Below are 72,089 nucleotides of genomic sequence, written 5' to 3' on the forward strand. Positions count from 1 at the left end.
AATACATTTTGCCAGGAGTACGGTCAAACTATGCCCAATCAGACATTTTGTACCTATCTCTTAAGACCTACAGCGGGTACCCGGGTAGGGTCGGGTCGGGTAACAGGGGGTGGGTACCCGGGTAGTAAATATGGACTCGTCCCAGCACTACTAAATAGTGCCCTAATTATTAATTACACGAAACGTGAATTAGTAATTTTAGACTTCTCCTAAAAAAAAGAATATTTAAAATGAGTACTACATATAGTTTATCGCAAATCAAACGCATATCTGAATCACCATGACAGAAATACAAAAGTCGAAAGGTGAATATGACACATAAGGTTGAAAGCTGATAACCGATCCACGGGCTAAATAAAGTATATTATGCTCATGAGTAATGTATGTGGCGATAACTTCTACCGTCGGTAGTGTTCGTGTATTTCCGGAATCAATCGGGATGCATTACGTCATCTAAATAGCCTCGATCAAGACAAAAATTGGTCAATACGTTTCACATATAAATTATTCATATGATGGTGTTTCTCATATTGTTTGTCACATTGATATGTAATGGGGATATTATTTGATATATCTCCAAACTATAGAATTTGTCCTTTATGTTAATGCGGAAATCTCACATATTCAAAATCCAACATGGCGGCGAGTGAGTCTGGAGATGATTCTCTCTATCCAATTGCAGTTTTAATCGATGAATTAAGAAATGAAGATGTTCAGGTATACAGAAACGTTGTATTTAACGTCTGTAGATAAAGTATGTGGCGCCTAAGCACTCGCGGCGCGGAATGATTCCCTATTTTTGTATCGGCATTCCGCTGACAGAATCGCGTGCCGACATTTTATCTCGGTGTGTTTTGACAACACGATCTTGTCCAACTGGAGGTTTTATCGTTAACGCATTGCGCTTTGGACGTCAGTTGTATATCCTTATGCTTATTATAATCGTAATGAATACTGAGGAATATTTATTTCCTGATCAATCTGATATTTAATGTGTATTTGCTCAGTAAATCGAACATTTCAATTTCTGACACCTTCTTCACGTGACAACCGGTAGCTTACTATTTCTATGAGTAACAGTACTATACGTTTAAGAAATGGTTAACATTCTAAAGTTGCAAGTCTGTACATACCTACATACAATATGAAGAACGACATTTTGACAATGCTCAAGGCTTGTGTATTATGTTGGTGAGAGGTCAGAATTCATAATCGTGATTATGAATTCAGCTATGTCTTCTCTCTCATTTTCCTTGATAAACTATGATAAACATATGAGTACAGTAACTTGAGTGTGCTCTGAAAATTTATATCAGTATGATATTCAAGTGGTTCATGTCTTATCCCAATGTTTAATATGTACCGAATGCTTGGGTAATTCTCATGGCAGGCAGTTTCTTGGTGTCTATTTGTCAAAGTCTACAAATTCCTACATAAGGATTGTGAACGTCAAGTTACCTCTATATTTATCAAAACCATGCTTCTGAAGATCGTGCAGTAAAGACTCATGACTAAGTAATCCCTGTGCTGTATATCTCAAGCACCAGATATAACTGGTAGGGCTTAGCAAAGATGACATGCACTGGACAGTTTGTTAGCCATTCACAGCTCGATCACAGACAGCTGGCATCAGGAGCTGACAAACATTTATATATTTGAGAATAAATTTTCAATGAATACATATTGTATGTGCTGGCAAGAAGTAAAAATCCTGCATTAACATAGCCTGGACTGTTGAAATATGGATAATCATGCCTCAAAGTTTATATTTTTACAAAGTATGGCCATATGGCATTTTTTTCCCGGTAGCCAGTAGTAAAATCAAGAAGTCAAGCCAATATTGTAGGTAGCCACAAGCATTTGAAATTATCGTTTATCAAATAACTAGATATAATATGTTCAAGTCATAGCACTAGTCTTGAAATTGTATATTAGTGGAAACTACTTGAGTTTTGTTATTTGTGACTCAAACAATGATGCAGTTTATGTTACTAGATTATTAAGGTATATCCTTGCTTATCCAATGAGCATTGTCAACTGAAATAAAATACTAATTATATTAATATTAATGCATTTCTGTTCATTGTCGACTTTAAGCATCTTCCCGAGGCAAGAGAGTTAACTGTTAACTTTTAAAGTCCAGTTTCCACCCTTGCCGAACTAGGCTGGAATTCCTGGGCTCTATCATAGCGCCACCAGTGGCTATTACGAGTTATGTCCCTTCTGAGCCTCTCCTTTAGACCAATCAGATTCCACCTCTCCTATCAATTGCATTTGCTTGAAACAAAACAGTGGCGCCCAGTCAAGATGATCTGATCGATAATCAAGGTCTATGTTTGTGATAAAACGGGTCTTACATCGCGCAATGCGTGAGCACCTTGATTAAAAACATGAAAAGACTTGGAAAATATCTGTTGACAACGAGTTGGCGGTGCACATGCTTTGCAAATCCTGCAATCGACCGAAATCTGCACGACAGTTTACGAACTGGATTTTCATTTCGATGCACGATTTTTATTGGACTATGCCCAGACTCGTTAGTCCAGCCAAAATGTAACTCCATAATACCAGCCTAGTTCAGCAAGGGTGGAAACTGGACTTTTTTAGTCAGTTAACTCCCTTGCCTTGGGAAGATGACTTTAAGAAGTATTATACGCAAGTACAATTATTAGCAGACATGTTTTCCACAATCAGCTATTAGTATTATTTATTTTTGTGTCTTCAAGTGTGAAGCAATAGAATTTAGTTGCCACTAGATATTTTTCAAGGAAGTCATTTGGCTACCTCTGAATTTTAGACAGTAGACAAATTGAAATTCAGGTCAAATTGGCAACTGTTTTAGTCGCAACTTTGAGGCCTGATAATTCTGTTTGATCTGGTTGAATTGCAGTCAAGCTACATTCCATCAATTTGGACGGATATTGTTAAGATTAATATCCTCTTCAATCTTGTAAAAGTACGAATTTAGTAAATTAGTTTCACTAAGAAGTAGGTGAAGTTACCTTGGGTACCACTGGTTGACTGAAACCAATCGGAATTCACTTCTAATGTTGGAAATTAAGCTTGCAAGGCAGGAGATCCTTGTCATAACTGTCACAGGGATGTAGGCTGGCACTAGTCTGCTAGTATGTCGGAAGATAATAGGTATCCGGCAGCTATTATATACTGCAAGGGAAAATCCTAAAGCCAAGAAAAACCCGTGAACATCCAGGGTATAATAGGTCTTCAGCAACCCATGTTTGCCGTAAAGGGCGACTATGCTTGTTGTAAGAGGCGACTTTCAGGATCGGGTGGTCAGGTTCGCTGACTTGGTTGAAGCATGTCATCGTATCCCAATTGCGTGGATCGTTGCTGATTATGTCAATCAATGGATTTCAGATTGCTGTCATGTAGCTGGAATATTGCTGAGTGCGGCGTTCAACAACAACAAACCAACCAACCAATCATCTTATCCTGACTGATAAAGTAACTCTTGTTTTCTCCTTTTTGTTCCAGCTGAGACTGAACAGTATCAAGAAGCTGTCGACGATAGCACTGGCCCTGGGCGTGGAGCGGACGAGAAGCGAGCTCATTCCCTTCCTCACAGGTGACTTGCAAGGTTTACTGTTACCTGTACTAATACTGTAGTGTCAGTAGGTTTACCGTTACCTGTGCTAATACTGTAGTGTCAGTAGGTTTACTGTTACCTGTACTAATACTGTAGTGTCAGTAGGTTTACTGTTACCTGTACTATTACTGTAGTGTCAGTAGGTTTACTGTTACCTGTGCTAATACTGTAGTGTCAGTAGGTTTACTGTTACCTGTACTATTACTGTAGTGTCAGTAGGTTTACTGTTACCTGTGCTAATACTGTAGTGTCAGTAGGTTTACTGTTACCTGTGCTAATACTGTAGTGTCAGTAGGTTTACTGTTACCTGTACTAATACTGTAGTGTCAGTAGGTTTACTGTTACCTGTACTATTACTGTAGTGTCAGTAGGTTTACTGTTACCTGTGCTAATACTGTAGTGTCAGTAGGTTTACTGTTACCTGTACTATTACTGTAGTGTCAGTAGGTTTACTGTTACCTGTGCTAATACTGTAGTGTCAGTAGGTTTACTGTTACCTGTGCTAATACTGTAGTGTCAGTAGGTTTACCGTTACCTGTGTTAATACTGTAGTGTCAGTAGGTTTACTGTTACCTGTACTAATACTGTAGTGTCAGTAGGTTTACTGTTACCTGTGCTAATACTGTAGTGTCAGTAGGTTTACTGTTACCTGTACTATTACTGTAGTGTCAGTAGGTTTACTGTTACCTGTGCTAATACTGTAGTGTCAGTAGGTTTACTGTTACCTGTACTATTACTGTAGTGTCAGTAGGTTTACTGTTACCTGTGCTAATACTGTAGTGTCAGTAGGTTTACTGTTACCTGTGCTAATACTGTAGTGTCAGTAGGTTTACTGTTACCTGTGCTAATACTGTAGTGTCAGTAGGTTTACTGTTACCTGTACTAATACTGTAGTGTCAGTAGGTTTACTGTTACCTGTACTAATACTGTAGTGTCAGTAGGTTTACTGTTACCTGTGCTAATACTGTAGTGTCAGTAGGTTTACTGTTACCTGTGCTACTGCTGTAGTGTCAGTAGGTTTACTGTTACCTGTGCTAATACTGTAGTGTCAGTAGGTTTACTGTTACCTGTACTAATACTGTAGTGTCAGTAGGTTTACTGTTACCTGTGCTAATACTGTAGTGTCAGTAGGTTTACTGTTACCTGTACTAATACTGTAGTGTCAGTAGGTTTACTGTTACCTGTGCTAATACTGTAGTGTCAGTAGGTTTACTGTTACCTGTACTAATACTGTAGTGTCAGTAGGTTTACTGTTACCTGTGCTACTGCTGTAGTGTCAGTAGGTTTACTGTTACCTGTGCTAATACTGTAGTGTCAGTAGGTTTACTGTTACCTGTGCTACTGCTGTAGTGTCAGTAGGTTTACTGTTACCTGTGCTAATACTGTAGTGTCAGTAGGTTTACTGTTACCTGTGCTAATACTGTAGTGTTAGTTTGTTTATCTAACCTGTGCTAATACTGTAGTGTCAGTAGGTTTACTGTTACCTGTGCTAATACTGTAGTGTCAGTAGGTTTACTGTTACCTGTGCTAATACTGTAGTGTCAGTAGGTTTACTGTTACCTGTACTAATACTGTAGTGTCAGTAGGTTTACTGTTACCTGTACTAATACTGTAGTGTCAGTAGGTTTACTGTTACCTGTGCTACTGCTGTAGTGTCAGTAGGTTTACTGTTACCTGTGCTAATACTGTAGTGTCAGTAGGTTTTCTGTTACCTGTGCTAATACTGTAGTGTCAGTAGGTTTACTGTTACCTGTGCTAATACTGTAGTGTTAGTTTGTTTATCTAACCTGTGCTAATACTGTAGTGTTAGTTTGTTTATCTAACCTGTGCTAAAACTGTAGTGTCAGTAGGTTTACTGTTACCTGTGCTAATACTGTAGTGTCAGTAGGTTTGTTGTTACCTGTACTAATACTGTAGTGTCAGTAGGTTTACTGTTACCTGTACTAATACTGTAGTGAAGAATATATGTAAGTCATTACTTGTGGTTGTTTAGCTTAATTTATCTTTTTTTTATGAAGATTTAAGTTATAAGACATGCCTACATTATTTCATATACATTTAATTTCCTTGTTAAAAGAATTTCAAAAATACTGTATTATAGTATTTTAATATAACACAATATAAAGATTATGGACATTTAACTCACATGTAGGATGGGTACTTTACACTATGCTGAGAGAGTCTGCAATTAAATTTTAATTGCATGGTTGCAATTAAATTTTAATTGCATGGTTTGGTCTGTGCCTGGCATTTTGAATGTGTGACAATAGTTTCTCGTATAAAATCACAACAACCCTTTACAAAATCTGTTGTTCCAGCAAATTCTGGATTTGCAGCTCAAACAACGAGTCACATTGTTCTTTCCTCTGTTAAATCAAAGCCAATCGAAATCTTTCAAACTTAACGATATAGATGTTGCACTGACCTAGTCGACCGTTTTCATTATATTTTTTGTCCTCGCACACATCATCACTAGCAGACAAAACTTGGGTTTTAACAGACGTTTTACCACAGCTATTCGTGCTTGATTCTATAGATTTGTCGACCCGTGAAGATTCCAGTGTAGAATAGGTCTTCAGCAACCCATGCTTGCCGTAAAAGCATCAGGCTTTCCTCCCACATTAAGCTGACACACAGTGATATAACTGGAATACTGCGGCGTTAACCCCAACTCAACTTACTCACTCGTTTTGCATCTCTTGCTTTTGATAAATAACAGACGAGTTCAAGTGAAAAAGCACTATCTATCTATCTATCAATCATTTCACCTCACCTCCCCTATAGTATAACCAACAGTCGGACTAATTTTAGAGCCATGGTGTTGTAGGGCTTCTTTAGTGACTCTGACCATGAGTCATGACCGTGAGTCATGACAAGTCAATGTTCCTGTTTACCGGTGCTTACCAGGTTTTTACCGGTAAAATTAGGCATGGACCGGTAATTCATGTGACTGCCAGTCCCTGTGGACCGGCAAATAAAGTACCTTATGAATCTTTGTTGTTGAACAAAACATTGGTGATATTCATATAAGTACATTTTTCGTACAAAATCAGCTTGTTTGTTGCCATCAGGGTTTCCCCTTGTCTATTTCTAGGTTAAATATCCATTTGTAGCGACTTCGTCTCGAAATATTTTTTAAAAAAAGAGACAAAATTGTGACTGAAGTTTGTGTGAATGATGTAAAGATCTAACTTAGTTACTTCAGAGATGACATCTCTGCACTGAACATGATATTGGAAGAATTAAAACCAAATAATTTTCATACATTTTTTTATTTGTTGAAAGTTGGGACTGGCAAAAAATAGGGGGGCTGGTAATTTTTAGAGTTGCCAGTCCACAAGGACTTGCAGTTTCAAAGGCCAGCGGGAACACTGACAAGTGGCCTTGAATTGAGACCAGTGGTGATATATGATGTCAGTTTCTCGACACTGGGCAGAGATAATGGTTTTGATCCACTGACAGATTTGACAATCTCACTGCCAAGTAGATAACAACAGCCTTTTGTTTGATATCAAAAACAAATTCAGATATGAGACTCCATCTCTAAGGCCTTTATACGGGGCGGTCGGGTAGCCTAGTGGTTAAAGCGTTCGCTCGTCACGCTGAAGACCCGGGTTAGATTCCCGACATGGGTACAATCTGTGATGCCCATTTCTGGTGTCCCCTGCCGTGATGTTGCTGGAATATTGCTAAAAGCGGTGTAAAACCATACTCACTCACTCACACTTCATCGGACACAACAGATACAATTTATTCTGTAATTCTGGCCTCTTGAAGCTTATATTTTTCTGCCCTTTTCAGCGTTAGAAATTGGCACTAGTTCTATTGTCCTTACCAAACTGCCCAATAGTAAAGGTATCCTAAGGACTAGTAGAAATTGGCCCATTTTTAGGGTTTTGCTATATGTTATCATTATAAGGACTAGTGGACAAAAACTGTTAGTTTCTAACCCTGCTTTTACAGGATTTTAACACAGATGGCACAAAGATATTTTCATGAGTTTACAAACTTTCAGGACAGGCTGTTTCACCATTACCAGATTTTTCAGGACGTTTTGTATGACCCATCTGTCAACGTCCTAGAAATTGAACTCACTTGAAACTGTGTGTTATTGCATGCAGAGGGCAACAGTTCGGTACTGATAAGACTGTAAGCTGCTATTGATTCCTGGCTAATTGTCGGGAGTCCTTGAGTGGAATTGTTGCATTCTCGTGTCTGTGTGATTACACTAAAGCTTTTTGTCATGAAATCTGGGAGGACATTATCAGGGATCAGGGCTCCAAATAATTTCTTTAGTCCTTGTAATTTGAGTATTTACGTTGTCATTCACATTGGGTATTGACAGTTTCTTTGGGTATTTAGTAGGGCTGCAACAAATACACTATGAGGCGAATATCACGAATATAGGGTAACGAATACGAATATTAATTCACAATTACAATAACAAGTCAGCAGTTTATGTATTATTTATTATATTCAGTGAAACAATAACATCATAATTTATTTGCCATGGTTTGTTAATTATTGATAAATTATACATTTATATACTGCACGTATCCAGGTACTAGTATCTGCTCAAATGCGACAATGACCAGTGAAAACAATACTATCAAATTAAATATTATTACAGTGTTGTCATTGAAAGAAATCTGCATATAATATGTTTTAGGTACAGGGTATGTAAATATACATGATAGCATATTCATAAATATTCGATTCTAGTTGCCATGTATAACAAATTCAATTCCTGAATGGTTACGGTTCGATTCAGCGAATACGCGAGTGAATTGTAACAGCCCAAGTATTTAGTAACTATTTACTTTGGTTGGGTATTTTTGCACCAATGTAAGACAGTTTTTTGAAAATAATTTTGCTTGAAATGTTGTTTCAGGTGATTTTTAATTTGTATCGTGTATGTGTGCTGTCCCCAAGCGTGTAACGCGTAACTTTTATAGTCAGTTAACTTGCCTCAGGAAGATGGGTCCAGACTTGATTATTTACAGACCGCCGTCATATAGCTAGAATATTGCTGAGGGCGGCGTTAAACAACAAACAAACAACAAACATGCTGAATTTGTGACACTGCCTGAATAAAGTCTTGAGAATTTAGCCACTAGTCTGAAGCCAGAGTCTAGGAAAATTTCTTCCAGATGAGTAAGTTTTGCTAATACAAGTCCATTTGTCAACATTAACGATTAAGATCTACTGACAGGCTCCTTCATGTAGACTCAACAGTTTTTGTCACAGATTTGCTCATTTTTACCTATAGAGCGTGGTGGCTAGGGGCATTGTGCCAGTTGGTTGAACTTCAACTTCTGTTTCAGACACGATATATGATGAAGACGAGGTCTTATTGGCGCTGGCGGAGCAGCTAGGACAGTTCACACCGCTTGTCGGTGGCCCGGAGTGTGTCCATTGTCTACTGGTAAGTTCACTCTGAAAACAACCCTGCCAAGATTTGTATCATTCATTTAGTGCCATAGTGTTGCAAGCCAGTAGATCCAAGGCAATTGGGGGGCACGGGAGACCCGGTCGTCTAAGGCGCAGCGATTCGATGTGCTGAGTTGCGTCCCTTGGGCATGCCAGAAAATGATTGTGGGTTCGAATCCCGGTTCACCCCAATTGTTTCTAGGTTTGTCAGCACCATACCCGTGCTGGTGGGTTTCACCAAAGTGGTAAACGTCTGAGACCTGCATCATTTCGGGCTTTCCTCCCATGTTAAGCTGACACGCTGCGACATAACTGGAATACTGTTAAAAGCAGCGTTAAACCGAACTCACTCACTCCAAGGCAATTGTGGTTGCTTGACTCAATTCCCAATGTTGCCTTAAGATCATTCATATCAATTTAAATTTGCTATATATCATTCATCTGAGATCAAAATTGGTCAAGCTGCCGATATCAAATGATATTTTCAGGATTTTTTATGGGATTTTTCTTCTAAGTTTGAAAAGTATTTTTAGGTCATTTTGGATCACAGTATTTAAGTATCGGCAATGAAGTGGTCAGAATCCCTTCTTTGTGACACTGATGAGGCAGTGTTTGTATAAGCATCTAATCTGAAGATGGCCGTGAAGTGCAGATATTGATCTGTCCGAACTTAGCTGACTGATTGACCGTGCAGGCCAAGCTGCTTGACAGGGTGAGGTCCCGGTGCTGGATTAGCCAGATGACATCACTGGAAACTACTGTCTTGGGGGTTGTACACTGTAGTTGCTCCTTGGAAGAGAACAGCCCAGTGGTATTGTGTGGACGTGGTTTACACAGGAACTCACTGTGATCCATTGATACTGAATTGGAGTAGTTCTGGTGTTGCCTTGGTTGTACACTGCAGTTGCTCCTGGGAAGAGAACAGCCCAGTGGTATTGTGTGGACGTGGTTTACACAGGAACTCACTGTGATCCATTGATACTGAATTGGAGTAGTTCTGGTGTTGCCTTGGTTGTACACTGCAGTTGCTCCTGGGAAGAGAATAGCCCTTGGTGTTGAGTGGATGTGGTTTACACAGGAACTGTGGTCCACTGATACTGAATCAGTGTAGTTCTGGGACAAGGAAGGAAGAGAATAGCCCTTGGTGTTGAGTGGACGTGGTTTACACAGGAACCAACTGTGGTCCATTGATACTGAATTGGTGTAGTTCTGGGACAAGGAAGGAAGAGAATAGCCCTTGGTGTTGAGTGGACGTGGTTTACACAGGAACTGTGGTCCATTGATACTGAATTGGTGTAGTTCTGGGACAAGGAAGGAAGAGAATAGCCCTTGGTGTTGAGTGGACGTGGTTTACACAGGAACTGTGGTCCATTGATACTGAATTGGTGTAGTTCTGGAACAAGGAAGGAAGAGAATAGCCCTTGGTGTTGAGTGGACGTGGTTTACACAGGAACTCACTGTGATCCATTGATACTGAATCGGTGTAGTTCTGGTGTTGCCTTGGTTGTACACTGCACTGGGACAAGGAAGGAAGAGAATAGCCCTTGGTGTTGAGTGGACGTGGTTTACACAGGAACTCACTGTGATCCATTGATACTGAATCTGTGTAGTTCTGGTGTTGCCTTGGTTGTACACTGTAGTTGTTCCTGGGAAGAGAACCACCCTTGGTGTTGAGTGGACGTGGTTTACACAGGAACTGTGATCCATTGATACTGAATCTGTGTAGCTCTGGTGTTGTCTTGACTATGCACAAGTTGGAGTAATGATGGCAGCTGTCTGCTATAGTCTGCCTGATCTCTGCTGGATCATCACCACAGTGACTTAAAGTTTTCTCTACTCCAGCACATTTTCCACGTCTGACCCAAGCAGACTTCAACATGTTCCTCTTGTGACAACAAAAAACTTTCAAGTGTTTTCTTGTGTTTGTTAAACAGACTACATTTTCTTCTGTCACCACAACAGATTTTCTGATCCATTGGTGTTTAGACCCGCTGTCCTGCTTAAGTTGGTCCCTCTTGGGTCGATACATTGCCCCCCTTTGCTTGACCTGCAGCAGCAACTATGTCCAGCCCCTCCCCAGTGTTTGCCCCAGGGACTCCGCCCCCGTTCCACCACTCCCCCTTTTTTGCTCCAAGTGCCCCTCCCCCATCCAGCTCCTCCCCAGTGTTTGCCCCTGGGACCCCGCCCCCGTTCCGCCACTCCCCCGTGTTTGCCCCAGGGACCCCGATCCCGTCGAGCCCCTCCCCAGAGTTTGCCCCCGGGACCCCGCCCCCTTCCCGCCACGCCTGGTGCGTCCCTGTGTACACTCTACCAGCCTGCCCCGGGGCCTTCTACATGGTGCAAGACAACTACTTCAACAAGGCCGCTGGGGCGACAACACCCGTCCCAACCCTGCCTGAAGTACCCAAGTTTGAGTTCAAGTCCAAGCTGACCAAACAGAAATCCATGGATGATGGTCTACTGCCCACAGAACAGAAACCGTCCTTGCCACTAAAGGACAGTGACCCTAGATCTTCTTCACGACGGTCAAAGCCCCGCCCCCATTCCCTGTCTCTTTTACTCAGTCAGATTAAGCCACATCCTCATTCACCCCCACTGCCTGTACGTTCGTCCGATAAAAGAGGAAGTGGCAAACAGAAAACGTCGGCTTCCAAAAATTCAGTTTCTTCCAAGCTGCAGCGACAGCAGACGGTTGACAAAAAAAAATATTTACCAGATGTGAGTTGTAGACGAGTTTATGCAAGTTCTAATTGGGTTAGCTGTGCTTATGATTATACAGATAACACTCAAGATGTTTTGAAAATGATGCCATGAGTAAGCATAGGCTAGAATACTTACATATTGATATGCAGTCTGAAAATTATTGACATTAGGTATCATTCTTCCATCAACAAATAGTCCTGGGGAATTCTTTTGGCACATGACATGCAAGAGTGAAAGGCCACAATCATGTGATGGAAAATATTCACAAAAAAGGGTTTGTGGCTGCACTAAAATTTTGATTCAGGAATCATTAAACTTGGCACACGCCTTTTCTGTGAACATGATGATGGCCGCTGTTTAGCTGTTTGGTTCAGATAAGTTATGATGTCTCAGAGCTCCAGATAAGCTTTTGGTGTTGTGGGTATTTTACCCATGCATTTTAAAATCATTGGGTATCAGTAATTCTATCTGGGTATTCAAATTTCTGTTACCCACTAGTTTTTACACATGTGGGTATTTAAGTGAAATATGTAAAAAAAAAGTTTGGCAAGGTTGACGGAATGCCCGGTTATAATTTCAAAATAAGTTGCTGATTTGCGAATCAAATACGCAGAGTTACTTCACAATATTTTGATGTTACGCACAAGTTATATTTTTGAAGTGTATCTGTAATACTCGTTGCGTATTTGATACGCTTGAGGGGGCACGGGTGGCCCAGTCGTCTAAGGCGCCGCGATTCGATGTGCAGAGTTGCGTCCCTTATGATTGTGGGTTCGAATCCCGGTTCGCCCCGATATGTTTCTAGGTTTGTCAGCACCATACCCGTGCTCGTGGGTTTCACCGAAGTGGTAAACGTCTGAGACCTGCATCACTTCGGGCTTTCCTCCCACATTAAGCTGACACGCCGCGATATAACTGGAATACTGTTAAAAGCGGCGTTAAACCAAACTCACTCACTCACTCACTGATACGCTTGGATTATGTTTTACTGCGTATTTCTGCATTTCTGATCTGGAGCTCTGATGTCTGCAGCTGTTGTAGATGATGCTAATGTTTGTTGTCTGCCCTCACAGCCGCCTCTGGAGAGCCTGGCCACTGTGGAGGAGACTGTGGTGAGAGACAAGGCAGTGGACTCCCTGCGACAGATCGCCGCCGAGCACTCCCCCGCGGACCTGGAGAACCACTTTGTCCCCCTTCTGAAGAGGCTGTCAGCTGGTGAGTCAGCCCTCTTTGAGATTGTATAGATTGTACCCGTGAAGATCCGGGGTAGAATAGGTCTTCAGCAACCCATGCTTGCCGTAAAAGGTGACTAGGATTGTCTGAGGTGACTAACGGGATCGGGTGGTCAGGCTCGCTGACTTGGTTGGTGCATGTCACCATATCCCAGTTGCGTGGATCGATGCAGGTGATGTCAATCATTTGATTGTCTGGTCCATAATTATTTACAGACCACCCTCGTATAGCTGGAATATTGATGACTGCAGCGTTAAACAAGAAACTATGTTGCAAAGTAAAGACTGTACCAAGCAAGGTTTGCAATATACTGATGGATATGAATAAGGAACACTTAGTTTTAGACACAGTGAAATAATATGCTGTCATGGGTTCTTAGCCCTGTCTACCTAATATGATTTGGAAACAATGGACACAAACACATCTCAACATTTGATTCTGTTGAAGTATGCGTGCCATTTCAAATGTACTGAAACCGCCTCCGTTGTCTAGTGGTAGAGCGTCCGCCCGGAGTGTGGAAAGTCTGGGGTTCGATCCCCGGCCGCATCATACCAAAAGACGTCAAAAGATGGTACTTGTTGTTACCCTGTCTGGCGCTCGGCATTAAGGGGCTAAAACAAGGACTGGTCCGCTCGGAGTCAGTATACTGTGTCTGAGTGGGGTGTTCATGTTAAACTGCGGCATGGCATCTCAGTGTCCTGGCACTCAAAATCAGCATCAGTCCGGACTAGTACAAGCAGCCACGCACACATACATGCACGTCGCTATATAAGTGCAATAATCGCGACGCGACGTTAAACCCCATTTCACCTCACCTATAATGTACTGACATTATGTATGTATGTTTCCTTGTTCCCTTATTTGTTTCCATCAGTATTATATATGAGAACATATGAATCAGTCCGAACAGCATCAGTTGTAAAGTGTAGGGCTGCGACGAATACACACTATGAGGCGATGACGATTCATATCACGAATATAAGGTAACGAATTCGAATATTAATTCACAAATACAATAACAAGTCAGCAGCTGATGTATTATTTATTATATTCAGTGAAACAATAACAACATAAATTATTTGCCATGGTTTGTTAACTATTAATATATAATAAATTTATAGACTGCACTAATCCACGTACTAGTATCTGCTGAAATATGACAATGACCAGTGACCACAATACTGTCAAATTAAATATTATAAGAGTGTTGTCTTTGAAGAAATCTCAATCTCATTAAAATCAGATCTTAGTTCTCGTTATCACTAAACAAAGATCTGAGGACATCCCATTATGGGTCACGTCAGAATGACCTTTCGTCCGACCAATCAAAGCGTCGCTTACCAGATCATGAAAGAGACAGTTGTAATATGTTTTCTGATCATGCAACCTCGAAAACGTTAACACGGTGTATTCCGAACGACAATTACGGCCTGTATGACTGATTCCGTCAAAATTATCGTCTATCTCTCGCTTCCGTGGGATAAACATTTGAACGGGGGAGGTGTTGCACAGTACACGGGAAACACTGCCATACAATCTCAACCATATATTAGACATTCTGGAATGTTCGTTTGTTCAGTTTTCAGAATTTTAATCGAGAACTGTGTCAACATATTTTTCAAGTTTAGTCTGAAATGGAGGTCGCCAGGCCGAAAGGAGTGCCGTAAAGCTCGAGAAAGCTGCTTTCAAATTGGCTGATGTCGACTTTTTGTTAGACATTTCAGTGGTCGGTCAAAGTTCACATAAGGTCGTTCTGACGTGACCCAATCTTTGTTTAGCGACAGCGGGAACTTAGATCTGATTTGAATGAGATTGAAGAAATCTATGCCTATAATATGTTCTTATGGATATTTTTAGGTACATGGTATGTGAAGGCACATGATTGCATATTCATACATGTTCAGTTCTGGTGGCCACGAATAACAAACTCAATTCATGAATGTATACGGTTCGATTCACTGAATACGCGGGTTAATCGTAACAGCCCTAGCAAAGTGACAAGCTAGTGACTTCCTGTCAAGCGTTATGTGTATACAGGCTTACCAGCCAACTTTTATGGTTTTTTACAAGACTGCACCTGGAGAGCCCAATAGCTAGGATCACCTGGGTTAAAAATTCCTTTGTATTTTCCCTCCTCCGTGGAAACAATATGCTACAGATGCCATGTTATGGTAAAAGTAGTAGTTTACAAAGAATTGTCACAGGCCTTTACATAATTTTACTAGTCTCTGACGACCCATAAAAGATTCCGGGGTAGAATAGGTCTTCATCAACCCGCGCTTGCCGTAAAAGGTGACTATGCTTGTCGTAAGAGGCGACTAACGGGATCGGAGGGACAGGCTCGCTGACTTGGTTGATGCATGTCATCGATCCCAATTGCGTGGATCGATGCTCATGATATTAATCACTGGATTGTCTGGTCCAGACTCGATTATTTACAGACTGCCGTCATATAGCTGGAATATTGCTGAGTGCGGCGTTAAACAACAAACCAACCTACCAACCAACTAGTCTCTGACTGGTACACTTATTTTAATGTCTGACCCTGTAGCTGTGAACCTGGCAAGGGAAATAAAGCTTATTGAATGTACGAAGGTGGTCATTAGACAGATCATTCTGGCACACACAAATTTCACTGAAAATAAGCTTTTGTTACTTGTGAACACTTCATGCAGTGTGAGTGGGTATGAATTAGGGCTGTTACAATTCACTCGCTCGCGTATTCGGTGAATCGAACCGTATACATTCATGAATTGAATTCGTTATTTGTTGCCATTAGAATCGAATATTTATGAATATGCAAGTATGTGCATTTACATACCCTGTACCTAAAAATATCCATAAGAACATATTAAATGCATAGATTTCTTCAAACACAACACTCTTATAATATTTAATTTAACAGTATTGTGGTCACTGGTCATTGTCACATTTGAGCAGATACTGGTACCTGGATAAGTGCAGTATATAAATGTATAATATATTTATAATTAACAAACCATGTAAAAAATATTATGTTAATGTTTCACTGAATATAACGGGGGCACGGGTGGCCCAGTCGTCTAAGGCGCCGCGATTCGCTGTGCAGAGTTGCGTCCCTTGGGCATGCCAGAAACCTATGATTGTGGGTTCGAATCCCGGTTCACCCCGATTATGTTTCTAGGTTTGTCAGCACCATACCCGTGCTCATGGGTTTCACCGAAGTGGTAAACGTCTGAGACCTGCATCACTTCGGGCTTTCCTCCCACATTAAGCTGACACGCCGCGATATAACTGGAATACTGTTAAAAGCGGCGTTAAACCCAACTCACTCACTCACTGAATATAACAAATAATACATCAACTACTGACTTGTTATTGTATTCGTGAATTAATATTCATATTCGTTACCCAAAATTTGTGATACGAATCGTATTCGCCTCATAGTGTATTCGTTGCAGCCCTAGTATGAATATGTAACAACTACTGAAGCCTCAGTTGTCTTCCCTTGCAGGAGACTGGTTCACGTCCAGGACGTCGGCCTGTGGGCTGTTCTCTGTCTGCTATCCCCGTGTGTCCAACAGTGTCAAGTCCGAGCTCAGACAGTGAGTTGCTTCTTGTACTATATACCTACATATATTTGATCTATGATTTAAATAAAGCTTCCATGAGCAGCGGTAGAAATTAACATATTTATTCCGCTAGTCCTTATAATGATAACATATAGCAAAACCCTTAAAAATGGCAAAATTCTACTGGTCCTTAGGATACTTTAACTACTGGGCAGTTTGGCAAGAACTATAGGACTAGTTTCAATTTCTAACACTGATGAGTGGTAAATTTGAAAAAAAATGTTGGTTTTGCTAAATTGTACAATGTTGCACTGAATGCAATGCTAAAATTCAAGCATTTTACTCTTTGGTGGGAGAGACCGAATATTTAAAACGATTTCAACAATGGTCAACACCTAACATGTTTGCACAACATTGTTTTCAGTACTGTGTCATAAATAATGTGACCCGTGAAGATTCCGGGGTAGAATAAGTCTTCAGCAACCCATGCTTGCCGTAAAAGGTGACCCAGCTTGTCGTAAAAGGCGACTAACGGGATCGGGTGGTCAGGCTCGCTGACTTGGTTGATGCATGTCATTGATCCCAATTGCGTGGATCGATGCTCATGATATTAATTACTGGATTGTCTGGTCCAGACTCGATTATTTACAGACTGCCGTCATATAGCTGGAATATTGCTGAGTGCAGCGTTAAACAACAAACAAACAAACATAAATAATGTGATTAATTTTGTAAAATACACAAAGACTTTTTCGAGAACAATGTGATCCTCTGGGCTGCAGTATTTCAGTTGGTTGTGTGTGTTGTGCTACAGGCACTTCCGGAACCTGTGCGGTGATGACACGCCCATGGTGCGTCGCGCTGCGGCGGGGAAGCTGGGGGAGTTTGCCAAGGTGGTGGAGACAGAGTACCTCAAGTCTGAACTCATCCCCCTCTTCACCGCACTAGCACAGGACGAGCAGGTAAGGGGAGACAACTTGGTAACTTCTCTCTCTTTCTTTTCTCGCCTAGGCTTTGTACAGCTTTGACAGCAATATGCAGTTTACCTCACTTTTACATTTAGTGTCTTTGACGTTAGGAAGTATTCAGGGATTCTCATGCTGATGGATTCCGGGGTAGAATAGGTCTTCAGCAACCAATACTTGCCGTAAAAGGCGACTATGCTTGTCGTAAAAGGCGACTAACGGGATCGAGTGGTCAGGCTCGCTGACTTGGTTGATACATGTCATCCATCCCAATTGCATGGATCGATGCTCATGATGTCAATCACTGGATTGTCTGAGACCTGCATCACTTCGGGCTTTCCTAGAATCCTGGTTCGCCCCAATTATGTTTCTTGGTTTGTCAGCACCATACCCGTGCTCGTGGGTTTCACCGAAGTGGTAAATGTCTGAGACCTGCATCATTTCAGTCTTTCCTCCCACATTAAGCTGACACGCCGTGATCTAACTGGAATACTGTTAAAAGCGGCGTTAAACCCAACTCACTCACTCCCTTACTGAGGAGTTATGGTTTAGTTGGTATCTGTGCATGTACAGTATGAAGGACGTACTTGTCATCACTACACCAAGTTGACAGTGTAGAGTGAATTTGCTGGAACATGGATACTGTCTTGTACATGTTTGTTGAGGGGCGGTCGGGTAGCCTGGTGGTTAAAGGTTCGCTCGTCACACCGAATACCCGGGTTCGATTCCCGACATGGGTACAATGTGTGAAGCCCATTTCTGGTGTCCCCCGCCGTGATATTGCTGGAATATTGCTAAAAGCGGCGTAAAACCATACTCACTCACTCACTTGTCACGCCGAAGACCCGGGTTTGATTCCGGACATGGGTACAATGTGTGAAGCCCATTTCTGGTGTCCCCTGCCGTGATATTGCTGGAATATTGCTAAAAGCGGCGTAAAATGAAACTCACTCACTCACTACATCTTTGTTGGTCAGTGTAAGGCAAAAGGGAAGCAGAGGGGATGAAGCGTGTCCTCATAACATCTAAGATATATATACCGACACAGTCACAGAGGTGTTATAATTCAATCGCTACTGTCTTCACGGCTGCTTGTGTTGTCATTGTTGTCACAGTGATGTTAGTCACCAGACTGGCTGTCATGTCAGGTTTCACCACATACGTTCAGGGTTAGAACTCAACTCAAAGCATTGTTAGTCCAGTGATGTTAGTCACCAGACTGGCTGTCAGGTTTCACCACATACGTTCAGGGTTAGAACTCAACTCAAAGCATTGTTAGTCCAGTAATGTTAGTTACCAGACTGGCTGTCAGGTTTCACTACATACCTTCAGGGTTAGAACTAAACTCAAAGCATTGTTAGTCCAGTGATGTTAGTCACCAGACTGGCTGTCAGGTTTCACCACATACGTTCAGGGTTAGAACTAAACTCAAAGCTTTGTTAGTCCAGTGATGTTAGTCACCAGACTGGCTGTCAGGTTTCACCACATACGTTCAGGGTTAGAACTAAACTCAAAGCTTTGTTAGTCCAGTGATGTTAGTCACCAGACTGGCTGTCAGGTTTCACCACATACGTTCAGGGTTAGAACTAAACTCAAAGCTTTGTTAGTCCAGTGATGTTAGTCACCAGACTGGCTGTCAGGTTTCACCACATACGTTCAGGGTTAGAACTAAACTCAAAGCTTTGTTAGTCCAGTGATGTTAGTCACCAGACTGGCTGTCAGGTTTCACCACATACGTTCAGGGTTAGAACTAAACTCAAAGCATTGTTAGTCCAGTGATGTTAGTCACCAGACTGGCTGTCAGGTTTCACCACATACGTTCAGGGTTAGAACTAAACTCAAAGCATTGTTAGTCCAGGTGAAGATGAAAAGCCCTTGTAATGTTGAAACAGGATATTTGGGAATTTGTATTAGCCCGTAGGAATTATAACCAGCACTGGGCTAGTGGGCTAGTGTTAACTTTTGATCGTGTAAATTGTAAATATGTACGAGAAAGTGAATGTTTGTGAGCTGCAAATGGACGGGGTCAGTGTTGTCACGGCTTGATGATGTTGTGCCACGGCTGTAGCAGGTGTGCTTCACCGCTACACTGGTCTCGGACATCTCCATCCACGCTCTTGGTAGGTGCGGAGGCGACATTGAGGCCCTGGCACCCTGACACTGGGCGAGGTCTTGGCAATAAATGCTGTCCTTTGTCTCAGATAGTGTTCACCCCTGAATAAACTGTTAGAGATGCACGATGTTATCGATATACCGGTATACCACGATGTGAAATACCAAATACGCACCACAATACGTTAGGAAAATACCGTATACTGTGTTTTTCTTTATCATGTATATCATCTTTGGGGAAGATTTTACACTAGTGACAAATCAAATGGAAATTAAGAAATTAGCAACTTTTTCCTGTGGCGAAAAAGTGAAATTATTTGTGACAGCTTCCTGTATCCACATAATACGAATTTGTCAAAAACATGCGGGGAAAGTGTTTTTTATTCAGGTTCATAACTAATTACAGATGAAAGAACATATGCAATATATTGTGGTACGTATTGCAATACAGGAAACATTATTGCAATAAATTGCAATACAAACTTAGGCCAATACCCTTCACTATAAACTGTATTACTCACGAATACAGGGTTAGAAACTAACAGTTTCAGTCCAAAAGTCCTTAAAATGATAACATATAGCAAAACCCCTCAAAATGGCAAATTTCTACTTGTCCTTATGATACCTTTACTATTGGGCAGTTTGGCAAGGACTACAGGACAAGTGCCAATTTCTAACGCTGGAATATTCAAAGATACAAATCTTGACCTTCATGTTTATGTCAATTTGTTCTTTCTATCTTATTTACATTGATAATTTCTCATTATTTCTACGACTGCTTAATTGTAAATATGTTGTTGACCGATACCAGGTGTGTTTATATATACTGCTCAAAAGAAGTTAAGGATGACCCGATTCTTTCATATTGGTAATGTTAATCTGTAATGGCATGAGAGATTAACTATTGTAATATGAAAGAATCAGGTGATCCTTAACTTCTTTTGAGTAGTATATAATACATTTATACATGCCTTTGCATAATAACTTTTAACTTTACATGTGCCTGATTTATTTCCACAGTAATATGTTGCTTATCAAATATGTTATTTTATGTATATAATGGACCCAATTTGATTGATCTCAATTTAATGCTGTGGCATTTAAAACATTGACTTTTAAGATCTATTGTAGATGAATTGTACTTGTTTGACCTGGGCTTACCATGAATTCATGGTGTTGATAATGTAATATACCGGGATCTTTCCTCAGTATCCAGTATGAATGAGATAATTTTTCTATAATTAATTTGACATAAATTTTTAATTTAATTTTTGTATTTTGATTAGTGAATCACTAATACTGTGACATTGATTTTTCTTGACTAGGCTGTGTTTGCGCCACACTCTCGCATGTTGCTGTATTTCATACAAACTGAAGAACATTATATTTCAGGACTCGGTAAGGCTTCTCGCTGTAGAAGCCTGCGTTAGCATTGCCTCGCTGTTGCCGCCTGACGACACTGAGCAGCTGGTCATGCCTACCCTCCGCCAGGCCGCTGAGGACAAGTCCTGGAGGGTCCGCTACATGGTGGCCGACAAGTTCACAGATGTAAGTCACTGTCTGGGAGTCACTGGGACAAGCAAGGCCTGTATGAGAGTACTTCAGTACTTCAGCTGACTCACGCTAATGGTGGTTATTGCCCTGAATATTCGTGTTGTCCGCTACATGGTGGCCGACAACATCACAGATGTAAGTCACTGCCTGGGAGTCACTGCCTGGGGGTCACTGCCTGCCTCTGGGTCACTGCCTCTGGGTCGCTGCCTGGGGGTCGCTGCCTGGCGGTCGCTGCCTGGGGGTCGCTGCCTGGGGGTCGCTGCCTGGGAGTCGCTGCCTGGGGGTCACTGCCTGCCTCTGGGTCACTGCCTCTGGGTCACTGCCTGGGGGTCGCTGCCTGGCGGTCACTGCCTGGGGGTCACTGCCTGGGGGTCAAGCAAGGCCTGTATGACTATGAGAGTACTTCAATACTTCAACTGACTGACACTAGTGGTGGTTATTTGCCCTGAATATTCATGTTGTAAAACAGACTCAAATTGGTTATTGATTGATAGTTTTCCCAATGGATGATGTATCTGGAGTGACGAAGTGCACGTTACCAGGCTTATTGCTTCATTAAGGAGTGGTGGGTAGCCTAGTGCTTAAAGCGTCATTCGCTCGTCTGCCTAAGGCTGGAGTTCCTATGTCCTGACAAGCTCCCCCACCACCACCCACAACTGACCAGTACCCCTGTGTTGGGGTCGGTAGCTCCCATGTCCTGACAAGTACACCCACCCTCAGCCCCTCCCACAACTGACCAGTACCCCTGTGTTGGTGTCGGGAGCGCCCATGTCGTGACAAATACACTCACCCTCAGCCCCTCCCACAACTGACCAGTACCCGTGTTGGTGTCGGGAGCGCCATGTCCTGACAAGTACACCCACCCTCAGCCCCTCCCACAACTGACCAGTACCCCTGTGTTGGTGTCGGGAGCGCCCATGTCGTGACAAATACACTCACCCTCAGCCCCTCCCACAACTGACCAGTACCCGTGTTGGTGTCGGGAGCGCCCATGTCGTGACAAATACACTCACCCCCCAGCCCCACCCACAACTGACCAGTACCCGTGTTGGCGCGCCCATGTCCTGACAAGTACACTCACCCCCAGCCCCACCCACAACCAACCAGTACCCCTGTGTGTTACAGCTCCAGAAGGCGGTGGGGCCTGAAATCACCAAGAACGATCTGGTGCCGGCCTTCCAGAGTCTGCTGAAGGACTGCGAGGCCGAGGTCCGGGCTGCGTCGGCTCACAAAGTCAAAGGTATGGCAAGGTTACACAGGGCCTTGGAAAAGGCCGGGAAATGATATGTTTCCAGTGATAAGGCCTTAAATACTAATTGCCTCGTTTAAACCTTAATTTGCCAGACACTGAGTATTTGGAGGCATGGATATAATAATTTGTCACGTCTACATATTTTGAGAACATTAAAATGTGTAGAAGACGTTTACTTTTTTTTAACTGTGAGTAACCATGACTTTTAGCAAGAGAATTGCCTCCCTTGACAAATTACAATATTGTGTGGTTTAACAAGCTAGGCTGCAGCAACCGCTACATCTACTCAAAAGACCTGCATAACAACGTCGGGCTTTCTCCCATATTGGCTGAAAATACTTTTCGTGGTTCACCAGGCTCATTCCCTGCCTTTCTTCATATTGTGACTGTTGTGTTTCAGATTTCTGCCAGAATCTGTCCCCGGACGTCCGTGAGACCACCATCATGACCAACATCCTTCCCTGCGTCAAGGACCTGGTGTCCGATGCCAACCAGCACGTAAAGTCTGCTCTGGCCTCTGTCATCATGGGTCTGTCCCCTATACTAGGCAAAGACAAGTAAGTCCTTACAGTATCCCAGCGTTAACTGCCTTGTGATTGTGTTTAAAATGTACAGACCGCCTCCGTGGCCTTGTGGTAGAGCGTCCATGAGAGTGGAAGGTCCGGGGTTCGATCCCCGGCCGGGTCATACCAAAAGACAGTACTTGTTGATACCCTGTCTGGCGCTCGGCATTAAGGGGCTAAAAACAAGGACTGGTCGGCTCGGAGTCAGTATACTGTGTCTGAGTGGGGTATTCATGTTAAACAGCGGCATGGTATCTCAGTGGGCTAGCACTATAAATCGGCATCAGTCCGGACTAGTACAAGCAGACACACACACACACACACACACATATACACGTGCATGCACGTCGCTATATAAGTGCAATAATCTTGGATGCGACGTTAAACCCCATTTCACCTCACCTTTAAAATTTACATATAGTTTTGTTGGAACATATTTGACCAATATTGCAATTATGCCCAACCTCTTAGCTTTATTTTTACAACATTGTGAAACAATTTCTGCCAATGCAATTAACTGAATGTCACTGACTCCTGGGATGGTGTTTTTGCTCGTTTGAACGACTTCAAGACCTTGAGATACACAATGTCCTATATTACATGCAAAATAGACCCGTGAAGATTCCGGGGTAGAATAGGTCTTCAGCAACCCATGCTTGCCGTAAAAGGCGACTAACGGGATCGGGTGGTCAAGTTCGCTGACTTGGTTGATGCATGTCATTGATCCCAATTGCGTGGATCGATGCTGATGATGTCAATCACTGGATTGTCTGGTCCAGACACGATTATTTACAGACCGCCGTCATATAGCTGTAATATTGCTGATTGCGGCGTTAAACAACCAACCAACCAACCAACCAACATGCAAAATAGCCTGTATGTCTGACCCTCCCCACTGTATTACTTTCCTGTATGTCTTACTCACCCGTATGTCCTACTCTCCCCTGTCTTACTCTCCTGTATGTCTTACTCTCCCCTTTGTCTTACTCTCCCGTATGTCTTCACCTCCCGTATGTCTTCCTCCCCCATATCTCCTACTCTCCCCTGTCTTACTCTCCTGTATGTCTTACTCTCCCCTATGTCTTCCTCCTCCATATGTCCTACTTTCCTGTAGGTCTTACTCCCCTATGTCTTACACTCCCCTATGTCTTACTCTCCCCTGGTGTTGCAGCACGATAGAGCACCTACTCCCTCTGTTCCTGTCCTGTCCTGACTTCCTCCCCTGTATGTCCTACTCGTATGTCCTACTCTCCCGTATGTCTTACTCTCCCCTGGTGTTGCAGCACGATAGAGCACCTACTCCCTCTGTTCCTGTCCTGTCCTGACTTCCTCCCCTGTATGTCCTACTCATATGTCCTACTCTCCCGTATGTCTTACTCTCCCCTGGTGTTGCAGCACGATAGAGCACCTGCTCCCTCTGTTCCTGTCCCAACTCAAGGATGAGTGCCCGGAGGTGAGACTCAACATCATCTCCAATCTGGACTGCGTCAACGAAGTGATCGGCATCCAACAGCTGTCCCAGTCGCTGCTGCCTGCCATCGTGGAGCTGGCAGAGGACACCAAGTGGCGAGTCCGCCTCGCCATCATCGAGTACATGCCCCTACTGGCTGGGCAGCTGGTGAGTGGCACATTTCTCACACTTGGGTGTAGCTTCTGGTTGACACAGGAGAGACAATGAACAGGAAGGACTGGTACGTCCAATATTAAATGAATCATGGGTATGCTGTGTGTCTTCTCAGTCTTTCAGTCCTTGCTGAATACAACACCCAGCCTTTTGGACAATCTGTCCCTGATTTCTGAACTGAGAGTCATGGCATGAAACTCTTAATGCATGTGGGGCGTCGGGTAGCCTAGTGGTTAAAGCGCTCGCTTGTCATGCCAAAGACCTGGATTCGATTCCCGACATGGGTACAATGTGTGAAGCCCATTTCTGGTGTCCCCTGCCGTGATATTGCTGGAATATTGCTTAAAGCGACCTCACTCGCTCGCTTGGATCGATGCTCATGATATCAATCACTGGATTGTCTGGTCCATACTTGGTTATTTACAGACCACTGTGATATTGCTGGAATATTGCTGAGTGCGGCGTTAAACATCAAACAAACATACAAACAATATGCGTGGAATAACGTTGCATTCAGACAACTCGGCACTTTGTGTCCAGTTATTTTACATTGCCCCCTGTGTAGATTGACCTACCTCGACGGTGAGGATCGCTGCTCACAATGTCAGAAACTGGATCGTCTGGTTCTGACTTATTTATTTAGAAGCCGTTATCATATGTTGCGGAATATTCCTGCGCATGGAATGCAACGAAAAAACAACCACCAAAAAATCAAGCATAACAGGGTATTTCTGATTCCAGGGTGTGGAGTTCTTCGAGGAGAAGCTCAATTCCTTGTGCATGACTTGGCTGGTGGACCATGGTAAGTTGTGGAACGGAAGGAAGTATTGATCACAAAAAAATATTTCATCACATGATCATGCAGGGTTCGATTTAAGGAACTTGATATATAGTCACGTTGAGACACCCAACGCTAACACCGTATTCGTGCGTGCGTGATTCCCGTGCCTTTCGAGTTGAGTTGATTGGTTCAACTGGGTCATATGGCCCTGTGACGCAGGGGTAGCATTATGCACTGAATGCACTGAATGTTCGTTCCACCCGTGACGAACAGGTCTGGTTGTTGATGAAATATAGTGATAGCTAAATAGACAGATTTTTTATTCATGCACCGATTGTCTTTAAATGTAATATCCAGTTATGTATGACTGTTTAATAATCTCATAACAACTTTGAGTGGAGTAGGTCCAATAGTTTTTCAGATATTGTAGTAAACGTCGGCACCTTAAATTACCTTCCAGACTTTAGCTTGTACCAGGTTCATGAAAACCAAGTTGCTACAAACAAAACCAGGTTGCCCTTGGTCCCATGAAACATAGTCCAGTGTGATGCAAGTTTCACTCAAGTTAATGATGCAGTGCTGTGAAACGCAATAGGAACGTGCACATACCGCATTCGACGTAATAAGCGCTCTCAAAATTAGAAATAGGGACTCTTATAAGAAAATGATTTTGGTGAGAAAATAAAAGTTGAAAGATCGTAAATTTTGTAGTTTATGCTGACAGCCTGAAGTGATACAAAAAGTATGTGCGTATCATACCTGACAGATGTATTTTCCAGAAATTAATTGCTCATAATTAAGGGGGCATTTAACACACGAGTGCGTATTATACACGAATAAATAAGTCTTGTGAACATTGATCCATCGGAAGGGGTGCTAACTGGGAGTGTTCACTAGCTAATATATTAGCAAACATCGCCGTGGGCGCTTATTAGAGCATGGTGCTTATTATGTCGAGTACGGTAATCTTGAAGAAGGTGTTGTAGGTGTCAGGTGTGGAGTCTTTGCATGCTACTCAATACTGTCTACGGGGGGGCACGGGTGGCCCAGTCGTCTAAGGCGCCGCGATTCGCTGCGCAGGGTTGCATCCCTTGGGCACGCCAGGAACCTATGATTGTGGGTTCGAATCCCGGTTCGCCCCGATTATGTTTCTAGGTTTGTCAGCACCATACCCGTGCTCGTTGGTTTCACGGAAGTGGTAAACGTCTGAGACCTGCATCACTTCGGGCTTTCCTCCCACATTAAGCTGACACGCTGCGATATAACTGGAATACTGTTAAAAGCGGCGTTAAACCCAACTCACTCACTCACTCACTCACTACTGTCTACAATTTATACTACTCAAAAGAAGTTTAGGATCACCCGATTCTTTCATATTGGTAAAGTTAACCTGTCATGGCATGAGAGATTAACTATTGTAATATGAAAGAATCAGGTGATCCTTAACTTCTTTTGAGTAGTATATTTGAAATATTAACTAGTGTTGGAATGATTTCCATTGATTGGACAACCCGTGACAATCCTAGAAACTGAACTGAATGCCTGTGCTAACGAGCTGCTCTCTGCCTCCTCCTCCTCCTCCAGTGTACGCAATCCGTGACGCAGCCACACAGAACCTGAAGAAGCTGGTGGAGAAGTTTGGAGTGGACTGGGCCCAGCAGACCGTCATCCCTAAAGTCCTCCAGATGGCCCGGGACCAGAACTACTTACACAGGATGACATGTCTGTTCTGCATTAACGTGAGTACCTCCCCTCCCAGACCGCCTCCGTGGTCTAGTGGTAGAGCGTCTGCATCGATAATTGCTCATAATTTCTGGATTAGATTATGACGCCATGTAGCTGGAATATTCCTGAGTGAAGGTCTAAAACTTCAGGCCATAATGCAGCATCCAGGAAAACCATTATTGTTGAAGCCGTTGTCTGAGGAACATTGTAATAAAGTACCGGTATCCTAGGTGACTGAGACCCGTGAAGATCCAGGGTAGAATAGGTCTTCAGCAACCCATGCTTGTCGTAAAAGGCGACTATGCTTGTCGTAAAAGGCGACTAGCGGGATAGGGTGGTCAGACTTGATGCATGTCATCGTATCCCAATTGCGTGGATCGATGCTCATGATGTCAATCACTGGATTGTCTGGTCTCGACTCGATTATATACAGACCGCCGTCATGTAGCTGGAATATTGCTGAGTGCGGCGTTAAACAACAAACCAATCAACTGAGGGACATTGTTATAAAGTACCAGTATCCTAGGTAACTGAATCCTGTGTGTTTGTTTCAGTTATTGTCGGAGGCGTGCGGGTCAGACCTCACTCTGAAGCTCATGCTGCCCACAGTCACTGGGATGGCAGGAGACCCAGTCGCTAACGTCCGATTCAACGTGGCCAAAACATTACAGAAATTAGGACCTCTATTTGACCAGTCGTAAGTTGTGAATGCTGCTTCTCGATGTAATGTGACAATATGGGCTGAATAACACCAAATACATAAAGTTACCAGGACATGAAACCATAGAAACAATTTTGCACTGCACATTCAGCTGACCTCATGATATAATTAATATGTTGTTCAACAGTGACTTGACTGCCTCCACGTTCTAGAGCGGAAGGTCCAGGGTTCGATCCCCGGCCGCACCATACCAAAAGACGTTAAAAGATGGTACTTGTTGTTACCTTCGGCATTAAGGGGCTAAAACAAGGACTGGTCGGCTCGGAGTCAGTATACTGTGTCTGAGTGGGGTATTCATGTTAAACTGCGTCACTGTATCTCAGTATGCTAGCACTATAAATCGGGATCAGTCCAGGATAGTACAAGCAGCCACACACATACGAGTCGCTATAAATGTGCAGTAATCTTGACCGCGACGATTTCACCTCACCTTGCCTCTCCTCATGTCAACAGTGACTTGTTGCCTGGCATTTATTGAACACTGATGTTTGTATTTGCAGGACGTGTCAACAACAGATCAAACCGTGTCTAGACAAACTGAAGACTGATTCGGATATAGATGTACAGTATTTTGCCCTGGAAGCTCTTGATGGTGAGTGGTGTCTATCAGTTCCCTCCCTGGTGGGGGGAGTCACATGCTGATTCGCGAGATACAGGTGGTTACAATGTATGACCTGACCGACCGTTTGTCACTGGTCCCTGACAGTGTTCTTCACTTTTTATGATGCATTTACACAACCCTTGCCGAAGGGGGTTTAAGTAGTGTAAAATTATTGTCCCCCTGAGAGGATATGTAAGACCACGTATTTCAAAGTATATTTATTTCAGATACGTTTTTAATCCCAGTATATATATGTTTCTTTTAAATTGTGGCTAAATTTGTCAATAATTGCCAACAGCTGAGGGGATGATGTAAATACAGCTGGGGTCCATGCAGGTAGCAAAAGTACTGTAAGTCCCCATGGACCCTAGCATGGTGATCTACCTTCAGATGCTGGTGATCTATAGCCCTTTTTTATATTGTACTGTTTCATGACTATTTAGTGATATCTCTTTTTATTGCTGTATGCTAGTTTTAAACATTAAGTCTGTGATATTCTAGTAATTTTACTGTCCATTGCTGACAGGTTCTTATTTGGTTTAAATATATGTATAAATACTGTATAACTTCTCGTCACGATATGGCTGAAATATTTCTGACGTAAAGCATAAACTCACTCACTCACACAACCTATGCTTGTCGTAGGGACTGAATGGATCGGTGGTCAAACTCGGTGGTCACCATTTCAGTGAGGCATTGTACCCAGCAGACGTTGATCATTCTATCAACCACTGGATTGTCTGGTCCAGACTATATACAGACCATATACAGACCATTGTCGTCATAGCTGGAGAATGCTGAGTGTGGCGTTGAACAACAAACAAACCCAACCAAAAACACACAATTACTCAAAAGGGGTGGTCAGGTAGCCTAGTCGTTAAAGCATTCGCTCGTCACGCAGAAGACCCGGGTTCGATTCCCGACATGGGTACAATGTGTGAAGCCCATTTCTGGTGTCCCCCCGCCGTGATATTGCTGGAATATTGCTAAAAGCGGCGTAAAACCATACTCACTCACTCACAATTACTCAAGGGGGGTGGGAATGTTTAACGCAAACTCCTCACAGCGATATCTCGTTCGCAGAGCTCTCTATACTGTTGCTGCCACCAGTCAAAGCTCCCCACTGTGATAGGTGGTTTCAACTGTGTTTGGAGTTGAATGCACAGCCGACTGACTGTTCTGTTTACAAACAAGTGATAACTACCATGATGCCGAATACTCTTACCCCTGCTAAATTATTTTTCGTAGTTTGTCAATTTTGAAAATCTGTTTCATTACAACTGTCATGTAATTGTAATAGAAAGAATATAAGCGAGAAGTTGGTTGATTTTCTGTTCGTCTGCAATCTCGAACCAATCCGATCAAACAAACAAGAAGGTAAATTCAATTTGGAAATATGGTCGGTAATAAACCTTCAAAATTCACTATGATTGCATTCCCAAAGAAAAACAAAATCAAAAACATATCTTCATTTGGGGTTAGAAGGCAAATTTCAAGATTCTTGTGATGGCTGCATCCACACTGGTAGCAGCGATTTTAGTGAGAGTGTAACGAATGTGTCCTGCGTTGTGAAGGCGCTTGAGTTTAATGGGATGAAGGGAGATAACTCTGTCTTTCTTGTTGCATGCTGCACGTGTTGCACCACTCATATCTCTAACAAACACTTGTCCGCCTGGAGAGCGGAAAGTCCGGGGTTCGATCCCCGGCCGCGTCATACCAAAAGACGTTAAAAGATGGTACTTGTTGTTACTCTGTCTGGCGCTCGGCATTAAGGGGCTAAAACAAGGACTGGTCGGCTCGGAGTCAGTATACTGTGTCTGAGTGGGGTATTCACGTCTGTCCTTTGTTGATTGTGCTGAAGCTTGGCGTGTTGTACATTTCAGACCCATGTATTAGGACAGCATTTTCTCTGTGAACCTTGGTGTAAGCTTGTCAAGTACCAGTTCGCTTCATCTTGTTTTGTTCTGATGTGTTAAGACTTTTTAAAAACATTTTCACCTTCTTTTTATTAACACTATTTGAAATCAGCCTTGTTTGTTTTGATCAGTTTTGTTTGTTAATAAGGTTTCTTCCTACAGTTTTTCTTTTGTCTTAATTCGGGGTAGAATAGGTCTTCAGCAACCCATGCTTGCCGTGAAAAGGCGACTGTGCTTGAAGTAAAACGCGACTGTGCTTGAAGTAAAAGGCGACTAACGTAATCGGGTGGTCAGGCTCACTGACTTGGTTGATGCATGTCATCGATCCAAATTACGTGGATCGATGCTCATGATATTAATCACTGGATTGTCTGCTCCTGCCTCGATTATTTACAGGCCACTGTCATATAGCGGGAATATTGTTGAGTGCAGTGTTAAACAACAAACCAACCAACCATTTTTTTGTCTTATCATAAAATCTAAAAGGAAATGTCTCTCTGAGCACACTTTCTAAGACAATGAATTTATTTCATTTGATGTTAATATTAATCCTAACTATACGAAACAATTTTTTATTCTTCATACCTATGATTGTGGGTTCGAATCCCGGTGGTAAACGTTTGAGACTTGGAGATATTTCGGGCTTTCCTCCCACATGAAGCTGACACGCTGTGATATAACTGGAATACTGTTAAAAAAAATGGTGTTATACCAAACTCACTCACTCATAATTCATCAAGTTTCAAAGGTATATACAGGGCGTTCGGGTAGCCTAGTGGTTAAAGCGTTCACTCGTCACGCCGAAGACCCAGGTTCGATTCCCGACATTGGTACAATGTGTGAAGCCCATTTCTGGTGTCCCCCGCCGTGATATTGCTGGAATATTGCTTAAAGTGGCGTAAAACCATTCTCACTCACTCACTGATTTGGTTGATGCATGTCATCGTATTCATTCATTCATTCATTCAAAATCTGTTCCCAGGTTTATTTTAAATTACCATTGGATTACTTACTGTCTTAAAATATTTTTCATCACAGTTCTTCTTTTACATTGAGTTCAGCAAGGGTGGAAACTGGAATTTTATAGTCAGTTAACTCTGTTGCCTCGGGAAGATGTCAGGATCCTGGACAGTTGTTTGTTACACTCCTTCTTTGTCTGGTATATTGTGACATCATTGACATATTCTAAACAGTGTGTGAGTGATTGGCTACTAACAACTTTTTCCATATTATCTAGGGCTGGGACGAGTCCAAATTTACAACCTGGGTACCCGACACCCTATTACCCGACCCTACCCGGGTACCCACTGCAGGTCTCAAGAGTTGGGATAGATACATGTATCAAACGATAAGATCATGCGCACACTGAAGTTGACCAAAGCTTTACCTTTACTCAAACATATACAAGTCAAACGGAATGTGTGCATCGTCAAAAAGAAATGCAAACATTAGCAACTTGTAGTGTAACAGTTTTTGTCATAAAACAATATCTCACATGACTAAGCATGTGTCCGCGGGTAGTCCTGTGGGTACCCGGGTCCTACTCAGGACCCCACCGACCCAAGTACCCGAGTTAACCGTCCCAGCCCTAATATTATCCATTGATTATTGGAGTGGTTTTCCTAATCATGCCAATGCTGGCTCCCATTGACCTGAAGGGCAAGGTCGATGAAGCTTACATGGGGTGATGTAGTTTTCACCGAGTTATCTGGTTCTGAATTCTTTTTGATTTTAGTTGCCAGTTTGAATTCTGAGTCCCATCTCCTCACTTTAGAGCCGACTAAATTGTGATTCAATCAGAGCTCCAGATAAGCTTTTGGTCGTGTTGGTATTTTACCCATGCATTTTAAAATCATTGGGTATCAGTAATTCTGGGTATTCAAATTTCTGTTACCCACTAGTTTTTACACATGTGGGTATTTAAGTTAAATATTTAAAAACACTATTCATCTAGTCCCTGCAAACTGGTGTCGTGTGGGTTCGAGAGCTTTATAGGACTCAAAAATACCACGATACTTCCACAAGAAAGTGTGATCGTCGTAACTGTCATCGTGGAGTTTGGCAAGGTTGAGGGAATGCCCGTTTATAATTTCAAAAAAAGTTGCTGATTTGCTAATCGAATACGCAGGGTTACTTCACAATATCTTGATGATACGCATAAGTTTTATTTTTGTAGCTTATCTGTAATATTCGTTGCGTATTTGATAAGCTTGGATTTTATTTTACTGCGTATTTCTGCATTTTTTATGTGTATTTTACGCAGATACGCAGCTTATCTGGAGCTCTGTTTGATTGTAGCAATGTGTGGACGAGCTGATTGTGTAAACCGTGACTTGTTACTGATTCTTGTCGGGTTCAGAGTTGATGACATACAAGTTGCTGAGATAGGAGCTGTAATATCACTGTGGTGGGTTACAATCAGTATTCATGGGTAAACATGCAGGATTGCTTGGTGTCCTGGAGGCTTCTTGATGTGGCTTTTATTCACATTGGTGTGGCATAATATCCAAGAGTGCCAAGATACCTGACTGTTTTTTTTATGTTTCAGCCCTGAAGCTGTCTGCATAAGCTACCCTAATTTGTGATGTGAGTATGTAATCTTCATTGTTGTCCTGGTAACGTGGAGTTAGTTGAGTGAACATTGAGACTGAAACATGTCTCTGGTAATCTTACAGCTGCGAGAGGGGCGGTCGGGTAGCCTGGTGGTTAAAGCGTTCGCTCGTCACGCAGAAGACCCGGGTTCGATTCCCGACATGGGTACAATGTGTGAAGCCCATTTCTGGTGTCCCCTGCCGTGATATTGCTGGAATATTGGCATAAAACCATACTCACTCCTGACTGGCTGCCATGATCAAACTGAAAAAATGCACCCTGAAGTGTGAAACAGCATTGCCTGACCGTCTCAGTGAGAGTTAGTCAAACAGGAACCGTTGTAAAGAAACTAGGTATGTTCAGCTGTAGGCGTACACAATATAACAGAGTTGCTTGTTTCTGCTTGCAGCTGTTGTGGCGAGGTTGCCGTGGCGACCGCTGTGATGATCAACAACGTCGTCACGATGGGGACCTCGGCCATCCCGGAGTAGCCCGGCCAGCAGCCGGGAGGAGACTGTAACTTGCTAATATTGTTCTAATTAAGTAGTGAGATGTACAGATGAATGGAACACACACACTCGTGCGTGCGCTGCTTCCCAAAGACTGGATTAACTACTGTGTTTTGTGTGACCAATGTACCCAGTGCGGGAAGGGGCTCAGCAATACGGAGCTCCACACGGCTCCGGGGCAAGATGAACAATTGTATAAAGACCTTCCCTGTATGATGATCAATTCTTGGACTTTTAAAAACAATTCTTCACTTGACAAACTTCCTCAGCCGTATTGGAAATCCTCAGTTTCTTATCAATTTATGTTGTTTATGAGTTGCTTGGAAATGAAATTTGTATTTTCCGTGCATGAGAAAATGAATTTGGATAACATCGTTTCTAATGGGGAACATGCAACCATGACTTTTGAATGCTTGGGAATACTTCCTTCTTTTTTTTTTATTGAAATGGGGAGATTATATACATTTGAAAATTTGAAAAAATGTGTTACAAAAATTTAAGAAATGCCTTCAATTCAAACAGAGATTAAATGTTCAATTCAAAAGCAATAAGACCAAAGTGTGAATTTTGGATCTATTCTCTTTTTATGTTTTGTCCCTTTGTACCTTTTTATTAGTTATTTATAAAAAATCAGTGTAGAAGATTGAAAAAATTCAAGAAATTCAACTTCATGTCCAAATTAACTTAACTAATGATGAATGAGTAAAACATGTAATCATAGCACCCTCTTGCACGGGAAGAGAAACAATATTTACAATATACATATTTGTTTGCGTTTAATGTAATTCACCAATTCGTACAGTAATTCGTACAAAGCGTTGGATATTCTCTGATACATATATTTCAACAAAATGTGAAACAACTGGCCCCTAAAATTGTCATTTTTATTCTTTGTTTCTTCACATTTTCTAATCAGTTTTTTGTAAACTGATAAGGATGTACTAATCAGCCTTGTGATGTTGTGTTTGTGTCCGTGATGGACGAGGAAGTCTGTCAGATCAAGGTCGTGTTGTTGGTAGCGAGGTGTTGTGGCGATTTAACTCTGCTTCTATACGTCTCTTCTCTCACGTCATCGTCACATAGCCCCGCTCCGCTCCACCGTGGCGTTGCCGCCGCCGCCACCGCCACATGTATTGTAATATCACCTGACTCATGTTATTATCAGCTCCCATGTTCCAGTGAACAGACAGATTGTAATAAAATGTTGAATGTCACACTTGGCTCTGTGCTTTATGGAAGTGGCTTGTTTGTTTGTTTGTTGTCAGCAATATTCCGGCTACCGGTATATGATGGCACTGTAAATAATCAAATCTGGACCAAACAATCCAGTAATTGATATCGGGGCGGTCGTGTAGCCTAGTGGTTAAAGCGTTCGCTCGTCACGCCGAAGACCCGGGTTCGATTCCCGACATGGGTACAATGTGTAAAGCCCATTTCTGGTGTCCCCCGCCGTGATATTGCTGGAATATTGCTAAAAGCGGCGTAAAACCATACTCAGTCAGTAATTGATATCATGAGCATCGATTCATGCAATTGGCCTAATATGACATGTGTCAGCCAAGTCAGCGAGCCGTTGGTTTACCAGTTCTCCTTCTAATTGTCCTAGGGGCCGTCGGGTAGCCTAGTGGTTAAAGCAATCGCTCGTCACGCCCAAGACCCGGGTTTGATTCCCGACATGGGTACAAATTGTGAAGCCCATTTCTGGTGTCCCCCGCCTTGATATTGCTGGAATGTTGCTAAAAGCGGCTTAAAACCATACTCACTCTAATTGTCCTCGCCCAAAGAGATGTGGAGAATCATGTAGCCAGCCAGTAGATCCCGCGATGTGAAAGCTCAAAAGGTGCAAGACATTATTTGCAAGGGCCATGTTCCAGTTGCTGAAGTTGTGAACACACTGTTCAAAGGACACGAAAGACATTCATATTCTTGATGTTGTAGCTACTCTGGTTGATGCAGTTGCTGTATTAGCTGCAGCATATTATGAACTTAGCATGCGGCGTCGGGATGCTATAAGACTTGACTTCAAGCTGGAGTGTAAGGCTTTGTGTGCTCACAATACACCATTGACTGATAATTTGGAGACAATGTAGCTGAACAGATTAAAGATTTGTCAGAGACAAACAACATGATGGGCAGGGTAAACCAGAGCAGCAATTGTGGCGCCTAATTACCGGTTCAGCCCCCTGAAGATGTAGGGAGGCAAGTTCAAACCCCGAGACCGTGGAGGTACGTTTTTGGCATCAACCAGCAGTCTCCTCGTCCGCTGTTTTACAACAATGCCAGGGGGCAGTCTCAAGGGAAGAGGCATTTCAAGTACTAAACAGTGAAGAGGTGAGCACTAAGGCTTCTAACATGCCTAAGGGGTGGTCGGGTAGCCTAGTGGTTAAAGCGTTTGCTCGTCACGCCGAAGACCTGGGTTCGGTCCCGACATGGGTACAATGTGTGAAGCCCATTTATTATGTCCTCGCCGTGATATTGCTGGAATATTGCTAAAAGCGGCGTAAAACCATACTCACTCACTAACATGTAACCCGGTGTTCACAAAATTGTAATAACCTGTGTATAGCTATCTGCACCAGGAGAGGTATTTATCTGTTGCTTATACTGATGAATCCTATCTTCAGGGTGAGCACTATTCAAGATTTGTAGAAAATATCAATAGCAGAAAAGCTGGATTGGAGATGTTGTCTAAGGCGCCACGATGCACTGTGCAGAGTTGCGTCCCTTGGAAACGTCAGAAACCTATGATCGTGGGTTCGAATCCTGGTTCGCCCCGATTATGTTTCTAGGTTTGTCAGCACCATACCCGTGCTCTTGGATTTCACCGAAGTGGTAAACGTCTGAAACCTGCACCACTTCGGAATTTTCTCCCACATTAAGCTGACACGCCGTGATATGACTGGAATACTGTTAAAAGCGGTGTTAAACCCAACTCACTCACTCACTCACTCACTCACTCACTGGTCACTAACAAAGCAGTTAGAAATGGAAAAGGACACTGCCCTGAAATCTTCATTGGGAAAATTTGAAACTCTAATGACTATCAGACTCTAGCATAGCAGATGTTAAGTGGTGGGCAGATAACATTCGAGGCAGCTGGGCTCCCGTTTGTCGTCTCTCCCCTCTCCATACACTTACAACGACAGAAACTAACAGTTTCAGCCCACTAGTCCTTATAATAACATTATTTCAATGTCACACTACCTCCACACATACTGTAGCTTAGAATTTCAAAAGTAAGCTATCGAAATTATGTTGTCGATCCATACACCTGTAATATGGTAAGTTTAGTTTCATTTATCAATTATATATCACAGCAGGTTGACCAGATTGACCAGTGTTTCAGTTTTATGCCACAGCAAGTTCACCAGTTTGAACAGTGTTTCAGTTTGTTGTCACAGCAGGTTCACCAGTTTGAACAGTGTTTCAGTTTGTTGTCACAGCAGGTTCACCAGTTTGAACAGTGTTTCAGTTTGTTGTCACAGCAGGTTCACCAGTTTGAACAGTGTTTCAGTTTTATGTCACAGCAGGTTCACCAGTTTGAACAGTGTTTCAGTTTTATGCCACAGCAGGTTGACCAGTTTGAACAGTGTTTCAGTTTTATGCCACAGCAGGTTGACCAGTTTGAACAGTGTTTCAGTTTTATGTCACAGCAGGTTGACCAGTTTGAACAGTGTTTCAGTTTTATGCCACAGCAGGTTCACCAGTTTGAACAGTGTTTCAGTTTTATGCCACAGCAGGTTGACCAGTTTGAACAGTGTTTCAGTTTGTTGCCACAGCAGGTTCACCAGTTTGAACAGTGTTTCAGTTTTATGTCACAGCAGGTTGACCAGTTTGAACAGTGTTTCAGTTTTATGCCACAGCAGGTTGACCAGTTTGAACAGTGTTTCAGTTTTATGCCACAGCAGGTTCACCAGTTTGAACAGTGTTTCAGTTTGTTGTCACAGCAGGTTCACCAGTTTGAACAGTGTTTCAGTTTGTTGTCACAGCAGGTTCACCAGTTTGAACAGTGTTTCAGTTTTATGCCACAGCAAGTTCACCAGTTTGAACAGTGTTTCAGTTTTATGCCACAGCAGGTCCACCAGTTTGAACAGTGTTTCAGATGTATATCACAGGAGGGAGACTTGATGTGGGACCTAGGTTTGCCAATTTCAATGTCACACTACCTCCACACATACTGTAGCTTAGAATTTCAAAAGTAAGCTATCGAAATTATGTTGTGGATCCATACACCTGTAATACGGAGTGAATATTGTCCTGCACCACGTCTCCAATATGCATGCTGTGCCAAAGATGACCCAGGGGCGGTCGGGTGGCCTAGTGGTTAAGCGTTCGCTCATCACGCCGAAGACCCGGGTTCGATTCCCGACATGGGTGCAATGTGTGAAGCCCATTTCTGGTGACCCCAGCCCTGATATTGCTAAAAGCGGCGTAAAACCATACTCACTCGCAGATGACCCACTGGGGTCCAATGTCTGCCAAACACTTAGAAGTGATCTGGCGTGTTCAGTGCATTAGTTCAAAGGAAGCCTGCTTCAATAGTGCAATATATATATATATATATATTGTTTGTGTGATGTAAACTGAAAGCACTCTTGCTAGAACCATTCCGTTGACTAAACTGAAGTGGCCGTCTCTCTCCAGTCAGTAGCAACAAAGGACACAATGCCAACTTAAGTTTATTGTTCTGATCCAATCACAGAAGTAAGCAAACAGGTTCGAGTGGACCAACATTTCTAGATGCCATTGTCACCAACAATCACAGAAGGTCGCGCCAGAGTGAACTCCGACTGCCTCATCTAAATGAAGGGTACGTGGGTTCTTGTTCAGATTACAAAAACTTTGTTTCAGGTTGTACAAATAAACAACACATCAAATATTCAGTTGCTCAGAAATGACCAGGTGAATAACAGAACTATATTGGCACGGCTTGATTTTCTTGCAGTTTGAAGATTGTTTTCTGAAAGCTTTGTTGTCTTAATTTAGGAGCCTCGAACACCGATTGGCTGATCAGAAAGTTCACCTCACGTGACCTCCAATCGAGTTGACCTCAGATCTCCAGGGTACCTTTTTAATGAGATCACCAGACTGAAGCTGGGGTTGTGTGCAAAGAGTGAGTTGGGTTTAACGCCGCTTTTAACAGTATTCCTGTTATATCGTGGCGTGTCAGCTTAAAGGGGAAGTGTACACGCAAAAATCACTTTCTTTCTTTTTCTAAACAAAACGCAATTTTAGAATTAATTAGTATCTGTGTTTGAAAATATACACTCATTTTTTTCACAGTGAAAGTAGGAAGCTCACAATAGTGTGAAAATGATATGCCGTTATGAGGCCTTCGTTTTTCGAGCTAAACAGGCCTGAGTTATCCCCCTTAGATTATGACGTAATTGGTGCCAATTCAACTGGGTCCCTGTCTATTCTCAACGCAAAAGATATCAAGTACCAGTTTGCGGTAAAACAACATGGCCTACGACACACTCCGGCGCAGTGGTGACTCAGCATAACACTATGCTGGCTGGCATCTGAGACGCTAGAATCACACACCTAGACCTACACCACGTGAAGCGGCTCTAACAAAGCATGATGACGTCATAATGTTTATCAATTGGCACCAATGACGTCATATTTCAAGGGGCATAAGCCATGGTGTTTTTGTTGTGGAAATAGAACACTTGGTAAATGTGAAAAATATAAATCGTTTTAATGCGAAAAATATGTTAATTAATTGTGATATTTTTATATTTTTGTCTATGACACTTCTAGGTTAACACTTTTAATGTGGAAAAAGTACAAGAAAAATAGGTTAATTTCCGTGTGAACTTGCCCTTTAATGTGGGAGGAAAGCCCGAAGTGATGCAGGTCTCAGACGTCTACCACTTCGGTGAAACCCATATGGTGCTGACAAACCTAGAAACATAATCGGGGAGAACTGGGATTCGAACCCACAATCAAAGGTGTCTGGCGTGCTCAAGGGACGCAACTCTGCACAGCGAATCGTAGCATGTTAGACGACTGGGCAACCCATGCCCTGTGTGCAAAGAACTAACATAAAAAACAAACTGCAAAATAACATTTCAAATTTGTTTCTTTTCCAAAATGTCCGATTCTGAAGACGCTATGTGGTTTTTAGTGTGGTTGAGTGGTCTCATTGTGTTCTGTGGTGGCTCAGTTATTCAAGGATGGCTTAAGTGACCTTGGGTGGTTAGTAACACCTGAGGTAGTTAAATGATATGTACAAAATGCTGATACAATGAACACCAATAAAAGCACATCACTCTTACACATCTTTGCTTATCAATGAGTAAGTCAGTAGGTGTTAGTAGATCCTTTGTCTCCCCTTAATAAGTGAATGAGGAGTGAGCAATATTCCTGCCACATCACAGCACGGGACACCACAAGAAGCTAATCTTAACAAGAGTCATCAGAAAGATGACATATCCCCCGGCAACTGTCTGTAAAGTAACCACTAGTAAATGTGCAATTCTGTATGTAATGAGTCAACAGTTCTTTAAGAAGCATACATTGTTTACCCACTGAATGGTTTTCGAATTCTGCCCCGGAAACGAACCCCATCCCCAATTGAGTCTATGTCCAACTTCATTCCATAAAAATTTAAAAAAATAAAAATTAGAAAAATCCCAAAATATCAAAAGCACCACTTCAGTATGTGCCTGATAGATTTGCCAAGTTTTGATCAAATACACTGAATGGTTTTCGAATTCTGCCCCAGAAAAGGAAATGATGACAGACGCACAGACTGGCTGATCGCTATATAACCCCGCATTATATGCCGGGGGGATAACAACAGACCACCGGTTGAACATTCCAGATTGTTTGTTGTTCAATGCTGTACTTCGCGATATTGCAACCATATAATTACAGCCTGAGTGATATGAGCACATGCTCTGGACAAAATCACTGAGTTTAGTCCCACAAGATTAGAACTCTAGAACTCAGAATTTGTCACCATCAACCTAAACGCAAAATTCACTTATGGGGTGAAACGATACACCAAGGTCACGCTACGCCTGTTTACGTCAAATTGCATGGAAACATCTTGCAAATAAATATTTCAGTGCAGGTTCAAAAGGAAAATTTTGCTGTAGACACTAGTTCGTAGTGGCTATTTTTAGAAGTGAACTTGTTATGCGAATTACATCACATCTTGCGATATCTGACTGACAAAAACAGCAGGGAGTATTAAACAGTAGTAAGTAATTTATTTCAGCAAGTATATATTGTATTGATACAGAAAAGACGTATCGTGTAAAGTATGTCACATGAAAGCTCACGATGTATCGTTTCAACCCTAGACAATACAGGTAAAGAATGAGTGAGTGAGTGAGTTTGGTTTAACGCCGCTTTTAACAGTATTCCAGTTATATCACGGCGTGTCAGCTTAATGTGGGAGGAAAGCCCGAAGTGATGCAGGTCTCAGACGTTTACCACTTCGGTGAAACCCACGAGCACGGGTATGGTGCTGACAAACCTAGAAACATAATCAGGGTGAACCGGGATTCGAACCCACAATCATAGGTTTCTGGCGTGCCCAAGGGACGCAACTCTGCACAGCGAATTGCGGCGCCTTAGACGACTTGGCCACCCGTGCCCCCCAGGTAAAGAATGAAGGAAACACATTGAGCTGAAGGAACACTAGGCTGTACTGGACATAGGAATACAACACTACCTGCACATATACTGTAAATCGTGAAATTAATGCGTCTCCAAAAGAATGCGACCGCTGGCCCCTAGCCAAAAATGTGACTCAATATGAATGCGACACCCCTCCTCTCACACATCAGTGGATTGATATATAAAGAAAATGTCTTCTGTCAGGTTAACAGGAGAATCCTCACCTTAATCCAATCACACACCAAATAGCAACGAGTACAGTACTTCCGCTAAAACAATACATTGTGTTTCCTTAGAACAACAGATACTTTTTGTGTCTATTCTCTTGACTGGTATTAAGGAAGGAAGTGTCAACAAACTTGAAGGCGAGTGACAAGACGAAGGCTGTCGATCTAAAAATTAGTGTGATGAAGCCTATCCATGCGCGCTGGCTCATGTCGGCCTTTGACGCAGTCACAAAGACACCATGTTGCGTGGGTGGCGTCTGTCTGGCCTTGGAGGTGTGATCAGAACTCTTGTCTTGACCCCAGTAGTGACAATTCACAGGATGACATTGTTTAGATACTTGTTACAAGTGCTGCTCAATAAACAGTGATGTCGACTACATAGTTGTTTCAGCGAATGTCTAAGTTGGTGTTTCTGCTACCCAAAATGTCTTATTGTTGATATCAATGCGATGTTTAATAATGCGAGCAAAGACCACTTGCATTTAGTTCAAACTTGTGTTAATTTCAAGATTTACAGTATACATGGTACACAGGAATACATCACATTGCTCCCATATATGGATGTCATACAGAGTACACACATTTCTACATACAGTACATGATATATATATATATATCCTTTTCCCTTGTAAGGATTGTATACAGGACACAGTTTTACACTATTTCCATGAACGGCTGGTATATAGGATATAGCCACAGACTTCCACCTACTGAACAGGACATAGCTACACTATTTCCACGTATGGATGGTATATACGGGATTTAGCTATACTATTTCCTTGTATGGATGGTATATACGGGACATAGCTACACTATTTCCACATATGGATGGTATATACGGGACATAGCTACACTATTTCCACATATGGATGGGATATAGCTACACTATTTCCACGAATGGATGGTATATACGGGATATAGCTATACTATTTCCACGTATGGATGGTTTATAGCTACACTATTTCCACGTATGGATGGTATATACGGGATATAGCTATACTATTTCCACGTATGGATGGTTTATAGCTACACTATTTCCACGTATGGATGGTATATACGGGACATAGCTACACTATTTCCACGTATGGATGGTTTATAGCTACACTATTTCCACGTATGGATGGTATATACAGGATATAGCTACACTATTTCCACGTATGGATGGTATAGCTACACTATTTCCACATGTGGATGGTATATAGCTACACTATTTCCACGTATGGATGGTATATAGCTACACTATTTCCACGTATGGATGGTATACAGCTACACTATTTCCACATGTGGATGGTATAGCTACACCTGGTAACGAGATGGCCTGGTAAGGAGTATGGGGATTTGAAGCATGGTAGTCTATACTCTTGAAACGTCAGAACAACAGATATGAGAAATCAGTCATTTTCATCAGATGATGGCGTGTCCTGACATTGAATGTCCTGTAGACAGGGATGAAGATATTCCATGTCCTCTGTACTAGAAATAATCGACACTGTTGAGCATCAACACCACATTCTTCAGAAGGAATTGAGCAGTGAATTGAGCTGTGAATTAAACTACTGTAAGAAGCAACTGGACAAAAGACTTCATTGATTGTCATCTCTTCTACAAAGGGTGAAAATGAAGAAGTTCAAAGTTCAATAAAAATTGAAACATGTTATTTAAAACAATTATGCACAATGTTTCTAAGATGTCTGCCACATCTATCTGAACATGGAATAAATGTCAATCTTGATTACAAACAAATGAACACAGGGATTAACCTACATCTGCAGCAAAAAAAAGCTAAAAATTAAAATGTCCCAATTTATAAGAACATAATGAAAATGCAGGTTTGAACATTTATCAATTATTTTTCCAAATTTGCCTGCAAGAGGCACTGGGTTAGGTTGGTTGGTTTGTTGTTTAACGCCGCACTCAGCAATATTTCAGCTATATGACGGCAGTCTGTAAAAAATCGAGTCTGGACCAGACAATCCAGTGATTATGAGCATCGATCCACCAATAGGGATCGATGACATGCATCAACCAAGTCCGCGAGCCTGACAACCCGATCCCGTTATTCGCCTTTTACGGCAAGCATAGTCACCTTTTACGGCACTGGGTTTGGAATCCTAAATACATCCCTGATATGTTCGGCAAGGTACCACTAAAGCAAGGTGAACTTCAAGACACACACCCCCCCCTGTAAAAGGACATGTCTAAAACAATCTAAAATACTTTAACAATGGAGCAATCAGACGATCCCTTTATATACATGTTCATTGAAGAAATATACAACACAACAAAACATGAAATACAAATTCAGTATGATACAAAGAACAGGTCACACAACTGATTAAGACAAGAAACATTATGCCAAATGTAATAATAAAAATATGAACATATAAAATATTGTAAAATTATGCTGTAAAATATCCACAATAATTTCATTAAGAGGGAGCCGATAATAAATGACATTTCTCCTGGCTAATGGACCGATGGTTCGAAGGCTCGTTAAGGCGAACATAACTAACTGTGATACTAAAACACGATGCTACCATGCATCTAGGTTATCATTATTTACCAGATATAAAAATAATAATTAACGGACATTTTTGCACTCAAATTTCGTTCTCATCTCCCTGGGAAGTATACAAACCTAGCTACCTTATGAGGCACTATAAGGTTTACATATACAAGCTGAAAAACATCAGACCTTTATTACAATATGTCCATCAATTTCATCGTGGATCAATAACGTGTCAAATAACATGTACAGTGTTCGAAGAGGGCTCCTGGTCCCACTTGCACAAAACGATCTTTGCGCTAAGACTATTGTAACTCCCATACATTAACATAGGCATACAATAGTCTTAGCGCTAAGATCGCATTGTGCAAGAGGGCTCCTGGAGCCTTGGGTTGTTCTCTTAGTATTTGAACGAAGGCTTTCCAAAATCTTGAATTCTATCTTTAGGGTTATGGCAAAGAACCTTTGACAATCATGTTTAATTTCCAGCACTGTTGCATGAAAAGAATATCAGACAGAATATTAGCTGTTATTATTCGTGAAAAATTAAACACAAGTTATACCCAGATTATACATATTGCAATCCATGTTGCTATCCTGAATGAAGTGGCCACGGTGCATTGACGGAGATAGAAAGCCATGACCAACTGAAACTGTACGTCTTTATACAAAATAAAATATTGAGGTCTTGTTCTGAAGCCTTGGCAACTGTTCCCATGGGAACCTCAAATCTAGTTCTTTTGGTGTTCAAAGTAGTTGAAGTCAATGAGGAAGGTGGCGCCCAGTAGAATGGACTTGGTCAAGACGTCCATGTTGGGGGGAACTGAAAGTAGAAGGAATGGGTGAATGTGTGTCGGTGAATGTGTGTCTGTGAACGTGTGTCTGTGAACTGGTGTCTATTGTGGCTGTCAGTGAATGTGTGTCTGTGAATGTGTGTCTGTGAATGTGTGTCTGTGAACTGGTGTCTGTGAACTGGTGTCTATTGTGGCTGTCAGTGAATGTGTGTCTGTGAACGTGTATCTGTGAATGTGTGTCTGTGAACTGATGTCTATTGTGGCTGTCAGTGAATGTGTGTCTGTGAATGTGTGTCTGTGAATGTGTGTCTGTGAACTGGTGTCTATTGTGGCTGTCAGTGAATGTGTGGCTGTCAGTGAACGTGTGTCTGTGAACTGGTGTCTATTGTGGCTGTCAGTGAATGTGTGTCTGTGAACGTGTGTCTGTGAACTGGTGTCTATTGTGGCTGTCAGTGAATGTGTGTCTGTGAACGTGTGTCTGTGAACTGGTGTCTATTGTGGCTGTCAGTGAATGTGTGTCTGTGAACGTGTGTCTGGGTGTGGTTGACTGTGAATGTGTGTCTGAATATGTGTGTCTGAATATGTGTCTGGGTGTAGTTGACTGTGAATGTGTGTCTGGTTGTGGTTGACTGAATGTGGGTGTGGGTGTGGTTGACTGTGAATGTGTGTCTGGGTGTGGTTGACAGAATGTGTCTCTGGGTGCGGTTGACTGAATGTGTGTCTGGGTGTGGTTGTCTGTGAATGTGTGTCTGGGTGTGGTTGACAGAATGTGGGTGTGGGTGTGGTTGTCTGTGAATGTGTGTCTGGGTGTGGTTGACTGAATGTGGGTGTGGGTGTGGTTGTCTGTGAATGTGTGTCTGGGTGTGGTTGACAGAATGTGTGTCTGGGTGTGGTTGACTGTGAATGTGTGTCTGGGTGTGGTTGACTGAATGTGGGTGTGGGTGTGGTTGTCTGTGAATGTGTGTCTGGGTGTGGTTGACTGAATGTGGGTGTGGGTGTGGTTGACTGTGAATGTGTGTCTGGGTGTGGTTGACTGTGAATGTGTGTCTGGGTGTGGTTGACAGAATGTGTGTCTGGGTGTGGTTGACAGAATGTGTGTCTGGGTGTGGTTGACTGAATGTGTGTCTGGGTGTGGTTGACAGAATGTGTGTCTGGGTGTGGTTGACAGAATGTGTGTCTGGGTGTGGTTGACTGAATGTGGGTGTGGGTGTGGGTGTGGTTGACTGTGAATGTGTGTCTGGGTGTGGTTGACAGAATGTGTGTGTGTGTCTGGGTGTGGTTGACAGAATGTGTGTCTGGGTGTGGTTGACAGAATGTGTGTCTGGGTGTGGTTGACAGAATGTGTGTCTGGGTGTGGTTGTCTGTGAATGTGCGTCTGGGTGTGGTTGACTGAATGTGGGTGTGGGTGTGGTTGACTGTGAATGTGTGTCTGGGTGTGGTTGACTGAATGTGGGTGTGGTTGTCTGTGAATGTGTGTCTGGGTGTGGTTGACTGAATGTGGGTGTGGGTGTGGTTGACAATGTGTGTCTGGGTGTGGTTGACTGTGAATGTGTGCCTGGGTGTGGTTGACTGAATGTGTGTCTGGGTGTGGTTGACTGTGAATGTGTGTCTGGGTGTGGTTGACTGTGAATGTGTGTCTGGGTGTGGTTGACTGTGAATGTGTGTCTGGGTGTGGTTGACTGAATGTGTGTCTGGGTGCGGTTGACTGTGAATGTGTGTCTGGGTATGGCTGTCTGCGAATGTGTGTCTGGGTGTGGTTATCTGTGAATGTGGGTGTGGGTGTGGTTGACTGAATGTGTGTCTGGATGTGAGGTGAAATTGGGTTTAACGGCGCGTTCAAGATTATTGCACTTATATAGCGACGTGCATGTACGTGTGTGTGTTTGTGTGGCTGCTTGTACTAGTCCGGACTGATGCCGATTTATAGTGCTAGCTCACTGAGATACCATGCCGCAGTTTAACATGAATACCCCCCTCAGACACAGTATACTGACTCCGAGCCGACCAGTCCTTGTTTTAGCCCCTTAATGCCGAGCGCCAGACAGGGTAACAACAAGTACCATCTTTTAACGTCTTTTGGTATGACGCGGCCGGGGATCGAACCCCGGACCTTCCGCTCTCCCGGCGGACGCTCTACCACAAGACCAAGGATGGATGTCTGTGAATGTGTGTCTGGGTGTGGTTGACTGTGAATGTGTGTCTGGGTGTGGCTGTCTGTGAATGTGTGTCTGGGTGTGGTTGTCTGTGAATGTGTGTCTGGGTATGGTTATCTGTGAATGTGTGTCTGGGTGTGGTTGACTGAATGTGTGTCTGGGTGTGGTTGACTGTGAATGTGTGTCTGGGTGTGGTTGTCTGTGAATGTGTGTCTGTACATGGTTGTCTGAATGTGTGTCTGGGTGTGGTTGACTGAATGTGTGTCTGGGTGTGGTTGACTGTGAATGTGTGTCTGGGTGTGGCTGTCTGTGAATGTGTGTCTAGGTGTGGCTGTCTGTGAATGTGTGTCTGGGTGTGGTTGTCTGTGAATGTGTGTCTGGGTATGGTTATCTGTGAATGTGTGTCTGGGTGTGGTTGACTGAATGTGTGTCTGGGTGTGGTTGCTGAACGTGTGTCTGTGCATGGTTGTCTGTGAATGTGTGTCTGGGTGTGGTTGTCTGTGAATGTGTGTCTGTGTGTGTGTCTGGGTGTGGTTGACTGTGAATGTGTGTCTGGGTGTGGCTGTCTGTGAATGTGTGTCTGGGTGTGGTTGTCTGTGAATGTGTGTCTGGGTGTGGTTATCTGTGAATGTACGTCTGGGTGTGGTTGACTGAATGTTAGTCTGGGTGTGGTTGACTGAATGTGTGTCTGGGTGTGGTTGACTGAACGTGTGTCTGGGTGTGGTTATCTGTGAATGTGTGTCTGGATGTGGTTGTCTGTGAATGTGTGTCTGGGTGTGGTTGACTGAACGTGTGTCTGGGTGTGGTTATCTGTGAATGTGTGTCTGAATGTGGTTGTCTGTGAATGTGTGTCTGGGTGTGGTTGACTGAACGTGTGTCTGGGTGTGGTTGACTGAACGTGTGTCTGGGTGTGGTTATCTGTGAATGTGTGTCTGGATGTGGTTGTCTGTGAATGTGTGTCTGGGTGTGGTTGTCTGTGAATGTGTGTCTGGGTGTGGTTATCTGTGAATGTGTGTCTGAATGTGGTTGTCTGTGAATGTGTGTCTGGGTGTGGTTGACTGAACGTGTGTCTGGGTGTGGTTGACTGAACGTGTGTCTGGATGTGGTTGTCTGAATGTGTGTCTGGATGTGGTTGTCTGTGAATGTGTGTCTGGGTGTGGTTGTCTGTGAATGTGTGTCTGGGTGTGGTTGTCTGAACGTGTGTCTGGGTGTGGTTGTCTGTGAATGTGTGTCTGGATGTGGTTATCTGTGAATGTGTGTCTGGATGTGGTTGTCTGTGAATGTGTGTCTGGGTGTGGTTGTCTGTGAATGTATGTCTGGGTGTGGTTGACTGTGAATGTGTGTCTGGGTGTGGTTGACTGAATGTGCGTCTGGGTGTGGTTGACTGTGAATGTGTGTCTGGGTGTGGTTGAATGTGAATGTGTGTCTGGGTGTGGTTGACTGAATGTGCGTCTGGGTGTGGTTGACTGTGAATGTGTGTCTGGGTGTGGTTGACTGTGAATGTGTGTCTGGGTGTGGTTGACTGTGAATGTGCGTCTGGGTGTGGTTGACTGTGAATGTGTGTCTGGGTGTGGTTGTCTGTGAATGTATGTCTGGGTGTGGTTGACTGAATGTGTGTCTGGGTGTGGTTGACTGTGAATGTATGTCTGGGTGTGGTTGACTGAATGTGCGTCTGGGTGTGGTTGACTGTGAATGTGTGTCTGGGTGTGGTTGACTGTGAATGTGTGTCTGGGTGTGGTTGACTGTGAATGTGCGTCTGGGTGTGGTTGACTGTGAATGTGTGTCTGGGTGTGGTTGTCTGTGAATGTATGTCTCGGTGTGGTTGACTGAATGTGTGTCTGGGTGTGGTTGTCTGTGAATGTGTGTCTGGGTGTGGTTGACTGAATGTGTGTCTGGGTGTGGTTGTCTGTGAATGTGTGTCTGGGTGTGGTTGACTGAATGTGTGTCTGGGTGTGGTTGACTGTGAATGTGTGTCTGTGGATTGTATGTACGTCTGGTACCTGAATGTGTGTTTGTGTGTGTGTGTGTTTGTGTGTGTGTATGTGTGTGTATCTGAATGTGTGTGTGTGTGTGTGTGTGTGTGTGTTTTTCACTGGTCGTATCTGCAAGTATGTCTGCCTTACTGATGGCTGTCACAGAGTCGTGTAATCTGCACTTACATCGGAGACTGAAGTCATTGACGCCGCCAAAGATCTCCCGACAGCCTCCCCAATGCTTCACAATCTGCCCCACCTCCTGGCCTTCGTCGCCCTCCAGAACCTGCACAACAAAGGGAGATCACTCTCAATGACACTGCAGGAAGCAAACTAAGGTACATTATTGTCACGCAGTGAGAGAAAATGTCACCAGCTCTCAAGAATGATTAGTTTTAATAAACACTGCATTGAACAGTAATCCGGTCCTCACAGCATCTCACCTTACAGCATCTTACCTTTATTCAGGTCCAAGACTTACAATTTTAGTGAAACCCTTAAGCAAGGGCATGATGCTGACAAACCAAGATTCATAATCAGATTGAACTCTATCACACGAGCATTGGGGTCTAGCGTGGATGCATGTGTTTGGTTTTATGCTGCTCAAAGCAATTTCAGCAACATTCAAGCAATACTGAAAGCTAGTTTGTTTGTTTGTTGTTTAACACCACACTCAGCAATATTCCAGCTCTATGACGGCGGTCTGCAAATAATTGAGTCTGCACCAGACAATCCAGTGATTGACATCATGAGCATCAAATCGACGCAATTTGGATACGATGACTTGCATCAACCAAGTCAGCGAGCCTGACCACCCAAATCCGTTAGTCGCCTCTTACAACAAGCATAGTCGCCTTTTCACAGCAAGCATGGGTTGCTGAAGACCTATTCTACCCCGGAACTTCACGGGTCTATGGAAGTTAGCTGGGGGTCTTGGGGACAATATGACTTATGCACACATTATAATGGCATATGTCACAAAAGTGAACCTTCAGGTATGGAAATCTGCGGATCCGTATCCACTATCATGGAGGGAGGCACCACAATAGGCTTCACATGTACCAATGTGGGAATCGAACCCAGACCTTGTCTTGCACGGAGGCATGAAAGCTACAATGTGTCAGATCAACTTACCCAGAACAGGAGATCGGCACAGCACTTGCACTGGAGGCAAGAAGCTACAATGTGTGTCAGAGCAACTTACCTGGAGTGAGTGAGTTGGGTTTAACGCCGCTTTTAACAGTATTCCAGTTATATCGCGGCGTGTCAGCTTAATGTGGGAGGAGAGCCCGAAGTGATGCACGTTTCAGACGTTTACCACTTCGGTGAAACCCACGAGCACAGGTATGGTGTTGACAAACCTAGAAACATAATCGGGGCGAACCAGGATTCCAACCCACAATCATAGGTTTCTTGCGTGCCCAAGGGACGCAACTCTGCACAGCACTTGGAATAGAGGCGTGAAGCTACAATGTGTGTTAGATGGGCTTACCCGGAACAGGACATCGGCACAGCACTTGCAGTAGCAGCAGTCCCCGACGATGGTGAACATTAACGTCATGTTGTTGTCGTACACGTGGTACTTGGGCACCCAGGCGGTCCATCTGTCAACAACAACCAGTATCATCCCAGAGCTCCAGATAAGCTTTTGGTGTTGTGGGTATTTTACCCATGCATTTTAAAATAATTGGGTATCAGTAACTCTATCTGGGTATTCAAATTTCTGTTACCCACTAGTTTTAACACATGTGGGTATTTAAGTTAAATATTTAAAAACACTATTTATCTAGTCCCTGCAACCTGGTGTCATGTGGGTTTGAGGGCTTTATAGGACTCAAAAATACCACGATACTTCCACAAGAAAGTGTGATGGCAAATGATCCTGATGTGACTGTCATTGTTGAGTTTGGCAAGGTTGACGGAATGCCTGTTTATAATTTCAAAATAAGTTGCTGCTTTGCTAACCTATTCTTGTAGTAAGGGGGACGTGGTTAATTGCCTGTTACATCATACCTAGCGGCATGAATCGGCTGCATATAGCTGAAGACCTGTGAAGGTCCGGATTAGAATAGGTCTTCAGCAACCTATACTTGTCTCATACTCAGCAAATTTCCACATATATGACGCTGGTCTGTAAATAATTGAGTTTGAGCCAGACAATCCAGTGATTGTCATCATGACCATCAATCCACGCAATAGAGATTGATGACATGCATCAACCAAGTCAGCGAGATCCCATTAGTAGCCTCTTATGACAAGTATGGGTTGCTGAAGACCTATTCTAATCCGGACCTTCACAGGTCTTCAGCTATATGCAGCCGATTTATGCCGCTAGCTATGATGTGACAGGCAATCAACCACGTCCCCGTCCCCGTCCTCCCCATCCACTGGAACTCTTACTACAAGAATAGGTTACCGGGGCAACTCCACCCCAGACTTGTACTTACACCTCCTTGACTGTGCCAATGGTCAGGCCGGGGGGAGACTGAATCTCCAGCTCCTGCAGGTAGCAGCACCAGAGGAGACTTCCGCGGCATCGGTAGGGGCGGTAAAGGGAGATAAGTTGCTGGCCTTGGTTGTCAGTGATGTTCATGTTGAACTCTCGCATCGGTCCGCACATCTGTCGCATGCAGCAGTCGGTGTCTGTAACCAGAGACATGCAGTGGGGTCAGTCAGTCAGTCTCTATCTCAGACTTAATGGGGGAAGGTGTGGGGAGAGAGAGAAAGAAAAGATGTTTTAGGGGGGAAGGGAAGAAATGAAGGGAGGGGAGGGAGTGGTGGGGAGAAAGAGAGGATGTTTTAGAGGGAATGGAGGGGATGGAGGGGAAGGGGGGAGGGGGAAGAGAGGGGAAGGGAGGGGAAAGGAGAAAGAGAGGATGTTTTAGAGGGAATGGTGGGAAGGGGAAGAGAGGGAAAGGGAAGAGGGGGAAGGGATTGAGGGGAGAGAGAACGAGAGGATGTTTTAGAGGGAATGGTGGGAAGGGGAAGAGAGGGAAAGGGAAGAGGGGGAAGGGATTGAGGGGAGAGAGAACGAGAGGATGTTTTAGAGGGAATGGAAGGAGGGGAAGGGAGGGGGAGGGAAGAAGGGGAGGGATTGAGGGGAGAGAGAAAGAGAGAATGTTTTAGAGGGAATGGTGGGAAGGGGAAGAGAGGGAAAGGGAAGAGGGGGAAGGGATTGAGGGGAGAGAGAACGAGAGGATGTTTTAGAGGGAATGGTGGGAAGGGGAAGAGAGGGAAAGGGAAGAGGGGGAAGGGATTGAGGGGAGAGAGAAAGAGAGAATGTTTTAGAGGGAATGGTGGGAAGGGGAAGAGAGGGAAAGGGAAGAGGGGGAAGGGATTGAGGGGAGAGAGAAAGAGAGAATGTTTTAGAGGGAATGGTGGGAAGGGGAAGAGAGGGAAAGGGAAGTTGGGGAAGGGATTGAGGGGAGAGAGAAAGAGAGGATGGTTTCAAGATGAGGGAAGGGGAAGAGAGGGAAAGGGAAGAGGGGGAAGGGAAGAGGGGGAAGGGATTGAGGGGAGAGAGAACGAGAGGATGTTTTAGAGGGAATGGTGGGAAGGGGAAGAGAGGGAAAGGGAAGAGGGGGAAGGGATTGAGGGGAGAGAAAGAGAGGATGTTTTAGAGGGAATGGTGGGAAGGGGAAGAGAGGGAAAGGGAAGTTGGGGAAGGGATTGAGGGGAGAGAGAAAGAGAGGATGGTTTCAAGATGAGGGAAGGGGAAGAGAGGGAAAGGGAAGAGGGGGAAGGGAAGAGGGGGAAGGGATTGAGGGGAGAGAGAACGAGAGGATGTTTTAGAGGGAATGGTGGGAAGGGGAAGAGAGGGAAAGGGAAGAGGGGGAAGGGATTGAGGGGAGAGAAAGAGAGGATGTTTTAGAGGGAATGGTGGGAAGGGGAAGAGAGGGAAAGGGAAGAGGGGGAAGGGAAGAGGGGGAAGGGATTGAGGGGAGAGAAAGAGAGAATGTTTTAGAGGGAATGGTGGGAAGGGGAAGAGAGGGAAAGGGAAGAGGGGGAAGGGATTGAGGGGAGAGAAAGAGAGGATGTTTTAGAGGGAATGGTGGGAAGGGGAAGAGAGGGAAAGGGAAGAGGGGGAAGGGATTGAGGGGAGAGAAAGAGAGGATGGTTTAGGGGAAATGGTGGAAAAGGGAAGAGAGGGAAAGGGAAGAGGGGGAAGGGATTGAGGGGAAAGAGAAAGAGAGGATGTTTTAGAGGGAATGGTGGAAAAGGGAAGAGGGGGAAGGGATTGAGGGGAAAGAGAAAGAGAGGATGTTTTAGAGGGAATGGTGGAAAAGGGAAGAGAGGGAAAGGGAAGAGGGGGAAGGGATTGAGGGGAGAGAGAATGAGAGAATGTTTTAGAGGGAATGGTGGGAAGGGGAAGAGAGGGAAAGGGAAGTGGGGGAAGGGATTGAGGGGAGAGAGAAAGAGAGGATGGTTTCGAGGGAATGAGGGAAGGGGAAGAGAGGGAAAGGGAAGAGGGGGAGGGATTGAGGGGAGAGAGAAAGAGAGGATGTTTTAGAGGGAATGGTGGGAAGGGGAAGAGAGGGAAAGGGAAGAGGGGGAAGGGATTGAGGGGAGAGAGAACGAGAGGATGTTTTAGAGGGAATGGAGGGAAGAGGGGGGGGGAGGGATTGAGGGGAGAGAGAAAGAGAGGATGTTTTAGAGGGAATGGTGGGAAGGGGAAGAGAGGGAAAGGGAAGAGGGGGAAGGGATTGAGGGGAGAGAGAACGAGAGGATGTTTTAGAGGGAATGGGAGGGGTAGGGAGGGGGAGGGGGAGGGAAGAAGGGGAGGGATTGAGGGGAGAGAGAAAGAGAGGATGTTGTAGAGTGGAACAAGGAGAGGGGAAGGAGGTTATTGATGCAGAATCCCCACCCACGGACAACCCTAGCGATACACAGAATGTTTCCCATGGCTTCTTTCTCAGGTAACATTATGTGCTAACGCAACAATGTGCGATGTCATATATATTTGTTTGTGATCACCAGCAGCATGTCTCTTCAAGGTACTCCTTCCAAATGATAATTTAGCTTTGTCACTGAATTAGATTCACATGATTTATGCCAAGCTGATGACATAGTATTCTTTACTGGGTCATGCTGTAACCACATGTATTCGCGAAGCCAGGTTCATTGAAAATTTCTACCTTTCTCAACCTGTAACTGTCAGGTGTGCCATGAAAAACTTTCTGTGTTTCACTAAAGTTACCCGTGGTTGGCCATTTGAACTTACTGCAGTCATTCGAAGTATAAACAAACGTCTTGGCATTACCAGAAGATGGTTTAGCCAGTGTTGAAGACCAAAAGAAATTGACCTTTTACTTATCTCTGAACATTTTCCCGACTGTCGGCTATTGGATTTTGCTGTTCGGACATAGTTTATTAGTTACGGTAAAGAACCAATGAAAATCGCCCACATGACTGCATCATTTTCACAAAATGTAAGCTTGATTCTGATTGGACCATTTGGGACTAATTATTAGATTGATTATAATGCAACTTTTTGAATATCGATAGAGAAAACACAATGAAATGGTACTTTGGTAGGCTTATAGCGTATTGCATCATCAGGGGTAATTTAGTGATACGTCAGTAAATCATGTTAGTGGAAATGTGGCAAATATGTTGGTGAATCTTGTCTCAATCTCATTAAAATCAGATCTTAGTTCTCACTATCACTGAACAAAGATCTGAGGACATCCCATTAAGGGTCACGTCAGAGCGACCTTTCATCTAACCAATCAGAGTGTCGCTTACCAGATCATGAAAGTGAACACGGGGTATTCAGAACGACAGTTATAGGTTTTATGATCATATCCATACAATCTAGGCTATCTATAAGCCATTCCAGAATGTTCTTCTTATCAGTTTTAAAAATTTAAATCGAGAATACGTCAAAATATGTTTCGAAGTGAAGTCACCAGTTTGAAACTAGTGTCAAAAAGCTCGAGAAAGCTGCCTTCTGACTGGCCAATGTCGATTTCTTGTCAGTCATTTCATTGGTCGGTCAAATTTCGCGAAAGGTTGTTCTGACGTGACCCGTAATGGGGTGTCCTCAGGTCTTTGTTTAGCGGTAGCAAGAACTAAGATCTGATTTTAATGAGATTGATCTTGTCTGGGATGGTCTGGTGGTACATCGGTGCTCTTCGGCCATAGTTTATAAGTTACGGTCAAGAACCAATGAAATTCGCCCACATGACTACATCATTTTCACAAATGTGTAAGCTTGATTCTGATCGGACCATTTGGGACTATTTATTAGAATGATTATCAGATTATAATGCAACTTTTTTTAAATAGAAAACACAAAGAATTATTACTTTGGTAGGCTTATAGTGTATTGCACAGTCAGGGGCAGTTTAGTGATACGTCAGTAAATCATGTTAGTGGAAATTTGGCAAATCTGTTGGTGTATCTTGTCTGGGATTGTCTGGTGGTACATCGGTGCTCCCCTAGTGTGGTCAGTGAGAGTCTTACCTTCCTTCGCAAACATGAACTGCTGCTCTGCTGGGTTGCAGATGGAGTAACGGTTGTTTCTCTCCCAGCCAACAACAACTGAAACGAAACAAAACAACATTCACTTCCTGAACCAAGATTGTGTGGTATTATCGGTATGTCGGTAAATTGAGGTTTATTCCTTCCATGATACGTATCACAATATCATTTTTCCATTGATTTATCAGGTGACTTCAAACAGTGTTTTTTATATTATACTCATATACTTGCCAAATGCCTTCACAGCCCTGGGACCCGTGAAGATTCCGGGGTAGAATAGGTCTTCAGCAACCCATGCGACTATGCTTGTCGTAAAAGGCGACTAACGGGATCGGGTGGTCAGGCTCGCTGACTTGGTTGATGCATGTCATCGATCCCAATATTGCATGGATCAATGCTCATGATATCAATCACTGGATTGTGTGGTCCAGACTCGATTATTTACAGACCGCCGTCATATAGCTGGAATATTGCTGAGTGCGGCGTTAAACAACAAACAAACAAACACAGCCCTGGAGCATGCCTACGGGGCCCCAAGATGGCTTCATATTTATTGACTGAGTAAACATTATGTTGCATTTGTTTAGTTCCATTTATGAACTTCAGTTCATACCTTAATGTATCAGATTGCTTCTGAATTCAAAATTTAGATTTGTACAATGTATCGTGATACATGTCACAATACGTCCTTGTGCATCTAAAAAATATTGTGATACATTTTAAACCTCCAATTTCAACAACACAATAATTCTTAACATTCACTTCCAGAAACACGATACTTGTCAACATTCGTTTCCTGAAACAACACAGCATTTATGCTCTTGGTGACCTTGTCAAATAATCATATAATCACAAACAACATAGTAACAGCAGTCAAGGTGAATACACAACACTACTCATATACGTTCAATCAAGTGCGCAAACTCATTTATCATCCAAAACTGGCTCCCACAGGAGATATGGCTTGGATTAGATCAAGCGATATCTACACTGTAGATATCGCTGCAATGAAATTACATCACAATGCTTTGCAGACCATTGTGACGTCACTGGTTACCATGACGTCACAATCAAATGACATCACTAATGGCTCTGCTACTGAAGCTGTTAGCAGTACTTTTTACACTGAAGACACTGCTAATTACTTCCAGAAATTAATTGCCCATAATTAAGGGTGCATATAACACATGAGTATTATACACGAATAAATAAGTTTTGTGTACATTGAGTGAGTGAGTGAGTTGGATTTAACGCCGCTTTTAACAGTATTCCAGTTAGATCACGGCGTGTCAGCTTAATGTGGGAGGAAAGCCCGAAGTGATGCAGGTCTCAGACGTTTACCACTTCGGTGAAACCCAGGAGCATGGGTATGGTGCTGACAAACCTAGAAACATAATCGGGGCGAACCGGGATTCGGACCCACAATCATAGGTTTCTGGCGTGCCCAAGGGACGCAACTCTGCACAGCGAATCCCGGCACCTTAGAAGACTGGGCCACCGTGCCCCCTTGTGTACATTGATCAATCGGAAGGGGTGCTAATTGGGATTGTTCAATATATCAGCAAATATCGCCGTGGGAACTTATTAGAGCGGGGCGTTTATTACATCGAATACCGTAAATGTCAAAGGAAGGGCTACTCCCATAATTTAAGGATGCAGCTTAGGCCAGGAGTCAACACTCGCATGGATTTGGTGACGCATTAATTTCATGATGTAAGGTATTCAAGCAGCCATATAGTCACAAATATAAATTAGCTATGTGATAAATCGCAAAAAGCAATGAAGAACGAAGTGTTTTTTTCATGCTAAATCATTGTACTATCATGACAACATTTCTGGAGATTCGAACATGCGCTTGCAATTTCAAGACATCGTATATTGGACAACGTTATTTTTGAGAAGGGAGTGTCCAGTGAGTTGTTCCTGAAGATGCAGCTGAGCAACTCAGATAAACGTGATGGCTGAACGAACGCATCCAAAAGCGGGCGAGATATGACACTCGGTTTTGGGAGAGGTGAGGTGAAATTGGGTTTAACGTCGCATCCAAGATTATTGCACTTATATAGCGACGTGCATGTGTGTGTGTGGCTGCTTGTACTAGTCTGGACTGATGCCGATTTATAGTGCTAGCTCACTGAGATACCATGCCGCAGTTTAACATGAATACCCCACTCAGACACAGTATACTGACTCCGAGCCGACCAGTCCTTGTTTTAGCCCCTTAATGTCAAGCGCCAGACACGGTAACAACAAGTACCATCTTTTAACGTCTTTTTGTATGACGCGGCCCGGGATCGAACCCTGGACCTTCCGCTCTCCGGGCGGACGCTCTACCACAAGACCACAGAGGCGGTCCGGTTTTGGGAGAAAAGGTACAGGTAATTGACGTGAGGATTGTGAGGATATGCGGGAAATACCCACCTGTGCATAAAACGGACTTGCCCGACATGGCCGAGGTCGGATTCTATTGAGGCTGTCGTCATTATTAAAACATTGCTTGTACTTTTGATCATCATCCTTAAAGAGGCCGAACATAATGACTTGTGGTCATTGTTTAGCGTACAATAAAACAGAGAGATGGAATCTGATTGGTCAATAGGAGGGTCATAGATGGGACATATTCACACTAGCCACTGGTGAGCTACGATCGAGCCCGTAATTCAAGCCTAGTTTGGTAACCGTGGTAACTTTACTCTTATAGTCAGTTAACTCCCTTGCCTTGGGAAGATGGTACATGAAAGGGTTGGGTTAGGACAGCAGGTGAAATTAAATTTTCATGTAAATATAGTGAGTGTCCTTTCAAGTTGTTGTCGCACAACCAACAAAATCTGAGGGAGCAAAGTTCAAAACAATGTTTCTTCTGTCAGACATCATCACAGTATCAGACTCCCACATGGTCAAATTTTAACTCTCAAGTCATGAATAATCACGAGTACACAAATATGTACGTAAAACATCATGGAACTCCCAAGGGTGTAGCGGGATCACCCAAGGGTGTAGCAGTACAAATGGAAACGATTCAAACACAGCAATCTCCCGCAATCACACACAGCTCCGTTATTTTAACGCTTTAAGCGCTTTAACCACTAGGCGACACGACCGCCCCCAACCAAAAATGAAAAAAGCTGACCATGTAATTTGACATTATTGTATTAAATGCAATGTTAAACGAAATACCAATTTCCCACCCTTCCAAGATCACTATGTTTGAAATCCTAGATAAAAAATTGACAATACTGTGCAATACCCAGCTGCAGAAACTGAATATTTCATGTCCACTAGTCCTCATAATAAGAACATAAAGCAAAACACTTAAAAATGTCAAATATCTACTAGTTCTTATTTTTATACCTAAACTTTGCAAGGACAAAACAACAAGTGTCAATTTCTAACACTGAATACCGCTGGTGTTTACAATGGCAAAATCATGTGAGTTGAGATATTGCGATAAAAGTTAACAAAGTCATGCATATTATTACCTATTAATATTATCTGCACTAGCAAGAAGTAAATCAGAACCTGGAGGAAATTATGCAACTACAACTTATCGTATTTATTCAAGTTGTTTATCGATCGACTTAGTTTTACTCAAATTTGCACCTGGCAGCGCTGAACATGTGAAATGTTAACTAGGTTTCTAAGTAGCCTTGCTCCAAGTCTACTAAAAGATTGAGTGAGTTGGGATTAACATGGCTATTAACAGTATTCCAGTTATATCGCGGCGTGTCAGCTTAATGTGGGAGGAAAGCCTGAAGTGATTCAGGTCTCAGACGTCTACCACTTCGGTGATACCCACGAGCACGGGTATGGTGCTGACAAACCTAGAAACATCATCGGGGCGAACCAGGATTCTTACCCACAATCATAGGATTCTGGCGTGCCCAAGGGATGCAACTCTGCACAGCGAATCGCAGCACCTCAGATGACTGGGCCCCCCAAAATGTACCAATCAACTAGGCACAGGTATATAAAAAAAAGAAGTATTGTTGAGATAATTTCCGCATCTTTGATCAGGCAGAGACAAATACTATTGATAACGCCCCAACTATCAAAACATAATTTGCTGATCGGGGTATCAACAATGGGCGGTTTGGTGTATTTCACTTCTATCAACACATCAGACAATAATCTGTGGTTATCCACAACGGGGTGTCGTTAAAAATGGCCTCATGTCAGAACGGTCTCAAAACTCAAAAGTCAATATGGCCACCAACTTTTTTGTAAATCAACAGATCGTTCCTAGTAAATAAAAAACAACAACAGAAAATACATTGATTGATTAATCACTGTTATCTTGCACAGTGGCTATGTCAAAAGTAAGTGATTACATGTCTAGGTATACTAAAACAAAGGCAATACACTGATATCATGGCGTGAAGTGCCGATGTCAGAACAACATACTTTGTTGAAAGGGCTAACTGATAATACGTTCATTGATTGCTCATCGTTATCTAACTCAATGGATTTTTTAGGAACCGTGGACGTTATGAAAAAAGTTGTATTGTGGGCTTTCTCGGCCAACCTCTGAGACCTATGTGAGACACCTGAAACAATCTAAGTGATCAGTTGAGAAACGAACACGGGTTATAATATCCGGAAACGATATATATATTTTAAAATATTTGATTGTTACAGATACACGTGACATGGAATAAGTTTCTTTGTACAGCTGCAGACGTGTGGGATATTGTTCCTTTGAGTGGATATTCACGGATACATTCCTCGAACAAGGAAGCTGCCTAAAACTATACCCATAAATTTGATAGGTTGTAAATATATTTGCATTTTGTTTTCCTTCATATGCTGTAGCATTGGACAGATTCATTCTGGTTCCTCAACGTCTTGGTTGGGAAATTCTTTGATGTGCGATAGATGTTGTTTTCACAAGTCTTTTCCTTTGTAAGCATGTGTATATAATACAGTCAGTTTGCAAAATGTGATTCTCTCAGGCAATTTATAAAATGTGTAAATATTTCAGTCATTTTGACTGAAAAATCTGTCCATTTCTTTACCAGATCGACTTAAATTGATTAATACGATCAAAAGGGCCGAAAAACATCACAATAGATTATTATGTAGGATTAGTAGCCAAACAATATAGAAATGTACTTTTCATGGTAATATTTTCAGCCTCTTGGTGATGATATTAAACATAAAAATGTTTGGAATTAGTTGCCATAATAATACTGAGGGACATATTTTCATTCAATTTGTAAAATAACTGAATATTCAGGCGTTTAATGAATTTCCTTAATGCAAATATTGACTTAAAAAATATAAACACAATAAAATAAGCAATGCTCAGGAGAAATATTTACTTTGTGTTGCAAGTCAAATAGTGTAAATTACCAAGCAAGTGATTTATCAAAACGTCGTCACCATTACCGATGCTACCCACAAAGATACCTACATTTCCTTATTATTTCCAAAAACTATTTCATTTTGTTGATCAATGTGACCATACGCCCTTATACTATCAATAAAAGTGATAAATGCGCTTACGAATTGCACAGCACAGGTCGCGAACTAGTCTATATTTCTGCTATACCCTCCGGATACTCACGGGGATAAACAATAACAAAGGCAACACTCAGTCCCGGGGAATTGCTTTAGATCGGTGCCCCTTTATATGTGAGGGCTTAATGCTAAGTATTGCTGAATTAAGATCTGTGTGCAAATGTTGTTACGATCTGTTCCACAATGTATATAATACAGTTAATGTGACACAATACTTGAGTCTTCTTTATTTTCTATGTGGCCATTAGGACTTTGTGCAGGGGGTTCTGACATGAGGGCGTTTTGACCCGCTACCATCCCTGAACTGTCAAAACTGGTGTTTTTTAAATAGTGTGCCCCTGCAATCTTAGATAAATATGAACACTCCTAAATAATATCCATATTCAGTGACAGCTATAGAGTTGAAAATATACACTCAATGACCCCAGCAACGCTGTTGCCAGGCTGACCTAATCCAGGATTATTTCGTAAGCGCGCAACAAAACGTATTGCGACATAATTTGTAAACAATACAAAACTCAAGAACGGCCATTTCCTGATCTTTTTCTGGATTGTGATAAAACCACGTACTAATTGTGTTGCTAGTGAGTCTTGAGACCTTAATTAATACAATGCACCGAGTGTACGGAACGATTCAAATAGCTTAACACCCATTTTATCAACAACGTTCATGACAGTCACTACGGTAAGCTGCCTCGCGTACACACGCACTCCGTGTCAAACCCCAAACTCAAAGACAGCGAGAGTTCTGGCCTCGCGATCCTTTCCCGAACTCCACACAATCATAATATGATAAAATATACCCCAATGCCACGTAATTAGACAAAAAACAAAGCTGTCATCTCGTGAATATAACCTGTTCTCAAATTTCGAGAAACCCACCAAACGACTTTGCGACAGGCATTTGCATTGTGTCACTTACCTTCAAGCATGTCAAATATCTGATGAATCCTAATTTCAGGCAAACCACCAAGATATGCAAGACCCGGGGGTAAGCCTTGTGGCATCATTACAGTCGGGGGTGGCTGAGCAATCATTTGCATTTGGGCACCTTTGCCTTCAGCTGGTTGAGTTACTACCGCCGCCATTTTCTTAGTCGTTGTGTTCGTTGAAGGGCCTAACTGCTTATGGCGAGTCTCAAAAAACACCGGAAGAGACACACCCGCGATGCGTTTCAATGCTGCGCGTGATGTCCGAGAACACGGTTATCGCTGGTCTGAACGGCTTTTGAAACGCTAAAACAGCAAAATCGCAATAAATTTATTATACGCGTAGATCTAAATTTTAGCTACTTCTTGCATTTGAATAAAATAATAAAACAAGTATTGATTTTTTAAGGTTGTCATGACCGACACTGATAAGAAACTTTATAAGGTTAATCATCACCCAGCATTGATTTATTTTATTATTACAAAAAATTTAAAAACATTCTCGAATTAATTTGACTTTTAACTTACAAACGTGTTTTCTCAGGTTTTATTAAGAGGTTTGCAAGTAGTCATGATGACAGTCTTTGTTGTGTTTAACGTCGCATTTTCCAGCTACATATAAATAGGGGGGGGCGGTCGGGTAGCCCAGTGGTTAAAGCGTTCGCTCGTCACGTCGAAGACCCGGGTTCGATTCCCGATATGGGTACAATGTGTGAAGCCCATTGCTGAAATATTGCTAAAAGCGGCGTAAAACCATACTCACTCACTCACATAGAAATAGTCTAGACAAGACAATCCAGTGCTTAACATCGAGGATCGACCAACGCTGGATACGATGCAATGAAATTTACCAACCCATCGAGCTTGATTAACTGAGATATCTCCCTAGTTCAAAAACCGGAGAGCGGAAGGTCCGGGGCTCGATCCCCGACCGCGTCATACCAAAAGACGCTAAAAGATGGTACTTGTTGTTACCCTGTCTGGCGCTCGGTATTAAGGGGCTAAAACAAGGACTGGTCGGCTCGGAGTCAGTATACTGTGTCTGAGTGGGGTATTCATGTTAAACTGCGGCATTGTATCTCAGTGCGCTAGCACTATGAATCGACATCAGTCTGGACTAGTACAAGCAGCAACACACACACACGTGCATGCACGTCGCTATATAAGTGCAATAAACCCAATTTCACCTCACCTCCCCTCAAAACCCAACTGAGACCGCCTCCATGGTGCAGTGGGGCGGTCGGGTAGCCTAGTGGTTAAAGCGTTCGCTCGTCACGCCGAAGACCCGGGTTCGATTCCCGACATGGGTACAATGTGTGAAGCCCATTTCTGGTGTCCCCCGCCGTGATATTTCTGGAATATTGCTAATAGCGGCGTAAAACCATACTCACTCACTCCATGGTGCAGTGGATAGAGTGTCTGCCCGGGGAGCGATCGAAAGGTCGGGGTTTCGATTCCCGTTCGCGTCATTTCAACAGACGTTAATAACTGGTAGCTGTCACCGCTTCACGCAGAGAATGGTTTATGGGGTGGGGAGGTGAAATGGGTTGAACGCCTCGTTCAAGAATATAGCGACGTGCATGCACCCCCGTGTGTTTCTGTGCGTGCATATGCGTGCGTGCGTATGTGTGTGTGCGTGTGCGTGCGTATATGCGTGTGTGTACTAGTCCGGACTAATGCCGAGTTTATATTGCTAGCTAACTGAGATACCACGCCGCAGTTGAAGATGAATACCCCACTCACAGCACAGGGGGCCACGGGTGGCCCGGTCGTCTAAGGCGCCGCGATTCGCTGTGCAGAGTTGCGTCCCTTGGGCACGCCAGAAAATTGTGTTCGCCCCGATTATGTTTCTAGGTTTGTCAGCACCATACCCGTGCTCGTGGGTTTCACCGAAATGGTAAACGTCTGAGACCTGCATCACTATTGCACTTTTCTGACATGAGGCCGTTTTTAACGACAGCCTGTCATGGATAACCACAGATTATTGTCGAATGTTTTGATAGAAGGGAAATACAGCCCATTTTTGATACCCCGATCAGCAAATTATGTTTTGATAGTTGGGGTGTTATCAATAGTATTTGTCTCTGCCTGATCAAAGACGCAGAAATTATCTTAACAATACTCCTTCTTTTTTATATACCTGTGCCTAGTTGATTGGTACATTTTGTGGTGACCCTTTACTCAAAATACTTGCTGGCTGAGAGTGAAAAATTTATTTGTGAATGAAACTTGAAAGGGTAAAAGGACAATACAGCAGCTGATCAAATCACTAAAACGATGACGTGTTCTCAGGTGAAGTATCAATCAAAGTAGTATTTGTGATAATCTGATTGATTGTGGCAGGGGGCGTCGCGATTCGCTGTGCAGAGTTGCGTCCTTGGGTGCACCAGAAACCTATGAAAGTATGACCGTGGGTTGGAATCCCGGTTCGCCCCGGCATTGCACAGTATACTGACTCCGAGCCGACCAGTCCTTGTTTTATCCCCTTAATGTCGAGCGCCAGACAGGGTAACAACAAGTACCATCTTTTAACGTCTTTTGGTATGACGCGGTCGGGGATCGAACCCCGGACCTTCCGAATGATGCACTATACAAAAACGATGACCACCACCAAGTTGATGCAGAGTTACAGGGTGACTTGGAGCACTGAAGACAGGTCGCGAAGTGGAAGACCCCGCCATTGAGGACCGCTATCGCCGCACCCTGGCCCAGTCGTCTAAGGCGCCGCGATTCGCTGTGCAGAGTTGCGTCCCTTGGACACGCCAGAAACCTATGATTGTAGGTTCGAATCCCGGTTCGCCCTGATTATGTTTCTAGGTTTGTCAGCACCATACCCGTGCTCCTGGGTTTCACTGAAGTGGTAAACGTCTGAGGCCTGAATCACTTCAGGCTTTCCTCCCACATTAAGCTGACACACCGTAATATAACTGGAATACTGTTAAAAGCGGCGTTAAACCCAACTCACTCACTCACTCATTCAAATTTGGCTATCAAAGTCTGCTCAGGGCGTAAAAGGATAAACAGCGGCGAAAACTATATGGATGGACCACTGACAGTCAGTGATGACAACAGGTGTTCGCAAAAAGCAAACTGAAAGAAAAGATCTTTGACATAAACTAATATGACAATTTTATTACACCGATAATTCCATGTTTTGCTTGATGATGGTAGGTTGTTTGTTGTTTAAAAAAATCGAGTCTGGATCACACAATCCAGTGAGTGATATCATGAGCATCGATTTTGTTTGATGTAGTTTACGACACCTTACGCAATATTCCAGCAGTATGGGCGGATACAGAAAAAAATCTTTATTTCTGTATAAATTACCACCAAAGACAATAAATAGATCTTAATTGTGCACCCGCCCTTTTCAAAAAAGCTGTATCCGCCCATGCAGCAGTATGACAAGTCTGGACTAAATAATCCAGTGATTAAGAAAAAAATAGCATTGACAAACCAAATTTAATCAGTGATATTGTCAAGCTCAAATACAACACAAGCCTTGTCAACCAAGTCATCAGCAAACCAGGAAACTTAAGTCCGCTCGTGGGTCTGGCAATGCTGCATTTAGGCCCATGGAAACATAAACGCAAAACAATGTTCTTGGTTAGCCAATCAAATGCCTTGGAATTATTCGCCATCACACTTCTTTGCATCTTGACTAGACTAACATATAGTCTCTGAAATGAACATATCGTACAGAAAAAACAGTTGCTCAGTTATCTTAATAAAAATATAATAAAAAGGGAGCCCAGTGATTATCTTCATTCCCTGATACTGCAGTAATCTAGACTTGCCAAACATTATAGACTTGCATGGGCTGTAGTTGATATATTTGTATCAGGGTCTGTAAGACAGACTACATCTTGACGACAGAAACTGGTTCACACTGACTGTGAATGCACGTTAACTCGATGATGTATTAATGAAAACAGAATGAATAACGAACCACCGGTAAAATAAGTAATTATTTACAAAAGGATAACCTAAACCAACAACGCAAATAACAAACAAAAGCCTGTAGCATTAAACACGCACAAAACAATGTTCTCGACACTAGACCGATTCGCTAAAACACATCAAAACACATCGCGACGACATTGACCTTTGAGTGAACCTTAACCCCTTATGGCATGATTTGATTGGCTGAGAGTCTTCCCGTCCAGGTAAATGAGGCTAAAGGCAATGTTAGCCTTCGCTCACACCTGAGAATATCGATGTTGTCTGTGTTTACAAAGACCTTTACGCCTACAGACTGAATGTGTGTAGGTTAGGCTGGGTTATATAATTGGTGGATATATTCATTATACTGCAGGTGACGTTAATTTGCTTGACAGCTCTCCTTTAATGCGTCTGTTATGGAACAAGTAAGAATTAACTTCATTCGTTTTTTCTGATTTTCAAACAATTTTCATAAATATGTATATGTATCCAAAACACGACTATACACCTGCCGATGACTAAGTGCAATATGCGTGACGAGATTGCGCAATGACTTTTTACACTGCTATCATCAGAATACATCATTGATGAACGAAAACACCTTTTGTTTTCACACGTGATCACAGTACCGTAGTCCCTATATTGTGACATATTACACGATTCCTATCTTCGTTTCCGGATGATTCCTATTTTTCGAAATGCCATCTCACAATTTCTGCAATTCACCTCTCTTGAACCATCAACTCACATTACGATACATGATTTGGCAATTCGCTTTTCTTTGTAGGGGGGCATGATGGTTGGTGGTAGGGGGTGTGGGGTTGTGTGTGTGTGTGTGTGTTGGGGGGGGGGGGGGGGGGGGGGGGGGGGGGCAGAGATTCGGCAGAGATTGGTCTTAGGACTGTATTATATACTACTCAAAAGAAGTTAAGGATCACCCGATTCTTTCATAATGGTAAAGTGAATCTGTCATGACATGAGAGATTTACTATAGTAATCTGAAAGAATCAGGTGATTTTGAGTAGTATATTTCGCTGACGCCCTCTCTACCGTCCAATTACATGTAACATTCATTGAAACCCAGACCCCAGAGGATAAATTGAAAAAGGAGTCCAACTCAAGTCTAGCATGATTTGGCAAGTCTAGATTGATTGCCTCAGCTCTAGGAATTAATGATTGTTCTAGGCTCCATTTGGCTTTTCTTTTCTTTATTTTGTGGATATATATTCTTAAATAAGACAACTTTTTTTCTGGGACTTAATGTCAGTTTAATCAAACGCAGGCTCTGTGCATATTATGTGTGACGTCATATCACTATTCTCGTGACAGGAATGTGTTGTTTGTTGTCACGTGTCTGCTTGTAGTCTATTGTGGTCACTGACTATGAGAAAACCACCAATCACGTTATTTAGCGATACCGTTTGCGTGTGTAATGAAATTGGATCAATCTTCAAGTGATTGAAACAGTTTAATGTCTTCAATACTCCTCTGTGAATCTGAAATCGATCAGCTATTATTGACTTCACCACATTCATGGCGTTTTTACACCGACTGTCAATTCCATTATTGTGGCGCCGCGATTGGCTGTGCAGAGTTGCGTCCCTTGGGCACGCCAGAAACCTATGATTGTGGGTTCGAATCCCGGTTCGCCCCAATTATGTTTCTAGGTTTGTCAGCACCATACCCGTGCTCGTGGGTTTCACCGAAGTGGTAAACGTCTGAGACCTGCATCACTTCGGGTTTTCCTCCCACATTAAGCTGACACGCCGTGATATAACTGGAATAATATTAAAAGCGGCGTTAAACCCAACTCACTCACTCACTCAATTCCATTATTGTGTTTTAAACCGTCTTGGCCAGCTTGTGTCTGCTCAGTGGAATTGTGCTCAACGTAGCAAAATACAGACTCACTCACTCACAGAGACTCGTACAGTATACCACTACACCCTTTTTAGGTTTTGTTTGTTTTCTTTATTTGACGTCGTAAAAGGCGACTAACGGGATCGGGTGGTCAGGCTCTCTGACTTGGTTGATGCACGTCATCGATCCCATTTGCGTGGATCGATGCTCATGATCACTGGATTGTCTGGTCCAGACTCGATTATTTACAGACCGCCTTCATATAGCCGGACTATTGCTGAGTGCGGCGTTAAACAACAAACAAACAAACAAAGAAATGTGTTCAGATCCAAAATACCAACATAAACACGTTTTTTGTCTCCTAATTTTGACCGGTTTAGGGTCTTTATGTGGGAAAGACGTGTTAAAATTCTAAACATGTTTTGATTATTGATACACAATTTTACCGCAAACAGCTGTAAAATCTTAATATGTTTATAGTTTATGGGGATGCTGTGTTTAGGTGTTGTCTAGGCTGTGTGACAATAGTTCATTTCATGTGTTTTCGGGTGGGTGATATTTAGGGGATTTATGTGCCGGGAATTTTGGAAATCACTTGATTCTGATTGGTCAATCGGAGGTTTCAAATCACAATAACCACCTCTGATTGAAATAGCTGATTTTACTTATCACAAAGCTAATTTTGTAGACTATCATTGTCGGAAGGCGTTTTGAAATTATGATTTATTAAATAATGGGTAGGTTTCTCGGCAGGATAAAGCCAACGGATAAAACGATATCCGTTGGGGTCATATGCCGATATGCGGATACACTCTTCTACCAAGAATTCCATGCGACCATCATAGCACACCTGCCATAGTGAGTGAGTCAGTTGGGTTTAACGCCGCTTTTACCAGCATTCCATCACTGACTGTCAGTGGTCCATCCATATAGTTTTCGCCGCTGTTTATTCTTTTACGCTTGGTAGACTTTGATAGCCAAATTTGAATGAGTGAGTGAGTGAGTTGGGTTTAACGCCGCTTTTAACAGTGTTCCAGTTATATCACGGTGTGTCAGCTTAATGTGGGAGGAAAGCCCGAAGTGATGCATGTCTCAGACGTTTACCACTTCGGTGAAACCCACGAGCACGGGTATGGTGCTGACAAACCTAGAAACATAATTGGGGCGAACCGGGATTCGAACCTACAATCATAGGTTTCTGGCGTGTCCAAGGGACGCAACTCTGCACAGCCAATCGCGGCGCCTTAGACGACTGGGCCAGGGTGCGGCGATAGCGGTCCTCAATGGCGGGGTCTTCCACTTCGTGACCTGTCTTCAGTTCTCCAAGTCATCCTGTAACTCTGCATCAACTTGGTGGTGGTCATCGTTTTTGTATAGTGCATCATTCGGAAGGTCCGGGGTTCGATCCCCGACCGCGTCATACCAAAAGACGTTAAAAGATGGTACTTGTTGTTACCCTGTCTGGCGCTCGGCATTAAGGGGCTAAAACAAGGACTGGTCGGCTCGGAGTCAGTATACTGTGTCTGAGTGGGGTATTCATGTTAAACTGTGGCATGGTATTTCAGTGAGCTAGCACTATAAATCGGCATCAGTCCGGACTAGTACAAGCAGCCCCCCCCCCCCCCCCCCCCCCCCACACACACACACACGCTATACAAGTGCAATAATCTTGGACGCGACGTTCAACCCCATTTCACCCCTCTCTCTCACTCTCTCTCTCTCTGGAGGGACACGTGTGCGGCGTTCGTAAGGAGAGGCTATACAGCTATTTATTACATGCCCGTGATAAACATACAGCTGTATTACACATTGTGTAATACCAAAACACGTGCTTATGTACTCTCGAAACACGTTTCACGAACAAATATTGAAAGCTCTCAACATCACTTGGCTTATTCAACGACATTGCGTGTGGAGTTGATAGATCACTGAGAGGAGCTTATGCACACTCGATGACCCCAGCAACCTTGTTGCTAGGCTGACGTCACATGGCATTGCAACACAATTCCACAAATTACGTCGTCGGGTATTGTGACGTTATATTGTAAACTTTGAGGTGAAAGGCCCGTTCCACAAGGCGATCGTATTGTAGCGCAATGCCAGTCTTTTGTTTAAGTTAAAGTATATGAGTTGCGATAGTTGCGATTGCCCTACGATAATTTTGTGTATTCTAAAGGTGCATCGTTGTATGGTATTAAATTCATACGGTTCAACTTTTGACGTGTTTGAAGTATTATTCTATTAAACTCACTTGGACTATGCCGTGGATCGTGTAGGTGTCAGCCTATTCATACTCAACAGTATAATTCTAAAAAAACCGTTATAAATGACAAGTAATAAATCGGAGTCAGCATCAGTGGGATATCCATGTGAAACTGCGGTATGGTGATCAATGCCGATTTATAGTGCTAGCTCACTGAGATACCATGCCGCAGTTTAACATGAATACCCAACTCAGACAGAGTATACGGACCTCGAGCCGACCAGTCCTTGTATTAGCCTCTTAATGCCGAGCGCAAGGCAGGGTAAAAACAAGTACCATCTTTTAACGTCTTTTGGTATGACGCGGCCAGGGATCGAACCCCCGACCTTCCGCTCTCCGGGCGACGCTCTACCACTAGACCACAGAGGCGGTTGTCATATTGTCCCAGTTGCGTGGACCCGTGAAGATCCGGGGTAGAATAGAATAGATCTCCGGCAACCCATGCTTGCCGTAAAAGGCGACTATGCTTGTCGTAAGAGGCGACTAACGGGATCGGGTGGTCAGGCTCGCTGACTTGGTTGGTGCATGTTGCGTGGGTCGATGTTCATGATATTAATCATGGATTGTCTGGTCCAGACTCGATTATTTACAGACCGCCGTCATATAGCCGGACTATTGCTGAGTGCGGCGTTAAACAACAAACCAACCAACCAGTCACGCAGACAGTTTACGGACCTCCAGTCCTTGTATTAGCCTCTTAATGCCGAGCGCAAGGCAGGGTAACAACAAGTACCATCTTTTAACGTCTTTTGGTATGGCGCGGCTGGATATCAAACTAATCAAACATCAAACTCTCCGGGCGGACGCTCTACCACTAGACCACGGAGACGGTCACATCTTAATTAAGACAAAAATAAGATGTAGGTTCAGTTACAAGCACATTACTAATCAAGATTTCAGCATCCATGGCTATTCGGCGTATAATACTCTCATTGAATTATAGGGGCGGTCGGGTAGCCTGATGGTAAAAGCGTTCGCTCGTCACGCCGAAGACCCGGGTTCGATTCCCGACATGGGTACAATGTGTGAAGCCCATTTCTGGTGTCCCCCGCCGGGATATTGCTGGAATATTGCTAAAAGCGGCGTAAAACAATACTCACTCACTCACTCACTCACTCATTGAATTATTAATACCATGACTCTATTCGACGTCATAGCTTCGTCTGGGAAGTGACTTCGTCATCTTATCATCCAAAACTTGTTCCCAAAGGAAATATCGCTTGGGTGAGATGAAGCGATATCTTGGGCGCGTTGCAAGCCACGAATCGCTAAGAGAAAGAAAATTAATCGCTCATCCGGGGTCTGATCGAAGCGCCTGCGCTTGCGCACTGTTCCGAAGCCTGTTGCTAAGCTAAGTCACCACTGCGCCGGAGTGTGGCTGTTAGCAGTACTTATTACACTTAAGACACGGCTTATTACTGTCTATATACTGAAAAAGTTGGAAGAATGATGTTGGATGATAAATAGTGAGTGAGTGAGTGAGTGAGTTGAGTTTAACGCTGCTTTTAACATTATTCCAGTTATATCACGGCGTGTCAGCTTAATGTGTGAGTGAGTGAGTGAGTTTTTCCACTTTTATCAAATCGTGTGGATATATCTGATATCAAAAGACACGAGGGTGAGATTCTCTATATATCACACAGCACTGAATTTCTCTCGATAATGATACTTGTCTCATGGGGCTCTTATAAATGTGAAATATCCGGGTTAGAATAGGTCTTCAGCTACCCATGAGTGAGTGAGTATGGTTTTACGCCGCTTTTAGCAATATTCTAGCAATATCACGGCGGGGGACACCAGAAATCAGTCCGGACTAGTACCAGAAATGGGCTTCACACATTGTACCCATGTCGGCAATCGAACCCGGGTCTTCGGCGTGACGAGCGAACGCTTTAACCACCAGGCTACCAGACCGCCACTCAGCTACCCATGCTTGTCGTAAGAGGCGACTAACGGGATCGGGTGGTCAGGATCGCTGACTTGGTTGATTCATGTCATATTATCCCAGTTGCGTGGATCTCTGCTGATGATATCAATCACAGGATTGTCTGGTCCAGACTCGATTGATTACAGACCGCCGTCATATTGCTGGAATATTGCTGAGTGCGGCGTAAAACAACAAACCAAACAAACAAATGTTATTAACGCCACGACGTTCAAATCGGGCTCAAAACATTGAGATAGTGCACACGCAATGAGTCCGAATCAATATACTTGATATATCCAAGGGTTGGACGTGATAAGATACCATTCAACCCGGACAAAACGAAGTGATCACATGACACACTTCAAGGATATAATTATCATAAATCATACTCCCCGTGGTGACCCGGGGAAGATAAACGAGAATGTGTTCTCAGCGCCTCATTGC

At 43.2% G+C, this 72,089-nt stretch overlaps 2 protein-coding genes across 7 annotated transcripts; one reads left to right on the plus strand and one right to left on the minus strand.

The window, feature by feature from the left end:
- The first annotated feature begins 589 nt into the window (after positions 1–589).
- LOC124115505 (serine/threonine-protein phosphatase 2A 65 kDa regulatory subunit A alpha isoform-like) lies at positions 590–34,653 on the plus strand. Of its 6 annotated transcripts, none has more exons than XM_046476521.2 (17): positions 590–717; positions 3,496–3,586; positions 8,932–9,032; positions 12,814–12,955; positions 16,467–16,557; positions 17,339–17,486; positions 20,979–21,149; positions 22,281–22,395; positions 22,808–22,964; positions 24,366–24,588; positions 25,336–25,396; positions 26,960–27,114; positions 27,655–27,797; positions 28,322–28,413; positions 30,306–30,345; positions 32,887–32,924; positions 33,340–34,653. In XM_046476521.2, the coding sequence occupies exons 1-15, from the start codon at positions 637–639 to the stop codon at positions 30,335–30,337; spliced, it is 1,803 nt and encodes a 600-aa protein (XP_046332477.1). In that variant the 5' UTR covers positions 590–636; the 3' UTR covers positions 30,338–30,345; positions 32,887–32,924; positions 33,340–34,653. The 6 variants fall into 6 exon arrangements, with proteins under 6 accessions (XP_046332477.1, XP_046332478.1, XP_048254558.1 ...); XM_046476522.2 differs by having other exon boundaries at positions 20,994–21,149; XM_048398599.1 differs by lacking the exons at positions 590–717; positions 3,496–3,586; positions 8,932–9,032 and adding an exon at positions 10,660–11,755.
- An 8,137-nt stretch (positions 34,654–42,790) lies between these two features.
- On the minus strand, positions 42,791–61,870 carry LOC124115504 (phospholipid scramblase 2-like). The gene is made up of 6 exons (XM_046476519.2): positions 61,647–61,870; positions 55,190–55,267; positions 51,172–51,367; positions 50,217–50,328; positions 48,911–49,010; positions 42,791–44,627 (listed from the first exon to the last, which is right to left on the minus strand). Exons 1-6 carry the CDS (start codon positions 61,810–61,812, stop codon positions 44,536–44,538), a joined length of 744 nt encoding a protein of 247 aa, XP_046332475.2. The 5' UTR covers positions 61,813–61,870; the 3' UTR covers positions 42,791–44,535.
- Between the last annotated feature and the right edge of the window lie 10,219 nt (positions 61,871–72,089).

Source organism: Haliotis rufescens, unplaced genomic scaffold (assembly GCF_023055435.1).
Source record: "Haliotis rufescens isolate VD_foot unplaced genomic scaffold, xgHalRufe1.0.p SCAF_18, whole genome shotgun sequence".
Taxonomy (NCBI): Eukaryota; Metazoa; Mollusca; class Gastropoda; order Lepetellida; family Haliotidae; genus Haliotis; species Haliotis rufescens.

Coding starts and splice junctions, on each gene's coding strand:
- LOC124115505 (XM_048398599.1), top strand. CDS start 11,099: ATGTCCAGCCCCTCCCCAGTGTTTGCCCCAGGGACTCCGCCCCCGTTC. Junction 12,956..16,466: donor TCTGAAGAGGCTGTCAGCTG/GTGAGTCAGCCC, acceptor CTTCCCTTGCAG/GAGACTGGTTCACGTCCAGG. Junction 22,965..24,365: donor CCTATACTAGGCAAAGACAA/GTAAGTCCTTAC, acceptor CTGGTGTTGCAG/CACGATAGAGCACCTGCTCC.
- LOC124115504 (XM_046476519.2), bottom strand. CDS start 61,812: ATGGCGGCGGTAGTAACTCAACCAGCTGAAGGCAAAGGTGCCCAAATG. Junction 50,329..51,171: donor ATTGGCACAGTCAAGGAGGT/GTAAGTACAAGT, acceptor TGTTGTTGACAG/ATGGACCGCCTGGGTGCCCA. Junction 44,628..48,910: donor CAATGACTTCAGTCTCCGAT/GTAAGTGCAGAT, acceptor TTCTACTTTCAG/TTCCCCCCAACATGGACGTC.